Here is a 72,089-nt window from a genome sequence, read left to right on the forward strand (position 1 = left end):
TGGTCTCTATAACTAACCATTTTGGCCCCTAAGTCTAACCATTTTAGCCTCCATGGTCTCTACAACTAACCATTTTGGCCCCCATGATCTATAGACTTAGGGGCCAAAATGGTTAGTTATAGAAACCATGGGGACAGATATGTTAAAAATTCTTATTTTGGGCTAATATAGTAAAAGTGATATAAGCACAGGGGCCAAAAACGTAATTTACTCAAAAATTTAACATGCATGCGTCCCCTCCAGGGGCGTACCCACCCTAAGCCAAGGGTGGGCGGGCGCACCCCATGAAAAAATATTTTTTAGTGTTATTTTTCGCCGGAAATCCCGACCGCACCCTTTGGAATTTTTCACCCGCACCCCTTGAAAATTTTCAACCGCCCCACTTAGAAAAAAAATAATTATTAACCACTTATTCACTTAATTATTTAATCCAAGCAAAGCCCAATCTACAATCAATTTTTATTAACACAAACCCAAACCAAACCTAAAGAAATTTGAACTAAATAAAATAACCCAAACCTATCCACTCATTCCATTTCCAAATCCCGCCCCCAAAAAAACTACTAGCGACTTGACGTCACTGCTCACGACCTGGTGGCTTTTTTTACCGGAAAAACCAAAATTCCGGTTGGAACAACCCATATTACGTCAGAATTCCAATATAGAACTAGTATGGTTTATTTATTTATTTTGTTTTATGTGATGATTAGGAGAAAATATAGATGTGTAAGGTTTAATCTTTTTATATTTTTTTTGATTTTTTTGTTGTTCTAGACTTGTAGTTAAATGATTTTGTTGTTTTATTTATAGCTTTGTTTGTTTAAATGATTAGTTACAAGTAATCAACATTTAATATTAGGGCTTGAATGTTTAAAAATATAATTGAAAGTTATGGGCTATGGTTGAACATGATTTTTTATTTTGTTTAAGTGTTTAGTGTTTTTTTATGAACTTATGGAGCAAATTATATGTGTTAGGAACAATGAGTAAGAATGTAATGAACTTAAGGCGTGTTTAGTATCTTTAGATGATATTTTGGATATTTTTTAAAAAAAAACTGTAGGGCACAATTTTAAATACGTTTGTAATTTGTAATAACGTTTGACGTGTTTTTGATAATTTAAAAATTTTAGTTTGATGTTCTTTTGTCTTACATGATCCGACCCGACCCGTTATGAACCGATATTTTTATACAGCTAGGGGCCAAAAATCTTTGAAAATATTCCGCACCCGCAGGAAAAAATTCCTGAGTCCGCCACTGGTCCCCTCGACACACCTTTATTTAATTTCAATTTTTCCTGCTCGTACAAGAGCTTTATAAAGTTCAAACACAAATAGAAAAATAGCTTATTTAACTTGGTCATTCTCACACTCGGTTACAGTAGAAACTCGATAAATTAATACTCGATTATTTAATAAACTCTCTAAGATAATATTTTTTGCGGGTTCCGACTCGGGGATAGGGTGCTAAATTAATAATTTGTTAAAATTATAAGATAATACATTTTTGATAATTTCTTTAGACCCCATATAAAATATAAATTAATAATTCCTTATATATAGCATATTACATGAATGATTTATCAATGTTTCTTGAAAATGACTCAATTGTCTTTTGTTTTTTGTTGAAATCAATTTCCCCTTGAATCTCGTCTCTAATTTTCCTTAGCATAGTAAGAACTTCTGGTGTTGTTTTCTCATAGCTCAACAAGAAATTGTTCAATGTGATTGCCGCTTTAATAACTTCGTTTCGCAAAGGGGGCTCCATTGTAGAACTTTCATCATCTTCTTCATCGATATCATCTTTATTAATTCTAATAATGCTTTCAATAATTTCTTCATCAGTCAACAACTGTGCAACTATAATTTTAATGTCCATAAAGTGATACATTGAACATAAGAAGCATAATAAGGTGGGAGATTGAAGGTTTCTTTCACATTGGGCCGTTCATTTGATATACATGCATACAATAATTAAGTGGAAGCTTGAAAGGTGTTTGTAAACTAAGTATTCTACTATAAATTAATAAAATATTAATTAATATATAAATTAATAATTATTAATTTATCGATTAATTAATAACTCTTTTAATTAATAAATTTTGGTGGTCCCAAGTGTATTATTTTATAGAGTTTCTATTGTATTTTTAAATTTAAATTTCGTTTGTACCAATATAACATGTGATTATATGAATGAAAGAACTATTTGAATTGATTTGGTGTTAATTAAAGGGAAAATTACCAAAATGTCTCTTGACCAAGTGCATTTGCAAAATTGTCACCTTCCTGCGTCCTTGGAAGGTCCTCCCAGCGTCGGAAGCGTCCGCCTTTCACTTTGAAGCGTCCGTTTCCTTTCAAGCGACACGTGTCCGATGTTGAAGCGTCCGCCTTTCACGTTGAAGCGTCCGCCTTTCACTTGAAGCGTCCGTTTCCTTTCAAGCGACACGTGTCCGATGCAATGCGTCCGCGAAGCTTCTTAAGCGTCGGCCAACGACGCAGGTTCGTTCCGTATCTTTGTCCAATTCTTTTTTTATATATAACTTATAAACATTTTTCTAACATGGGATCATGTGCATGCTCTTTATAAAAATTAAACTATATGTATGTTAACGGAGCAAATTTTAAACGATATAAAACATGTTATTTTTTAGTTAAAATTTTTTATATCAAACATTAAAAACATAACATAATAAAAAAACAAAAACAAAAAAAAAACAAACAACACATAAAATATATTTATCTAAAACCATATCCTAATAGCTTCCCGCTCCGAGACATGTTTGAAATCATGTCTCTCTTCATGGCGGTAGTTGATGAGGGCCACCTCCTTCTGATCGTCCTCACCAAGGTCCGGCATTTCCGTCTCCACTTTCTTGAAATATCGATCAAATCTCTCACACTCGAACCGCAGCACACGGAACCTGGAGGATAGTGCGTCAACAGTCCGGTTGTGTTCCGGACCACGTATTTGGGCGACATTTTGTTGAATACGGACCCAGAGCCCACCCTGTCCTCGAGGTGGAGGATCGATCATTGCCTGCTCCCATGCTTCGTACAGAGCAATGTCTTCAACGTCAGTCCAGGAGGTTGCCATTGTCGGGTCGTTGACGACGTCGGAGTTTCTAGTGAAATAGCTGATTTTTGTTTGCAAATCTTTTTGAAAACGGAGGGTGTTTTGGTAAGTGATAAGTGAACGGGTTATATAGTGGGGTAAATGTGTGCAACGGTAAAAGTTAAACGGCTTTTGAGTTTTCATTTTTTTTACCGAAGCGTCAGGAAGCGTCGGTCAAGCATCGGGGGGGGGGGGGGGGGGCGTCGGGGTCAAGCCTCGGAAACGTCGGCCATGCCTCGGAAACGTACACATGGACGCATTAAAAAATTATGGTTATTATGCGTCGGTGACTGATGCAATTTCGTAGCGGAACGGACGCTTCAACACGTGTCGCTTGAAATGGAACGGACGCTTCAACGTGACAGGCGGACGCTTAAACGCGAAAGGCGGACGCTTCCGATGCTAGAAGGACCTTCCAAGGACGCAGGAAGGTGACAATTTTGCAAATACACTTGGTCAAGAGACATTTTGGTAATTTTCCCTTAATTAAACTCCCTTAAAGTCTTTGGTATATTTCATAAAATTACATATTGTGTAGCAATTTAAACAGTGAAACGAACGTTGGTGGCGGCCTTTTTAATGTTAAGATCCTAAAATTTTTCTTGTATGCTTGAAATAGCATTTCTTATTATTTAATAGTGAAACTTTAAGTAGAACACCTAAAACCCAAGTTAGTGGTTTTGATCGGGTGGGTATTATCCGATACCACGCTTGTCATACCCAATTTAATGTTCTTATTAAACCAGACGTAAAATTTAGCACACAATATAATATTATGAATAGCTATTTTTTATAGAATTAGTAAAAATAATATTAAACACCATAATTAACATATAAGTATTATTAGGTTATAACCCCGTGTATTACACGGGTCGAATAAATGAATTTTATATACTACATAATAAAACAATATATCTTTAAAAACCTCTTTTATTGCACGGGTTAAATAAATATAATTTTATGTATTAAATAATAAAAAGTTATATCTATAAGAATCATATTGTACAGGTTGAATAAATATAATTTTATATACCAAGTAAAAAAGTTATATCTTTAAAACCGCTTGTTTTACACGAGTTGAATAAATGTAATATTGTTACCAAATAATAAAATAATACATCTTTAAGAAACCTTATTTATTACACGAGTTGAATAAATGTAATTTTATATACCAAATAATAAAAAAGTTACATCTTTAAAAATATGTGTATTACACGGGTTGAATAAATATAATTTCCTTTACTAAATAATAAAACATATATATCCTTCAAAAAAACCCGTGTATTGTACGAATTGAATAAATCTAATTTTATATATCAAATAATAAAAAGTTATATCTTAAAAAACCTCATATATTACACGGGTCGAATAAATATAATTTTGTATAGTAGATAATAAAAAGGTATATATATATATATATAAAACCAAGTGTATTACACGGGTTTAATAAATCTAATTTGATATACCAATAATAAAAAAGTCATATCTTTCAATATACTAATGGATAATACTCGATACGCGATGGATATGGTGATTGTGAAGATGGTTCTTGAAAAGAAGATATGTTATTCAAGAAGCAAATCAACATCTATTTAAGTGATAAAATGTTGGTACCAATTCCGACAAATTGATTTATAAATTATGTAATAAAATTGATATAATAATTTTTTAGTAATGAAATGAAAATATTTCATATATTAATACAAAGTTTGGTTTTCGTGATAAATAATTTGTTTTATTTAAAAATATCTTAAATTAACAATTTAAATTTTAGAATAATATTTTATTAGAAAAATAGAAGAATGGTATTCAAAATTTAAAGCAGGATAAAATTTAATATTAGCTCATTATTCATTTATTTATTTAATTAATATAAGATAAGTTTGGAAGTGAGGCGAGAAAATCATAAAATAAATGCTTACAATGAATGATAGGTGTTACACATTAATGTTTTAGTATATAGTATAGTATACATATATATTTATATTGATATAAATAGATTATTATAATGTAGTAAAATTTATTAAAAAAGTCTCAATAAATTTAATCATTTATTTAAAAATTGTAAATGTAACGAAGTTTCAATAAATTTGACCATTTATTTAAAACTTGTAAATGTAGAAATGATAAGTAATATTAGTTAATTTTATTTTAAATTTCGTAAAATCTATTTGATACCAAACTAAACAAAACGTTCAAATATATAGTTAATATCAAGAGTAAATTACGATTTTGGCCCCTGTGGTGATATCACGTTTACCCTTTTAGCCAAAAAACGAATCTTTTAACATCTGAACCCACAACGTCTTTTTTTCTAACCCCACAACGTCTTTTTTTCTAACCCTTTTGGTAAAGGGTTAGAAAAAAAGACGTTGAGGGCTCAGATGTTAAAAAAATCATTTTTGGGCTAAAAGGGTAAAAGTGATATAACAACAGGGGCCAAAATCGTAATTTACTCTAATATCAAATTAGATAACAAAGTTTGAATTCGAAGTAAATAGATAAATAGAAAAGTAATAATTAAACTAAATAATATTTAGTAGGAGGATTATCTATAATTAATTAGAAGAGATTAAACTTAAATTATAATTATCCATAAGATACGTCCTAATATGATGACAAGTGTCCTCAAAGTTGTTTCTTTTATTATATGTATAGATACCCACAACACACCGCCAATCATGCTAGCAATGATTACCTACAACTAAACATTATATTTAAATACATACATAGGGAGGTTCATTTGATAAAAAAATGGTACAATTGTAAAATATTAAATAGTTGTTCTCTCATCTCATTTATTATTATCTTTAACTAATTAATTAGTCATAAAAACTTTCATCATCCACACTAAAATTTCTGCCTACACACCTCGTAATTTATCGTAGGGGTGTGCAATAACCGAACTGTTAACCGAAACCAAACCGAAAACCGAACCGAAATTAACCGAAACCGAATTAACCGAAAGTCGGTTAACGAATATTTTTTTTTACCATCGGTTAACCGAACCGAAACGAATCATTTATTTTTTTATATATTTCTAGCTTTTATACCTCTATTTCATGTATTTCATGTTTTATACTTTCATTTCATTGAATAATACCTATATTTCATTTATTTATGCATTTATTTCATTTATTTATACCTTTATTTCATTTATTTATACCTCTTTTTTTATGTATTTAAACATCTATTCATGCTTTATACATCCATTTCATTTATTTGTAAATCAATTTCATGTATTTATACATCTATTTCATGTATTTATACCTCCATTACATGTATTTCTAAACAAAAAAATTAGCCCTTGTTTGAATTGGTTATTAACCGAACCGAACCGAAGACCGACAAATTAACCAAGCAGATGAACCGATGACTTCGATTACGGTTACGGATAATGCTAATAACTGAACCGTGCCCACCCCTAATTTATCGTATACGTTTTGAAATTTAGCCTACAAAGCTCGTAATTCATCCTACACACCTCGTAATTTATCCTACACTTTAAATTAATTTTTTCTTCTTTGAAAAAATATATTTTTTGAAAATAAGTTACCAATTTAAAAAAGAAGACTACCAGTTAATGATTCATCTAAGTTTACCAATATAACCTTACACTAATATTAAAGAGAAAAATTCACAGAATAGTAACCAAGTTCTAAAAGTGTTCTAATTAGGTCGCTGGTGTCGTTTTTATCCCAATTAGATAATTTAACATTCAAATCGAGCCATGTCCTTTTTTCCACATGTCAAGAAAAAAATGGAGCACAATATGCTGGGGTCGAATTATTTTAATATATAAAGTTATATTTATTAAAAATAAAAACCATTTAATTACACTAAAAATTAAAAAAAAACAAGTTACAATCCACGTCATCACTCGACGTTAGCATCAAATAAAAGAGAAAAAGAAACAAAAATCCACATCACCATGGTTACCTATGAAATGGATGAAAAAAACTCTTAATTTTAATGAAGAATGAATGTTAAGTGATCTGATTGGAACACTTTTAAAACTTGAGTGGCCTAAATAGAACACTTTTAAAACTTGGTTACTATATTGGTTGATTTTTCTTCTTTTTAAATCTTACAAAAAATTTCTTCTCATTTAAACCTTCCACTACTCTGATATGAGCAAAAATACACATGTTTTTATATCAAATTTTACCCACTTTTTATTGTGTTTTGTTAAAGAAGTATTCAAAAATAGGCTTAAACTGCTTTATATTTGATTTTCAGGACAAAACCAAGCTAAGCATAACAAAGGAAGCAAAAACAAGCAAAAAACGAAGAAAATATCCAGACACGCCACAGGCCTCGAACCTAGAGACTGCCAGACACATCAAGACCTTAACGCCAAGACCAGTGAAGAAAAACCCAGGTACGCCCCATGCTTCGGCAGTGAAAGACAAAAATCCCTTCCGAAAGATTTGGAAGATTTCGAGGGTCCCACAAAGTTAACCACGGGTCGTGCCTCGAGAACCGACAGTAGCAGGTCACCTATCCAGGCACGCCCCGTGCCTGGTGCCTAACCAACCTATAAATAGAGGTCATTTTCACCATTTTTACTTGCTCATCTTCTCTTCTCTTCTCTCCTCTTCTCCACTACACACTTCTCTTCTACCTCACTATCTGTAATCATTAGGAAAAAGTCAAGAATCATTAGTGTAATCAATTTTTTTATAATTAATAACCAACCTATAAATAGAGGTCATTTTCACCATTTTTACTTGCTCATCTTCTTTCCTCTTCTCCACTACACACTTCTCTTCTACCCCACTATCTGTAATCATTAGGAAAAGGTCAAGAATCATTAGTGTAATCAATCTTTTTATAATTAATACAACATTTTCAAGTTTGGTAACATCTAGTTCCTTGCCAATTCTTGGCTAGATTCTTGAGGGTGTTTGGGGGAAACTTACCCTCTTGATGTTGAGTTAACTAAGAAAGATCATAGGTGAACAAGGTGTTTGTGTGTGTCTATGACTTTAATTAATTAAGTAGTTCATTGAAAGTGAGTGAGATATTAACGTCGTCATTAACTTGGGTCATTAATATTTCGGCCTAATCCGTAAAATCTACCAATAATCGTACGATCCCATTTACTTGGGCCGTTCATGTTTTTTTATGTCTATGTAGAGTCAAAACATGTTGATGCTCTTAGCGGAGGTTATTACACATCTCGTTAATATTATTTAGTTTTTGTGTTCTAGTTAACGGGTAACAAGCTGCGCCGCGACCCCATAAACTCAAAAAATAAATGGAATCAACGCTTGCGTCTTCAAGCTGCACTTCCGCTTCTTCTACTCAACACTGGAATCACGATGTTTTTCTTTGTTTTCGAGGAGCAGACACAGGAAGAAACTTCGTGGGTCATCTCTATGCAGCACTTTACCAACGTGGAATCCTCACCTACCTTAACACGGAAACACTTCCACATGGCCTAACAATTGATGCAACACTCTTCAAAGCAATCAAAGACGAATATACTAAAAGTTCACTCGGTCATAACATAATCAAACCACCAACAATTGAAAGACGAATTACCTGAATCGTGAAGAGTGTCAAGATGAAATGACGCAGGTGGTGAGCGGAGCTCTTGTTTTTCTCGCAGATCAAATAAAAAACATGAGGGGAGATTGGCGTCTGCATGTTCACCACCCGTGTTTAGATAAATTACCAGGGGCAAACGTGGATGTGGGTGAGAACGTGTGCAATTTCATGAACCTCAACTGCTATTTCTACAAGAAAAATTGGAATTTAGAGGACTAACATTAAAAGTTGAGGAACCTTTTTTAAAGTTGACTTTAATGGGAACATAAGAATATATAATAATATAGACAACCTTAGAACTATGAACTTTTAATTGTAGGGTTCTTATATGATTTTAACCCATACTCGTTAGTTTGTTTATGAAAGATCAGATCATCACCAACAATAAAGTGGGAACTAAAATATGTTTATTAATGTAATAATCAGGTAAAAAAAAGTAAAAGTGGGTTTATTTCTAATAAAAATTATTAGAATTTATTCTAAAATAAACGAATTAAAAAATGCAATATAAAAGTTGTTTCATCAATCTAGTTTTCATAAATCTGCTTGGCTGTAAGAATCTAAAGAATATCAAAGGCAACTTCCAACAACTAAAACGAAGATGCTTGATCTTGGTAGATTGACATGTCACGAGGAACTAGCATATGATCGATTTAATGCTGGATTTTGTTTGCAGGTATTATCTCTGTTGTGTATAGCAAAATAGTTATATCTTAAGTTGTACAGAAAGAAATATAAATAAATTTCTATGGGGTTACATTCTAATGTTTGTAATTCTGAGCCTAGTGTCACATACTTAAATCGTTTATCTATCTTCCAACAAAGTTTGGACATTTATTGATAGTGGTACATCCAGAATTTTTTGACAGTGGTAGCAAGATATAGGTTCGGATCATAAAAGGACAAAAAAAATGTCAAGCAACATACTGTCGAAAAATTTGAAACTCCTTACCTCACGGAACGCCTTAAGAATCTAAAAAAATGCTTAAATTACAACTCCATTAACAAAGAATCCTATCTATACACCATATATATATATATAATAAGTTAAATTAGTGAGATTTATAACCAAGATTTAACAATAAAAAATCAAGAATCAAGAGGAAGTTGATGGCATTAATCAAAACATAAAGCAATATTAGACCACTAAGTTTATGGTATTAAATGACATTCCAAGCTATCGATTTGAACAATCGAACCGAACCTGCGAATTGTGCCAAACTACAATTTTGAGTTTGGGTGCAATAAGATTTAAATGTGGAATTCGTTAGTCGGTTATATTTTGGAAAAAAACATGGGCCGATTGGGGCTTTTTAGTTGGGCTTATATGAAAAGGTTGGTGACTTGGAGGACTATGAATTAATAGCAAAGAGGCTTATTAATTATGGACCTATTTTTAGAAGAGAATAGCATACCAATAGGCAGTGTTTTAAAATCTGGTTTTTATATCGTATCGGATTTGGCTCATAAACGATTTAACCGGGTGTATCGGGCGGTTCAACCGAGTGTACTGGGTGGTTTAACCGGTTCTACCGGACAGTGTTGCGGTGCTGGCGAGCCAGGATGGCAATGACGGGGCTAGTGCTACTTAGGTCTGTCAATGGATGGATATGGATCGGATCATGATCCGACCCATTAATGATCCAACTTAAATGGATCATGATCCGATCCATTAATGATCCAACTTAAATGGATCATGATCCGATCCATGATCCAACATAATGGAGCGTGATCCGATCCATATCCAAATAATTTTAAATGGATGGATCACTATCCGGATCGATCCATATTTTAAAAAATATAATAAAAAAACTCTAAAAAGGAAAAAGAAATCACAAAAAATTCAAAAACTCAAAAACAAAATAAAAAAACTCAAAAAATAAAAATATTTTCTACAAAATATAAAAAAATCCTAAAAATTCTAGAATGGTATGGAAGCGAGGACGTTCGACGGTGAAGAAGAGTTTCCATAAGAAAGAGCGTAAACCCCCGCACTTAGAAGTTGGGCTGACCCGACACCGAAGACTATGTATCGTCCTTCAGTGACTGCATCCCGGCTATGGAATGTAGCTTACGAATGCAATTTTCGAGCTCTATTAACATCTTAGTGCCGTCAGTGTAGTTGTAACCCATATGATGCCATCCCGATATGACGACTATAGTATTAGCTGCATTTTGAATCCAAAATGGCTCAGCAAATGTAAGATCCCCAATGCAACATACATAAATGTCACAACTATATAAATGAAAAAAAAGGTTACATGTATAAATCAGTTTAACCATTCCTTTTTTTTTTTTGAAAAGTTACTATTATTCACAACGGCACGCCCCCGAAACAAGGGCAGCCAAAAAACCAAACCAAGCCGATTACATCAAAGAAAAAGAAACCCAATTCTCCCACGAAACATCTTTACATTTAGATCTATTGCTATACCATAAAAACCCCAGCGATTTAACGTCCTGCACGATTTTATCCGCCGATATGTGAGAATCCGAAAATCTTCTGTCATTCCTAGCTTTCCAAATACACCACCATCCGATCATGATAATGCCCTTAAGAATATCTTTTGCTTTATTTCCCAATCCGGAGAACTCATGAACTTCGAGCAGGTCGGTCAACGAGAAGGCATAAATCGGCCCAACATGGGCCCAGCTGCTGATGCGAGCCCACACCTCCAAAGCCACCACACAGGAACAAAAAAGGTGTTCCGCCGTTTCAATACCGTCGCCGCACATGATACACCTATTCTCCCCGTTGAAACAATTCCGTTTGATAAGAGCATCCAACGTTGCAATCCGGCCCATTTGAGCACGCCATGCCAGAATATTCACCTTCTTCGGAACCCATTTCGACCATTTAAAAACATAGTTGCTGCTAAAGTCAGTATTGCTACGAAGAAAACTCTTAACCGCAGCCACCGAGAAGCAAGAATCTCTACCCCCTCTCCATTCCCATTTGTCTTTTCTGTCCGAAAGCTTCACCGACGCCATCAAAGGTGAGAAATCGGCCCATTCCATCCATTCCACATCTGAAGCAAAATCTCGAGACCACCCCCATTTATCAGCAAAGACCTCCTGAACGCCATTATATCGCGACTCAACCCAGCAATTTTTATCTAACTCCAAACGAAACAAAGTCGGGAACCGGTCCTTAAGCGGAACATTGCAAACCCACGGGTCCAGCCAAAATCTAATAGAGCACCCATCTCCAACCACGCCTATAAAATTTTCCAGTAATTGAACACTTCCCACTTTGGTTTTGGAGACAGAAGATACAATACCTTTCCAGACTCCCCCTATGCTTTTGTTTAAAGGAACCGAAGACCATCTTCTGTTAGACGAGTGAATTGAGTCCACAACCTTTTTCCATAGCGAATCACCCTCGTTATGATAGCGCCAAATCCACTTACTTAGCAAGGCGATATTTATGTCTTTAAGATCCGACAGCCCAATGCCCCCTTTGTCAACCGGAGCCGAAGTTCGATCCCATGCGACCCAATGAAGCTTTCTTTCCGTGCCCCCGCCTCCCCACAGAAAACTTTTTATAATAGCCTGTAATTTATTGACTACTGACACCGGCGCTTTGAACAGAGAAAAATAATAATTAGGTAAGCTTTCAAGAACCGACTTGATAAGCGTAACCCGGCCACCAATCGACAACATGGAAGCTTTCCACCGCGCAAGACGCGATTCAAAAATATCAAAAATAAAATTCCAGTTAACTACTCTGCTCATCTTAGCACCAACCAAGATTCCAAGGTGAACAAAAGGCAACTTTCCAACCGAGCACTTAAGCGAGGCCGCCATTTCCTCTATGACCGAGTCACCCACTCCAACTCCAAAGAGACTAGATTTTTTCATATTGATTTTTAAACCAGAGCAAATGTAGAAACACCTCAAAAGTAAATTCACCTTTTTAATATTGTTCGTGGCCCATTCGCCAAGCAACACACAATCATCGGCATAGAGAAGATGCGAAACCACCAGCCCATCCTTCGGGAGATTAACACCCCTAAACACCCCCACCCCACTCGCTTTTTTGATCATACTAGAGAACGCTTCCATAACTAATAGGAAAAGAAAAGGCGATATCGGGTCTCCTTGGCGCATACCTTTAGAGCAAGAGAACTCAAAAGTAGGAGATCCATTGACGAGGACCGAAGAGCGAGCCGACGATAGAATACCACGGATCCACATCCTCCATTTCTGAGGGAAGCCAAGTTGCAACATAACCGAATCCAAAAAATTCCAATTGACGTTATCGTACGCCTTAGCAAAATCAATTTTGAAGATGAACAACTCTCTACAAGATTTCTTGGCCCAGGCCACGACTTCATTAAGGATTAAAGGGCCATCCATGATTAATCTATATTTAAGAAAAGCCGACTGATTTTCAGATATCACTGAACCGATGACCACCTTAAGACGATTAGCTAAGACTTTTGACACCACCTTGTTGATGACCCCCACTAGATTAATCGGACGATAATCCCCTAACCCACCCGGATCTTTAACCTTTGGGATTAGAGCAATAAAAGAGGACGTGCAGCCCCGCGTGAAAGACCCAGATTCGAAGAAATGCTTGAAAATGTTCAAGAAATCCTCCTCAAATAAAGCCCAAAACCTCTTGAAAAATTTCATATTAAAACCATCCGGCCCCGGGGCCCGCTCACTACCGCATTCGAAAACAGCCTTTTTAATTTCTTCTTTTGAAAATTCCTTTATCAACAAAGCCGCATCCTCCTCAGGGAGAAAATTGTTAAAAGAACAATCTAAAACGGGTCTAACTGGCACCTTCTCCTTGAATATGTCTTTGAAAAAATTCCAAACCAAATTTTTGACCTTCCTCGGTTTGGACACCCACTCATCCTTGTCGAACAACCCGGGAATGGCATTGGAGGCCTTGCGTTTATTAATTATACCATGGAAATATTTAGAGTTATCATCCCCATCTGAGGCCCACCTAACTCTCGATCTTTGCTTCAGATCCTTCGCCTTGAAATACTCAAACTCCAACAATTTTTTCTTTCCTTCCAATCTGACCCACTCTTCTTCTTCTGAAAGATCCCTAACTTCCATCTCCTCCTCCAACTTCTCAACTTCCAATTTAGCTAACTCCTTCTCCTCACCTTCCTTTGTTCTAATTTCATCTCTCCACTCCTTTATTTTTCCGCGAAGATGTCTCAATTTAAGAGTTAGAATAAGGTCCGGGGGACCTTCCACACAAAAATCCACCAATGCCGATTCCACAACACCAGCAAAATCTGAGCGATCCAACCAAGAACTGAAAAACCGAAACGGTTTCGCACCGAAGTTCAAGTCTTTGACAACCAAGAGGAGGGGGCTATGGTCGGAATGCACCCTCGGAAGAGCGCGAACAAACGCCTCCGGCCACAGATTTTGAAAATCTTTACACACCATCACCCGGTCTATCTTACTAAATTTTCTCCCATTCACTCCTTCCACCATGAAGGTAAATTTACTCCCTTTTAACTCAAAATCACACAAATCGGCATCATGGATAAATTGGTTAAAATCTCTGGCACACCGGGCTTTAAACCTAGAGTTTTTTCTTTCTTCCGCCCCACGCACAACATTAAAATCCCCTGCCACAATCCACAGCCCAACCCTACCCGATTTAGCAGACAGGATACGAAGCCACAAGGCCCGCTTGTCAACCGAATTTTGCGGCGCATAAACGTTTAGGATGAATACCTCCTCCATTCTACCTTTAATGTTACCAGCAAGCAATATAAAGTTGGGATCCTTGACCACCGAATTAAGACGGAACATACCTGGGTCCCAAACGCAAAGAAGACCCCCGGATCTGCCCACGGGATTCACCACTTCCCTAACCCAGCCTGAACCACCCCAAAAACTATCCACATCCGAATCGGGGATATCCGAACGATTAGTTTCCTGGAACGCCATAAACGACACCTTTTCTCTAACCTTGATCTCCTTAATCCAAGCTGCTTTTCTATCCACCCCAAAACCCCTGATATTTAACGATAAAAGATTCATTGGCCAACCGCATTAATACCTTCCTCCTCCCTGATTACATCTTCCACTCTTTCCTCAAAGCCTTCTAAGTTTAAACCAACTAATTTACCAAACTCCACCGTATCCTTGATTTCCTTCTCCTTCAATCTCTCTTGCGTGTCATCGACCAGAACAGAGTCCTCCAGAGACGCCTCATTCATCTCTCCCCCTTCACTCTGATCAGACGAAATGGAATTAGAAAACCTAGGCCTTTCATTTAGATTAATGATCTCCTTGTCCAACGGAAACTCCCTGTCTACAATAACGGGCTCAGTAGGAGTCCGAAAATCATGAGGCCCACTACCCCCATGCCCCTCAGTAATACCCACTAAATCTCCACAACAAAAAGCCTCCTCACATCTAGGTCTTTTCCTGGGCCTAGGAGATAAACGGCCCACCAAGTTAGCCCAATGATCCTCAAAAGAAGGTCCAGCAGGAAAACAAAGGGGTGTGTTACTAGCCTGTGCTACGAAAGCCTCGTTAACTGAAGTGGCATAATTAATTCCTTCCACCCCATGCATGGGTGTACCCTCTTGGTTCACGTGCGCCGCCGAGCTCAGCTTCCCAGGAGGATCATCTGGACCAACCTTTTCACCTACTCCATCACCGACCACCTGTTCTGCTACCCCCTCACCTTCTCCCTCACCGACCACCTGTACCGCTTCCCCCTCATCTGCCGATGACACGTTAACCCCATTGCCAAAAACCGACGAAACATCATCAACCTCGTTAATGTTCCCTAAACAGTCCGGGACCCAAGCACTGGGTTCCTCTTGAACCCAAACCCTGTAAAACTTATCCTGCCAACTTAATTTCAGAAACCCCGAGATTAAATTCCCATTGTCCGTCAGCACTCCGAGGCAATCGAATGTTAAATCTCCATCCTCTTCAACAACCTGAGACTCATGGACCACCCTCCCGTACTTCTGAGCGATCGCGTTGAACACTTTTCTAGAGAAGAGATGAGGGGGGACTCCGTAAACGTTGATCCAGGCTAACCGTTCGAAAGGAAACGATTGACCAACCCAGGGATCAATGGACGAAAACCACTGACTCCGAGCGTCCCTGTCTTCGACGAACCTCTTAGCTTCCAACTCGTCTTTAAACGAAAGAAGGACAGACAGACCTCCCAAGTATTGAATAACAATATCCTGGAAGCCGGCTTCCCGAAGCGAAGTTTTTAATGATCTAAGCACAGAGACATTTAACGCCCTGCCCACTAACGCTCTACCCACCTTGTCGGAGAGGGCCGATAGCGACGGCTCCACCTCAATAACATCCTCCATCTCAGTTAACGGGCTCGATTTATTCAACAAAATATCCACAAACGATCTGCCTTTAGACCCCCCATTAACCGGCTTCCTTTGCAACGATTCGGCCACCGGAACCTTCATGTTATTATAACCCTCCGGCCTGTAACTGCCACCCACATTCTTAATGACCGACCCCCCATTCTCCTTAGCAAACTTTGCAACGTTAACAAACAACTTATTGCCACCCAACTTCATGTTTACCATACTAGCCTCCAAACCAGCAGCATCGAGAACACCTTTGAAGCTTACAAAACCAAATTTCCTTCCTTCCTTATCCTTCTTCTTCGCTATGAACGCACCCGCAATGTCTCCATACCCCCTAAAAGCATTAGCAAGGTCCCACGGTCTGCATCCATCCGGAATGTTTGAGACGAAGAATTTGACCACCCGATGGTTGAACCCTGAACCTGACCCAAGCCCTTTTCCTTTTTTCCCCATCCATGGACCTCCCCCATCTTCGAGCTCCATGAGGAAAACCGGCAGAAAACTACACAGACCCAGTAAGCGAAAGGAGACCGCACTCAGCAAGATAGAAAGAAAGGTCAACTCAAGGTTATCACAAGGATTAAAACCGACAAAACCTCGCCCGCTATTTCGCTTTGTTCGTCATCGTCGAGCTTACCGGCGAAAGGAAGGAATCCGGCGACTGTTGGTTTTCCTCAGAGAGAGTCTTTTTAATAGTAAGATAGCATTTTGTTTGCATATTAACCATTCCTTTTGTTTACATGTTTAGTATGAAAAGTTGACATCATGGGATCAATTTTAATCTGGAATACAAAAAAGTCAACCAATATTAATTAGGAAGTTACCTTGTGGCGACTGCATCACATTCACGAGAATATAGAGAGCAATCAGATCCTTTATAGCAATTAAAGCACTCACAAACTGGTTGACCGTCAGAAGTCAAACTGTCAACAAAAGCTCTACCATGGCCGGAGCATGAGGCTGCTGCAACCGCCTCCGTCGCTCAGTGGTGGATGCAGAATTTTATTCTAATGGATTCCTTTTGGTAAAATCTCTTTAATTCTCACTAATTTTTTCTAAATTCTACAAAGTTCTCCCTAATTTTTTCCATTTTTTTTCCAAACGTCCTGGGTTCCTCGGAATCCACAAATGTGGGCTGGATCCGCCCTTGCCGCCGCTGCCTTCTTGCTCCATGTCAGCGCCAACAACTGGCAACTAATCTTTTGTTTCATATCTCCCTACCGAGCTCCACCTATGTACATATAGACTATATTAGTTATAGATACAAGTATATGGTATTGGTTTGGGTTATATGTGTTAAGAGTTGTGAGCGTACAGGAGTGGCTGTAGGGATCATCAAGTCATTTTCGTTTTTCTACTTTTTTTAATTAGTAATAGATCGATCCGGATGGATCATAGATCGATCCATATAGTTAATTGGATAAATGGTTCGATCCATTGGATTAGTGGATATTTTTTATGATCCAATAAGTGATTTAAATGGATCGGATTGAATTGGATATGGATCAATATCCAATCCATTGATAGGCCTAGCGCTACTCTCTCGCGTGTCCCACAACAGCCAGTCTAAACTTATACGTACAAAAAATAGGAGTTCGTTTTATTGTGGCATTTACTAGTTACCCCAGTTACACAGGCATTTGACTCAATTGTTTTGACTTAAGTCAATGTTAACCTATTGAACCCCAGAATCTCCCATTCATAATTCACCAAATATCAGTTCTCTCGAGAAATCGATCGTCCCCTGTACGGCTTCTGGCCTTTTCCCATTCATCTTTCTGCCTGCGTTTCCCAGCCGGTGGCTGAAGTTTGGGTCTTCCATCGTTGACTTCTTGTAATATTCTGGCCTTAGATAGTTGACTTCTTCTTATATAATTCAGGTTTTCGATCGTCCATCACTTGTCATCAAAAGCTGTTTTAAATGTGTGGATCTCTGGATCTCTGATGTTATTGAGGAATTCCTCACCAGGTCCGAGTTAAAAAACCAGGAGGTCCAAATAGGAACGGTCAAGAAGTACTCAATCGGGCCATCCATCTGGTGCTGAAGACATTGGTGCTTTTACCTGGAAACACCGATATTGTTTTTTTTTACATATTGTTGAGGGCCGTATTAACCCATAAATCTTAACAAATCAATGGCATCATCATCATTGGCGTCTTCAAGCTCCACTCCAGGTTGTTCTACTCAACAGTGGAATTACGATGTTTATCTATGTTTTCGAGGAACAGACACTGGAAAGAGCTTCGTAGGTCATCTCTATGCCGCACTTTACCAACGAGGAATCCTTACTTACCTTGACACAGAAACACTTCCGCATGGCGTACCCATTGATGCAACACTCTTCAATGCTATCAAAGAATCACGGATTGCTATCGTGGTGTTGTCGAAAAACTTTGCAAATTCTTCGTTTTGCTTGAATGAACTTGCGTATATCATAAAGTGTAGAGATGAGATGGGGCAAATCGTTATACCCATATACTATCATGTTCATCCCTCAGAAGTGCGAAAACAAGAAGGGGCATTTTCTTCGTATAAGTGGGAGATCAAGAATGATTATAACAAATTCGTGTCATGGAGAAATGCATTAGTGGATATTGCAAGTAAAGATAATGGATGGATAGTCGGTGACATGTAAGTTTCTTCCTTTATTTTAAGATTGATGCTTATGATTTATGTATTTTACAACATGATATGAGCTTATGCTAATCATCCAATTATATATAATAATGTGCAGTCCTGAATCGGTATGTATCAGACAAGTTGTTGATACAATTTCGAATAAACTGTTTCCCAACAAAGGCTTCATTAAATTGGGGACAGACTTACAAGATCTCAAATTGAGGGGTACTGCTGGTAAGAAATTTCATCTCCTTTCTATTGGAGAAAATGACTATGAGTGTTTTCTCATTTATTTAAACACATCCATATTAATTTATTTACCCTTGACTTAACGGTCTAGTGGTATATATGATTCTTGCTTTCCATAAAAGTGGGCGTGGGTTCAAATTCTTGCAAGTGAAAGGCGTGTATTTTTTGAACACAGAATCAGTTTATCATCATTCCAGACAAATCAACACATCAGTCACATCTTCAATTTCTACTAAGTTGGCCAAATATGATGTGTTTTTGAGTTTTCGAGGAGAAGACACTCGCTTCAACTTTGTGGATCACCTATACTCAGCTCTTGAGCAACACAAAATTCTCACTTACATGGATAAGGAAATAAAGTTCTCTGGTCCATTACATTCACACTCAATTAATGCTATTGAAGAAGCACGAATTTCCATTATCATATTCTCCATAAATTATGCAAGCTCTTCCTTGTGCTTGGACGAACTTGCATATATGATGAAATGCAGGAATGAGACGGGGCAAATCGTTATCCCTTTATACTATCATGTCGATCCCTCGGAGGTACGAAAACAAAGTGGGAAATATGAGATAGCATTCCCCAAACATGGGTCGATGAAGCCCTCCAAAGTTGAGTTGTGGAGAAATGCACTGGTGGATGCAAGCAGCCTTAGAGGATGGAATATCGTGCACATTGCTGACGGGTATTTTTCTTTAATACTCTTCTTTAATTTAATAACTAATTTTAACTTGATAGCTTTGAATGTGTAATAACTAAGATCCTTTTTTTATTATAAAGTATATTTATAAGAGCATAGGGGGTCATCCCGTTCCGAATATTTTTTCGTATGTCACATCAACATCACCTCAGCATTCTTCCTATTTTCCCATTCATCCTATTTTGGACAAAGCCGCCCCATTTTTCCTCATTATAGATGGAGCCGCCCCACTTTTATCACAGTAATGTGGTAAAATTATGGTTTATTTATATCGGAGTCGCATGTAGTCTGAACTTTTCTTGGGAAATGGCCTATTTTCTAGTATTGCTAATTCCCTCCAAGTTGAATATGAGCATATGCTTATTTTCCTTGATTATCCAATGTGCAGGCATGAGGCGAAAGGTATCCGACTAATTGTCAAAAAAATTTCAAATATATTGTTCCCCGATAAAGACCTTATAGGATTACGCACTCGCTTGGAAGATATGACATTTGGAGGTGGTGGTGGGATTACTATCCCACCATTTTCCCAGAAAGACATGGAGCACTTGAGGATTCCTCTCCATGAAATATTGTTGGCAACAAATAATCTCTCTGAAAATAACATCATCGCGGTGGGTGGATTCGGGAAGGTGTACCAAGGCCTATCTGAACAGCATGGCACCATTGCTGTAAAGCAATTAGATCGTAGGCACGGCCAAGGAGACCATGAATTCATGATGGAGATTGCATTGCTTTCAGCTTATAAACATGAAAACCTTGTCTCTCTTGTTGGCTATTGTGACAAAGATGGGGAGAAGATACTTGTTTTAAAGTATGAAATCAACGGAAGTCTTGACAAACATGTACATAGAAAGGATCTTACTTGGATCCAACGCCTTCAGATTTGTTTAGATGTTGCCAAGGGGTTGAAGTACTTACATGAAGATGTTGGAGCTCAACATAGAATACTTCACCGTGACGTCAAGAGCTCCAACATCCTATTGGATGAGAACTGGAAGGCCAAGATTTCCGATTTTGGTTTGTCTAAAAATAGCTCTTGCAAATGTGCCGTGTAGTGTTATCATTTCTCGTGTTTGTGGCACGCTGGGGTATGTTGATCCACAATACCTAGAGCATAACATTCTCACACAAAAATCTGATGTTTACTCGTTCGAGGTTGTACTCTTTGAAGTTTTGTGTAGTAGGTTAGTAAATGCTCGGGAGTATCACTTTTCAGCCGAATTGGCTCAAAATCATTACGAAAAGGATACACTGGATGAAATTATTGATTCAGGGCTAAGAAGTCAAATGAATTCAGATTGCTTAAGTATTTATTCAACCATTGCCTATCAATGCTTGAAGAAACGAAGAGATGAACGCCCAACGATGGGCCTTGTTGTGGATCAACTCGAGAAAGCATTAGATTATCAACAAGTAAGTTGCGCAATGGTCACAACTTTTATCCGTCACATATTCTTTAGATTATTAATGCTTATATTTGACATCAAGTTGAACATTTTTAATTTTAAAAAAATTAGAAACTTGTATGCCTGACTCTTAGAATCCTTTCACTTCTTGTTTTTCAACAGGGATTGAGTGGATCTTTGCATGATGTATACATTAGTTTTAGACACCGAGACACCGAATGCCACATTGTTGATGATATTTATGATGCTCTTCACCAAGGAGATGTTTCCACTTACAAGGATGAGGTGACACAATCCCGTAATGAGTCAGTACTTCTAAAGGCCATTGAAAGATCACGATTATACGTCATTATCTTCACCAAAAAGTTCGCCATTAATTCTTGGTACTTGGATGAAGTAGCCAAGATTATTGACTGCATGAAAGAAAAAAGACAATTTCTTTTGCCCATATTCCTCAACGTGAGTCGTTCTGACGTGCGGACACAAAAAGGATATTTCGGGGATGTGATGTCCGAATATGACAGACATCCAAGGATGGAAGTTTGGAGGAATGCTCTTGTTGAAGCAACTAATGCACCTGGGCTGGAATACTCCAAATTTCGGTAATTTTCTTAAATGTATAGTCTAAACATGTATATTCGTTTCTTAAACTATCAATATTTAAGTGTACTGGAAATGTATATGTATATTGGAGTTGGGTATTTTAGAAGTGAGAATGCTGATCATCTTATGTTGAAATTTCGCAGGTCTAGTGCAGATCTTGTCACGAACGTTGTTGAAGAAATAAAAAATGGTTTATCGACACAAGATAACTGATGTGTTTCGGCTATGTCCTAGTTTTTAAGTGTAATGTTTCTCTTTTTATTTTTCGGTAATCTGAAGTTGTGACAATTGAAGCCTGGATGTTCAGATGTTTGATAAATTATGGGGATAAAAGACCATTAAATCCTTTCTTCTGTTTCAAAGCCATTTTCTTGAGTGCTTCTAGTTCCAAGATGCCCTTCCTCCAAGTAACTCTCTCCTGTTTCTCCTCCAATAATTCTCTTGTTTTCGCCAGTTGTTCTATTTGGTTCACTTGTTGTCCCAGAACTACAATCTTGTTTGATTAGTTATATGGGAATGCTTTTTTCTTTTTCTTTGCACATGAGAGTCGACTATTCAAGAAGATGAGATTATTGTTTCATTTATGTCAGGGATCCGAATGGATCTATTTGCCTAGATTATCAGGTTAAATGGGCCCAAATGATCAGTCTTGCATCAGTGTTTGGGTTAGGCTCACTAATATGGGCTGGCTGTTACTTCTTTACATGGGCTAGTAGGAGATCCAGGGCAAATTTTCTACCCGCTTAGGCCCATTTGCGTACATCTTCTCTGCTCATATTCTATCCTTCAGTTGTTCATATCCCGAATTCACTGCCACCTTTGAACGTTCGATCTGTACCAGTGGCAGATCTTGCCCGTTGAACGTGTCAGGGCTGAAAGACACAGGCACTAAAAAAAACCCGGGCAAGCCCGGGCCAAACATAGTATTTATAAAAAATTTTGATCGAAATGCGGAAAATTAACACTACGGCCGAAAAACTTGCCCGGGCCGTGGCCCTGTCACGGACCTTCTAAGAACCGCCCCTGATCTGTACGGCATTAAAATTTGCACCCATTGACTTTAAAATCTTGGGTGGAATATGTTGCGTGGGTGGGTGTGGCATATACGCTTCACCATCAAAAAACCATCTACGCTCGAACTGACGTCTCGTTCCTTGAACCGGCACCTCAGGTTTTTTTTTTTTTTTTTTTTTTTTTTTTTTTTTTTTTTTTTTTGTGAATCCATTGTAGTAAGTGAAATGGTTTTGGTTTTTTTAGATCACTGACGGATCACTAGGGTATTATCGTGCCACCAGCGGAACCAACCGATCATATCCATGTCCACAAGGCAATAATGTATATACAACAATTCAAGAGTAAACCCCAATAAATATGGGAAAAACCCCTTGTGAGAATCGAACTCAAAACATCATGATCCTTAACCGTTATCTCACCCCTAAGATGCCACTAGGTTATAACACCATGGACAATATTTGGTTTTGGTTTTGAATTAAGGAAGGGTTTTGAGAGTGGGTGTGATTTAAATTGTTAGTGAAAGATAAAACTATAAAGTGTTCAAAATTGTTTTTTTTTTTAATTTGGTCAAATGACCTCGATCCCCACAAATCTTACACGGGTTTCCATTAAGGCAAGCTGAACCCGCCCACCTAACCCGTATGAGTGGCACTGTGTTTTGGTGCTGGTTTGAAGCCGGGAGGGTACCCGCAAAGGTGCCCCGTCCCTCCTAATTAATTAATACTAACGTATGTAACATTAAATACGACTTTATTAACTCTAATCTTTTTGACAATTTTTTCATTCTTCGTCAGTCTTTTTAAAATCCCGTTCCATCATTTTATAATTCATATTCGCCTAAAAGAAGACGGATTAAAGTAGTATCTAGTAACTTTTTTTAATGGCAGATTTCTTTTAATCACTGTTATTTGTGGGACTTGAACCTAAAAACATATCCCTCCCAAAACAAAGGTGTTTTAAAGACTTTGTATTTACCAATAAACCACCATCCTATTAGGTCATCCGTAATCATAAGGCCCCTTTGGGGGCGTTATGCGACATGTGGCATGCCACGTCACCACGGGGCTTTATGATGCGTTATGCAAGTTGAGGTCGTAGTTATAAAGCCCCTTTGTCATCATTACTCAATTAATTAATTTTCAATTTTTTTAATTAAATTCTAACTTTTTTAAAATTAAAAATCATTTCATTAAAAAAAAGAGTACGATAAAATAAAAAAAAACATTAAACTAGAATAAAAACAGAAAATAAATAAAAAAAACTGCAAATAAATACAAACAGAAAATTAATTAAGAAAATTGATAATAAATAAAAACAGAAAACAATTAAAAACAGAATATATAAACTGAAAAATAAATAAAAACAGAAAATAAATAAAAAAACTGCAAAAAACAGAAAAAAAAAACGAAAATAAAATAAGTTTTCATAATTTGTAGGGATCAAATATGTTAAATAAAATATTTTTTTCATAATTTATAGGGATCAAATATGTTAAAAAACCAATTTTGTAAGAACCAATTAATAAACTCTTCTTCCTTCTTCCTTCTTCAATACCTGCAACAACCTTCTTCCTTCAACCTTCTTCAATACCTGCAACAACCTTCTTCCTTCTTACAATATATGTATGTGTATATGTTTATGAGTGAGGAGAAAACCAGAAAATTAAAAAAAAAAACAAATAAATATTCAAACTTAACACCCCATACCGCCGCTATGGAGCTCGCGCCCCTCTCTTCTTTCTCCTTCATGGCGCCCTCCATCCTGGTGTTTGGCAGCGCGATGGGGCGCTATAGCCCCTCATACCGTCCCACTACACACCGTCTTAGAAGCTAATGCATTTATATTAAAGACGTCCGCTTGCGGTATGCGCATATAATGTATGTATGTGTGGGGGCTCTGGGGGGGGGGGGGTAAAAGTGAAAGTGCACTAATTTTAACGTTATTTTACTAATTTCGTGAAATAATGTTAAAAGAGGGGGATGGTTAATCATGTATCATGTGGTGGCGTTGATAGCCGAAAGACAAGGGTGTATATGCACTAATTGGCCTTTGTCTTAATTGTCGACTGTTATGTGCCTTATGTCCAAGGTTTGATGCAAAATACCATCAAACCCTATCTTAGCTTTTGCTATTGATGGAATTTAATGAGTTATATGATGTATTATTAAATAAGGTGTCCATAAAATGTATTGACAACTCATGGAGAAGGATTAGTGAGGGGCTAACCATTGATAACAACTCATGGAGAAGGATTAGCGAGGGGCTAACCATTGATAAACTGTCTACATACATCGACAAAATTTGTACCTCCCCAACTCGGTGATGTATCGAAACCTATGGTGAATATTGTCATCGAGGACATCACTTGTCCGCTTTGTAATTCGGCTGAAGAGACGGTGGAGCATGTGTTCATCGCGTGTAGGGTAGCGGCTATTTTATGGAATGGGGTTAGCTCGTGGTGCAAGATTCCCCAAGTTTTCGCCTTCTCGATCAAGGACCTCCTAACCTTTCATGATAAATTAAGAGTTTCCGAAAGAAAAAAGGTTGCGGTGCAAGGTATCATTTTCATTGCGTGTTGGTGTTTATGGCGGGCGAGGAATAATTTCAAGTTTTCTAACTCCCCGGTGAAAATTGATTGTATTTTGACTAAAGTTAAAGCCTTGAGTCACTTTTGGTTTTCAAAGAGATCTAGGTTCAAAGAGGTAGGTTGGAATGATTGGTTTTCCTTTGTAAATATGTAGGTTGTCTTGTTTGTTGTGTTTTGTCGGCCCGGTTTGGGTCGGCGGTTTGTTAATGAAGTATACGTTTCAAAAAAAAAAAATTTCTTTTTTTTTTTCTTTTTCCTTCTAGTTTTGGCATCTTGTCACTCATCCGTCGGTAATTATAGGGGGATAACAGAAGAATAATTGGATTTTTTAGCTTTTCATTTTTTTCTTTTGGGATTTGCTGTTAGATTATACAAATGGCGATTGGCTAGTGCACTCAGTGATAGTAAATTTTCTTGTCGAATGTGAAAGATGCTGGTGATATATTTATATGAAGCAGACTAAGAACATGTGTAGTCATAAGGTCTTATGAGCCTTATAGTGAAAGGTTATGTGATAAGTGGTAATTGTATAAGAAATGGAGGTTATATAACTTGAGTGTGTAGTGAAGTTATAGGGAATAATCCACTAAAAAGTGAATTTTCCTACTAGCCTAAAAAGGATTGTGATAATGACATCTGACACTTCTAATAAGTATGAATGAATGACATTTTCCTCCTTATACACAGGAGTGAAAATGATATATGACACTCCTTTTATTTTTAAAAATACAACAAAAAAAATATAGTAAAAAAAATCTAGCACAAAAAATCTAGTACAAGAAAATATAGCACAAAAATGTAGTAAAAAAATATAGTACAAAAAAATATAGCACGAAAAAATTCAACAAAAAATTGTAGTACAAAAAAAAATTCAACACCAAAAATTGAGAAAAAAAATTAAGACAAAAAAATTTAGCACAAAATACAGCACAAAAAATGTTATAAAACATAGAAATACAGCACATTTTATTGAGTTTTTTAGTCTTCATATTTTATATAGCAATATGGTACTCAAATTAAAGATAAAAAGACATTCTATTTTACGGTGAAATTTTTATGAAAAAATAATGTCGTATAAAAAAGTTACGAACGTTTAAAAAATAGGGGTGAAATATGCATGTGTCTTGCATGTAGAGAGAGAAAGTCTAGAAATAAGATTTTTCCAATATACCCTTGCACTCCTCATTTGTCCTACACTTTCATCTTAACCGTTGAGTTGAAAAATGAATGGTTAAGATTTATTCTCATCCTACTTAGGCAAAATAAACTTTTTATTTGATCTTACCTCGTGAGGTTATATCCCTTCAGTTATACATATATGTATATATATGTACGTGTGTGAGAGAAAAACATGTATGGCTCCTGTGAAAATTTTGGCGTGGAGGAGGGAGAGGCCGCACATAGCGCCGACCGTAATGGTGTTCACCGACGCCATGAGGCGCTATGGGCGGAGTTGGCGCGATATACAACCCCATTACAGAGGTCTAAGACTATGTGTAGTTGGGCTTGAAACTAATGCCCCTCCCTTGGGCATGGAGTGACACGTGTTAGTCCGGTCAGCATTGGGGCATTAGTTTAAAATGAGTGTAGTGGTATAATGTCCAATAATGTCCATCCAATGATTATCCATTTCTATTTTCTAATTTCCTATTGGCCCATTCAATTAGCTTTTTGATCAACAGGTGTTTTAAATGAAACGTCCAAGCCACTTTTTGAAAGAAAACGCCTAAGGGGCGGTGTGGTGGGCGTGGCTAGGTATTATGAGGCAAAAAACGCCCGATTCCTTTGCCACTACACATGTTGTAATAATATTTAAGCAATGTTTCCCTAAATCTAAAATAAAATAGCCAAACGGAAAGTTGAATTTATGCAGGTGAAAAGGATGATTTATTTTAACATGTGTATGGTTTCTTCTCTAGATATGCACAAACCAGTTAATTTTGTAACTAGTTGAGTTAACTTGTTAGTGGTTAATTTTATCTTTTTATTTTATTTTAACCGGTTATTGCTTTAACTGGTCCGGTAAATTACTTTAATCGGTTATTTTTAGTTAATTAATTGGTTCTTTATCTTTTTTGCATTTTTTTGGGTTTTTTTCTAGTTAATTGGACTATTGGTTAATAACCAGTTCCTATACCAAATATCTTTAACCGGTTACTAGCCGTCGTTTATAAAATCAAGCTTGGTGTAGGTTTACTCACTTTATGACTTGGAGATTACTTAGAGACTTACAAAAACTTAACAAAAGACATATGAACATTAAAGTTTCTGGAACAAAACCTTAACACAAGCCCTTCAACATGGAAGTTTGTTGGTGACTTGGTTTTGTGCGAAAATGCTCCAAACACAAAGTAAAGATGAACATGTTTATAAAGTTCAACAAAAAAATCTTCAGTTGGACCTTGAAAATGGTGGTATACCAACTTTGTTTACCTTGGTAAACATGTAGTAATACTCCTAGAGATTATCCAAGGAAGAAAAAAAAAAGAAGACCAAGAGTGGGGATCCTACGGAAAGTGACCAAAACTCACTATTTTGTTTTTTTTGAACTTTCTATCCAAAGTGGAAGAATTGGAAGATTAGAGAGTGTTTGAGAGTGATTTAGAGGTCGTGAAAGTGTTTAAAAGGTGTTAGGGTTGGTATTTATAAGTAAGATAAGTGGTTGGGGTTTCAAATGAGCTGGTTGGAGTTAAGAGGATGGAAATTTCATTTTTGGTCCTTGTAGTTGTTTTGTTGGTTATTTGGTGCTCAAAACACATAGTTAAGCATGTTTTGGTGTTTTAAGCGTATCTAAGCATGTGTAATATTAAATCACGTATGAACAATATTTCAAATAAAATATGATCTCGATGTATGACTCGGTTTTGAATTAAAACGCATATATGTATTATGCAAGTATGATTAAACAATGATGATATAAAATATAGTTTCCGTTATGATTAATTCTTGAATTACAAATGATTGAAGATAGAATATGAGTTAAAAACGAAATGAAAAAATCTTGAAAAATACGGAACGTTACATATAAGCCTTTTACTAAGTTTCATTTGTGGTTCCCCCCTTCAAGGTAAAAATCCCCGGATGGGGGATACACTCGTTTGTATTCTTCATTTCCGCTACCTCCAACTTATGCACATGTATCTTTTTATGGCCCAACAATTTGTTTTGTATAACATAGCAGGTCTAATTACCATCCTATAAAACTTCCCTTTTAGCTCTGCGGGTGTGACACGTCAGCAATAACAGTTATTGTTGGCTTTGATTCATATGGTTGTCGCTTCCTTGTTGGCAAGTCATCCCGCTGTTGAAAAATTGTAAAATTAGGTTCGCCATCTCCACTTAATATATATATATATATATATATATATATATATATATATATATAGAGAGAGAGAGAGAGAGAAAGTATAACGTACTTCAAGACTTAACCTACATTAACATACATGACAAAAAATATAACGAGCGTTATTATCATAGAACGTGCGTGATTATAGTCCCATGCGTGATTATGTGGTCCCATGCGTGATTATACTCCTGATCCAACGGTTACCATTGTCTCCTACGTGATGTATGATAAGGCTTTTTGTATGTTACCCTTACTATATATATATATATATATAGGGGACCGCTAAAATGAAAATTGCCTCCAGTTGTAAGAACCATGAGAACTACACCGTACGGGGCGAGTTGGACCAAAAATTTTTTCATAAACGTAGATGCGTGTATTATAAACACATGTAAAAAAAATTAAAAAAAAATTGTCGTGTGTGTAGTTTTGAGCACCACAAGTTTGTGTTTACGGGTACCGTAAATTTTAAATAAAATTTACGGTACTCGTAAAAACAAACTTATGGTGCTCAAAACTATACTCACGACATTTTTTTTTTTGAATTTTTTTTTACAAATGTGTTTATAATACACGCATCTACGTTTATGAAAAAAAATTGGTCCAACTCGCCCCGGATCAAAAAGTTCTTATGGTTCTTACAACTGTAGGTGGTTTTCATTTTAGCGGTCCCCTATATATATATATATATATATATACACATATAACGTTAGGTTCATTTGAGAACATCCCCTGTGAACTTTGTGAACTTACCTTAGCCCTTGATTTAGATTAAGATGAAAAGGGGTGGGGTTGTAATTGGACATATAAACTAATATTAATTCCTTAATTATATTTCGTCATTAGTAGGTAGTTATCCACGAACATTTTCGTGATCCTATTTTTTGTGATCTCAAAAGATGATTTAAATGTTATCAAGATTCTAAATCAATTTTCATCCAAAAATATTAGAGATTGACAATTTATTTTATTTAGACTATCGTCCACAATTCCCCTGTAACACCTCGAAAAACCATATCCGGTAATGTACTGACACGTGTCCATACTCTCAGTTGTGCCTAATGTTGGTCGGAAGGGACTAATTTTGACAAACATTGAAAGTATGAATGTGGAGGGACTAAAGGTGTCAACATGCTGAAACTATGCCTCTAAGTGACCCTTTACGGATCACAAGTTTGATGCTATACGATCGTGTCCATACTCTCAAAATAAGCCAAATATTGGATGATAGGGACCAAATTTGACAATGCATAAAAGTTAGGACGTAGAGGGACTAAAAGTGGAAATTGGTGAAAATTTTGGTCTTTGAGGATCGTATACGGACCGTAGACGATACGTCTATACGGTCCGCAAAGAAGTGGTAAATCAAGTGCGCACCAGGTCCTTACGGACAGCAAAGGAGAACCTTTACGCTCCGTAAACAGTTGCCATCAACAGATTTTTGTTTGGGCTCCAAGTTTACCATCTTTTCGTAACTATGGGCCCCTTGCATGCATTTGCCACGTTCTAGGACACTAGTCCTCATTCTCTAAGTCTTGCTAACACCTGGAACCATCATGTGCAAGCTCCAACACTATAAATAGATGTGTTGTTGCAACACATTTCCTTGCACCATTCTTAAATTCACTCTCTACTCTCCTTTAGAGTTTCCTGACTAGAAAGGAGTTTCCCACTGAGTTATTTTCAGTCTCTTGGACCACTTGTAAGTGCTCCATCCTTTTAAATTTTCGTTTTATAGGGTTTTTAAGCCAAAAGTCAAGCAATTTCGAATATTGCTTTGACTTTCAGTTTAGACCGTTATATATAAAAAGATACATTGTTTGATAAAAAGATACAAGTTATAATTAAAGCATTCAGGGTTTTTACATTTGTTTATATCTTTCAATTAATCAAATCAGTATTTGTCACACACCCAATTCGGTAACTATGGTCATATTACTATTGGTTAACACTTTGTCCAATAGCAACACTAGACTAGTAGCGTATACAAAACTCCACATACCGGTAGTAATTTTAGAATACAAAAACTTAATCATTGTAAATACGTGGAAAACATTTAGGGTTTTGCAAATCATTTGAAAAAAAGATAATGACTCATTTTGCAGATTTAGATTTTTCAGTAATAGCCTTCCGGTCTAAGTCCCGGGTTCCTAATTAAACACACAATGTAACACGTATTAGTGTATTAACCCGATTCAAACTTTAACGATAACCACGAGATCAAAACCTCAACGTAGACGACAAAATATAGCCTTATTCAGGCAACACTTAACATTCGTTGATTTGGCTTCAGATCCATCGGACAGGGTCTCATACCAGTGATTAGGGTTAGCACGCTGATTACGGAGTAGAGTTTCAGGGTTTAGGGGCTTAGGGTATTTGAACAGTAGTTTGAGAGAGAAAAGAATCGATATATAAATCCAAAAAGTGCACCGAGACTTCTCCCACGGCTGCCCTTATATAGACCACCTAGGTTTCTCCTGCGCGTCACTAGAGAAGCAGGGGACTCCCCCGCGTGGCGTGACGGCTCCTAGCTAGGGCTAAGCCTGCCTCGTCAACCGCATAGATTTGCCACTTATCGCGAAACGGTACCACGTGGCCTGGTACTCTCCCGCGCGTCGCGGGAGATATATGGGTATCCCCGCGTGGCGCCTGAGATGTCAGGATATGGATTCCTCGTTTTTCATGCTGGGTCTCGTCGTGCGTGTTTGGGTTTTTTATTATGGTTCTTTATAGGGTCTTTTGGAAGTTGTTATAGCATCTCTTCATGTTCTGTTGATTCACTCATTCGTGTCTTGACGGTCTATATAAAGCACGCTAACTACCTGGAAGGGGGTTAGAAGGGTGGTTTGGGTATTGTTCTTGCCTTTTTCAGTGTATAGATCCTACGAGGACTTGACTCAAGCTTATTAGGACTTCCTTTGAGGCAGATAACATCAAATCGAGGGAAGTAAGAATGGCTTGAATCCCTTATAAATAAACTACTACTAAAAATTTAAACCGGCCTTGCAAGACTGTATCCCTGCTGACTCAGACCAATATGGCCGAGGATAGCGTTGTCTCCAAAAGAGGGACATTAATAACTTACTTAATTATCTTTCAATATTTCGCCTTGCGGGACTGTATTCCTGCTGACTCAGACCAATATGGCTGAGTGTAGCGTTACCTTCAAAAGAGGGACATACCACTATAACTAGATAATCTCTTGAAAAACCCAAAGTGCGGAAATCATCAAAGGATACATAAAAGATGAGTCGGAACCAAGTGATTCTATCTTGTCTATTTGTTTCTTTTATTTATTTAGTTTCTTTCTTTATTTTACTTATTCAAAATCTTTTCTCAAAATTTGGTTAGATTAGACGTTGACGATATTCCGGTATTAAAAGCTCTTATGTCCTTAGACGACCTTGGTATCTTACCATCACTATGCTGCACCAACGATGGGTGCACTTGCCCTAACGTGTTGTAGAGAGTGATAGTGTTATATCGTGTTTTATAAATTTAAAGCTAGATAAATGAATAAAAAGTACTTAAAAGTATATGAAAAATCATACACACTCGCACCACGTCACTGCACAAGAAATCATTGTATTTCCCAAAACAATAGAATGAAGTCGACAAACGTGCAATACGAAACAAGGCACAAGATGGTTATGTGTAGTTTCTGAGTCTCGCCAGAAAAGACTCGACCATGACCGGCGAACACAGTTTCACCTTGAAGCCCTAGCCGCCACATTTGACCAAGAAAACCACATGCAACGGTAGATCGAGATTGTAGTCACCTTAAACAGCCGAAAATAGCCTTCCCGGTAGCCTATATAAACCCACATGTTGTTATCATCTTCATTGGACCTTCAAACAATCACAACCGCTGCTCTTTAAGAGATGTTTTAGGTCATCGGAGGTCACGGTAAACACTGAACCCACGAGAGCCGCCGTCGTCGCTGCCTGCAAATAATGGCTTCGTCACTGCGATATGTATGTGAAGAAAAGAGGGGGCTGGTTAGCCTGTGAGAGAATCGAGATGGTTGTGGGGGGTGGCGGGTGGCGGTGGCAGATGTGGAGATGGAGGGGTGGATGTCTGGGTGAAGGGTTTAGAGAGAGACGAACTCGACCATAGAATATAAATTTATATAACAATCGTCACTTGATATTGGTTGGGATTCAAGACTCCGATGACAATCGTTGAAGACAGCTGCTGGGAATAGAAAATAACGAGATAGAGACGAAAAGTCTTTTCTTCACAAACATATTATACAATTTTATTAGGCTAGAGGGTATGGTGATGGTCCTCCAAGGGAAGATGATCCGCCACGTAGGCGTCACGTCATAGTCCTTCCAAGGATGGTCCATCCCACAAAAGTAGAGGGTATGGGAGGATGGTGCTAGATGATCCTACCCCACAAAACTATGTACAAGTATTAAAGCCTAATGTACAAATCCCATTTCACAAACAAACAAACAAATAAACAAAGGGGCCCCACCTGTTTTGGTCCGTCTTGGACGTCGAGAAAGAGACGGAGAGGACGGGGACGGGATGAAGACCGGGGGGGGATGGGTCTAAAGCCGGCGTCAGAATGAAGACGGGGCTGAGGACGGGCCATACCGTCTAGCCTTACTTGAAAAATAGTTAATGATATTTTTATTTTATATTGATGATTATTACTTGAAAATACTTGATGATATTTTTATATTATATTTACGAATACGAATTGATGTATTAAATATATTTGGTGAGTGAGGGGGTGTTTGTTTTTTGTGAAAAGCTTTTCAGGGCCTCTTATGTCTGCCCCACACAGACCACGCGCAGACGTTTGAGTCTGCAGTGTGTTTGTTTTCTCGAAGACATTTCATTAAAAAAGGTCTGCAAGACCTCTTCTTAGGGCAGATGTGGACTCCCCTCTTCTGGCCTCTTCTCCTCTCCTCTTCCATTCCATTCCAAAACACAAATCCTCAACCCTAACATCTTCTCCTCCACCCCTTCCTCCTCCCAGCCGTCACCTCCACATCTCCGCCACCACCATGTCGCCGCCGTCACCTCCCCCACCTCCATACTCCCTCCGTCACCTCCCCCACCTCCATACTCCCTCCGTCACCTCCCCCGCCTCATGGTCTGTCGTCACCTCCCCCGCTGATAACCCTACTGCCACCGCCTCCCCAAAATCAAATGGATTATTTCTTTTTAATACTATGCTCTGGCTTCTGGCTCTTCAAGAACTCTGCCCATTTCAGCTTTTGATGATGGTTTTTCCCATTTGTTTGGAGATAATAATATGCAGGTTTTGAAAGATGGAAATTCTTTTCATTTATCTCTTGATCAAAGAACACGTATGCAACAAGTTCATATACTATTATTTTTATTTTTGTTATTATCTATTGTTTTATATTTCAGTTTGATTTTTGAGTTCATTTTCTCTAGCCATCGCCGACTCCACAGGTATGTTCATGTCTTTAATTTTTGTTAAACAATTGTTATTTTTATTGTTTAATATTTGTTTAAGAATTTTTTTTTTGTTTATGTTCTATTTCCCCAAATTCTGATCCAAAAATGAACGATGCAGATGTTTCAAAGCAGATTCGGCACATGGTCGGATTCATTGTGACCAGGTTACGGAGTTTTGTTGCTTGCTGATTGTTCGTTTGTTATTGATTAGTGAAGCGTTGTGAATTTAAGATAGTATATGTGATTTTGTAGTCCGTGTGTAGGTATGTACTATACGGTTATTCGTTTGTTTGATTGATTTTTGTAGGAAGTTAACTTGAGAGTTTGTACCGGTATCCCTGATGATTTGATTTATGAATTACGATCTATAGATATAGTTTGTGTTGCAGGAAGTCATCAATGAGAGTTTGTATCAGCAGTTTGCAGAAGTTAAAAAACAAACAGTCTTTTTCTTGCAGACTGCAGAGGTTTGGTCCACCTCTTCTGCTACAGATGTCTGCATATGTGGTCCGCAGACTGCAGACATTTTATCTCTGAAAAAACAAACAACACCTGAGTGAATTGTCATGAGGATATAACAAGGCAAGGGTAAAACTGAATTGCTCATCATCTATCGTAACCATAGGCAATAAAACGATGTATTAAATCATGTATTAAACAATGTTTAAATCGTTTGGTATTATATCCGCTCCATTTGAACCGAACAATTAGCCCGTAAAATGACTGGTTTCATGTTATTGTCCGATTCTGTAAACATTAGTTTTCTGATGCGTGTGTAGTGTGTATATGATTTAGATATATAATTAAGCTCTTTTTACACCTTTAGCCAAGTTTTAAATTTATAAAACACGATATTCACTAACACTAACACACATATGGGCAAGTGCACCCATCGTGGACGTAGTATAGTGTTGGTAAGATACCGAGGTCGTCCAAGGACACAAGAGCTTTTAATACCGGTTTATCCTCAACGTCTAATCAAATCAAAAAGTTAGAAAAATGTTTTTAAACTAATAAAATAAAAACTAACTAAATGCTGAAAAATAAAAATAAAATAAAACAGATAGACAAGATGAATCACTTGGATCCGACTCGTGTATTAGTATAACCTTTGATTATTTTCGCACTTTTGCACTTGTTTAAGAGATTATCTTAGTTATTGTAGTAGGCCCCTCTTTTGAAGGCGATGTTACCCTCAACCCAGTAGTTTGAGTCAGCAAGGATACAATCCTAAAGGGTTGGATTATTGGAAGATAATGAATTAAGTTATTAATGCAAATTATGGTAGGCCTCGCTTTTGGCGGTGACGTTACCCTCGGCTAAGTAGTCTGAGTCAGCAGGGATACAGTCCTAAATAACCGGGTTATAGTATTAATAGTAGTTAACTTATGAGGGGGTCAAAGAGTTTGGATCCCCGCCATCCAATACCTATGGGCATTGAAGGAGATCCTATTAAATTTGACCCAGGTCCCTTGCAGGACCTCTAAACGCTGAACAAGGGCAAGACCCTTACCAAACCGTTCCCTTAACCCTCGACCAGGTAGCCAACATACCTCCATATAGACCGTGGAGATATGAATGGTGAAAATCTTTTATTTTATATAGACAGTAAAATAATGCCAAGACACCACGGACAAACGATAAGGAAAGATCACCTTCAACATAAGCAACTAGTTATTAAAGTCATTAATATAAAACCAAATAAAAAGTGCAAAAGATTAAAAATAAAAAGTATTATACTAAACACTTGTCTTCACCAAGTGATGTAAGAGACTTAGGCAAACATGGCCTTGATTGTCAAGAACTCTTACTATCAATCTTGGATCCCGAGACGACTCACATACTCTACGATGGACAATGGGTGATGGTGGTGGATAATGGTGTTATGGTGGTGGTGGGTGGTGGATAAAGTGTGAGAGAGGTGGTGTGCCAAGGGATGAGTTGGAATGAAACCAAGCACTCCTATTTATAGGCTGAACAGAAGGCTGGGCACGGCCCCGTGTCCGCTGGACACGCCCCCGTGCCCGTCTGACACTCTCTCTCTTCATTAATTGTAATTCGCAATTACAATTAATGCGCCTGCTGTACTTTCGCCACGCCCCCGTGCTCACTGGACACGGCCCCGTGGTGGGCAATAGAAGCTTCTACAGGTTTGTCTTTTCTGCTGCTTCTTGGGCACGGCCCCGTGCTGGCTGAGCACGGGGCGTGTTCAGGCTTCTGTTTTCTCTTCTTTGCTTGGGAGGATGCCGTTGAGGGTTCGGGCAGTATACTTTTATCCCTTTCCTTGTATTTATGTCAGAATTAGCTGTCTTTTTGCTTCTTTTGTGAATTTGAGCTCATTTCATCCTGAAAATACAAAAGGAAGACAAAAACACTCTTTTTCCAACATTAGTACTTAAAAAGGGTTAGTTTTATGCCTTATTTGATGTAATTTATATGTTGCATTTTACACACATTTTCGGTTGTTATATATCGAGTGTAACTAACATAATGCTTTTGTAAAAATAAAAAGGCGGAGACTTAGCTTTCGTGAAGAAACGAAATAGAGTTTCACTTTTACCCGCTAGGCTACTAAATTATTTTACTTGCCCCAAATTTTTAAAAGTGACAATTTGGCCACTAAGCTACTACTCCATTTTACAAATTAACGCCTAGGTCTCCCTATAAAAATATAAATTCACGTTTCAACCTTTTTTTTCTGGAAACGAGTCGAGTCAAATATAATTCGTTTTTATGCTTATTTTTATGTACGTTTTGATGTACAAGTTACTGTACGTTTTGACGTCGCTAGGTCTTGATGCAAATGTAAGGGTGTTGTAGTGGTTAGGTGGAAACCCACTAAACGAACCAATCCGGTTTCGATTTCGTTTCTTTTATATAGTATAAATTCGATTTGTTTTACTTTTTGGTCACATTGTGTTATATTGGATACGTCAAAACATGTGTTTTATATGGTTGACACATTATATAATGTTTGGATTAATTCATTTAATGTTTGTGATATACCCACGCAACAACGCACACAGCCCTTATGACTAGTTTTGTATTGAAAAGTAAGTTATTCATTTTTGTAACTTGAGAAATAGATACAAGTTCAATTGGTACTATATGAAGATTACCTTATATTTAGTCATGATGATGGCTTAAATTGTAACTTTAAATCTAACTTTTCTCTGGATTAAGATGTTGCAATTTTCGTGTAGTTTATCTTCGACAGTTTGTTCTATAGTGTCTTCGTGGTGTAAGATTCCATTTATTTGGGCGTTTTCGGTGAAGGACTTACTCGAATCGCATGATTTTATCAGTCTTAAAGGGAAGAAAAAAGATATTGTCCAAGGTATTATTAGAATTGGGTGCTGGAGTATTTGGAAGGCCAGGAACGAGGCCAGATTCAACAGCAAATGCGTAAAGCTGGAGGAAATAATTCGGGTGTAGGATCGTGTTCTGACCCGAATGAGTCGTTCAGAGGTGTTCAACTTCGTTTCAGGTGCGTAATAACAAGAAACGGAGGTAGAAACAGCCGAAACTTCACTAAAAATGCTGATTGTATTGATTTGACAATGTTTACAGCTCAAACCTCACACCGGCAGCACTTCGGTATGGAATACAAGGTGATCGCTCTTAGTTTCGCTCGAATGAACATCCCTATATATAGACTTGGAGGTTTCGCTTTTATGACCATGTACACATGAGCGAAACCTCATGTGTACCTATAAGCGAAACCTTCAGGTACATATAAGCACATATAAGCGAAACCTCACCTAAATGACCATATGAGCGAAACTACTAACTATACACATATACTCTTCAGTTTTCTCGTAAAACGCGCCCTAATATATACAATACAAAGTAAGACTCGATCCAAGACGAAGTCGACAGATGTAGTGCACCAACATCGGGAGATAAAATCGATCGGCTTTTTTTGGCTTAATTCGAGAGCTAAGGATGGTGTGATTAAGTGGGAAGATTGGTGTAGTTTTAGTATCATGTAGTTTTTTTCTGTTTGTTTGTTTGTTTGTTTGTTTGCCGCCCTCCTCGGGTTTTAGGCGTTTGGTTTAATGAAGTTCTCCTTTAAAAAAAGGCAAAGTTAAATGATTGTAGGAGAAATAATTGTTCACCTAACAGAGAGGAAATGAGATCCAAAGTATGTTCAAAGTTAAAGGTCGTAAATATCTTTCTGACCATTTATTCAAGATTTCACAGATACTAAGGGTGAACGGGGCGCTTTGTGGGGAGAGGTTCGGTGAGGCGAGTCCCCGAGCGGGAACACCGTCGCCGACCCCTCGGGGAGCGTAAGCGGGGAGGGTGGCTCGGTGGGTGTTCACCGCGTGAGATTTCAAGTTTTTTTTCCTTGTTTTTTCAGGTGAAGAAATGAAGAATTCAGGTGAAAAAATGAAGAAAAAGAGATAAAGAAGAAGAGAGGATCTTGCAGGTGAAGAATTAGGTTGGAGAAAGAAGAAGAAGGAGGAGGTTGGAGAAAGAGAATTTTTTTTTTTTCAAAAATAACTCTAAACTTTTGTTTTTAGTTTAAAAAAACACTCAAGTTTTTTATTACTTTTAAAAGGACCCTAAAATTTGTTTTTTAATTTAATGAAATGTGTTTTTTTTTATTTAGTTTTTTTTATTTAAATTATGTTTCACTTTTATAAAAATATTTTTTTATAAAAAAAAGAGTAAATTACAAGTTTTGTCCTTTATGTTTGTACCAAATTGCAGGCGGTGTCCTTTGTCTTTAAATTTGACGAGTTTTATCCTTTACGTTTCAAAATCCTGCACGTTATGTCCTTTAGCCCTAACTCAGTCAGATTTTTTGTTAAATATGATCATGTGACTTGTATATGAGGGTATCTTTGTCATTTTATCTTTCAGGGGCTATTTTACAATAAATGATTATTCAGGGACTACTTGTAAAACACTGAAAAATAAAAAATAAAAAATAAAAAAACTCTCCCTCCTCTCTCTCTCTCTCTCTCTTCTCTCTCCCCTCTCTCTCTCTCTTCTCTCTCCCCTCTCTCTCTCTCATCACTTCTCCCCCATTAATGGCATACCGGAGACAGAGGCATACCGGCAGTCAACGCTTGGCTGATGAAGACCACCACCTTGAAGAGGAAAAGGAACGGTAGCACTAGCAGCAGCAGAAAGCGGAATGAAAGATTCATTAGCAGGACATTTATCCGCTCAGTTAGGTCAAATCACTTTCAAGCCTCCGGTCAACAACAATTCCTCTCGATTTCAAAGTCTTCTCGATGAGGTGTCGTATGATGCATCGGAATCTGCTCCGTCCACGTCGTCGTTTCCGTCAGCCATGGTTTTAGATTTTGATGCTGATATTAATATGGATGATAAGGATTTTATTCTCAGGCTTGACTTTTTTTTGGTAAATTTCTTGTTTTAATTCTATTTCAGACAATTTTACAAGTTTAAAGCTTTTTCACAAAAGTTTAAATTCTATTACTTTAGAGCTGATAGGTATAGTTGCTTAAAAGTTTGTTATTTTTTTTTTTTTTTTTGGAACAGCAACATACAATAGAAAAAGAAAGGAGAACAACCAGTGATAGCTGGAAACAAAGAAACAGAAGATAAGAAAGGCCAAACAGACCAAAAGAAAAAAAAAAAAACCAACAGAACTATACTTGTGGAACTCAACATCTGATTGTTGATGAGAGAGAGAGAGAGGAGAGAGGAGGGAGAGTTTTTTTATTTTATTTTTGAGTGTTTTACAAATAGTCCATGAATAATAATTTATTGCAAAATAGCCCCTAAAAGATAAAATGACAAAGATGCCCTCATGTGCAAGTCACATGACCATATTTAACAAAAAAATCTGACTGGGTTAGGACTAAAGGACATAACGTGCAGGATTTTGAAACGTTAAGGACAAAACTCGTCAAATTTAAAGACAAAGGACACCGCCTGCAATTTGGTATAAACATAAAGGACAAAACTTGTAATTTACTCTAAAAAAACAAAAAAAGCAAGTCCCCCAATAGAGGAGTGCCGTCATCAAATTGAGGGTGTGGAGAGATTTAAAGGGGGAGTTGACGTGGCACGTGCCAATTGAGTGTGTGTAAGAGAGGTCACTTCCCCTTACAGGAGTGCTCCTTAGGCTATAGGGTGTGGTCATGACCCTCATGACCACCATGACCCTCCACATAGGCACCACATGATTCATCTTTAATCCATTATTCAAAACCACTACCCTAAGGGTGTGGTAATGACCCAAACCACTATCCCCTTTATTTTTGTTAATTTGTTTTTGTCTTAAAATTATCAAATGGGAGGGTCGTGACAATCGTGGTTTAATCCATGGGAACCACCATCAATCAAGGAGGGGGATGGTATACCATTTAATTAATGATCCTATGTGTAAATAATGTTCCAATCCATGACCCCCACACCCCATAGCCTTACACCCTAAGGGTGAAAGGGGCACCATGCGGGGAGTGGGGCGGTGACCCAAGTCCCCGAGCGGGAACACCGCCGCCATCCCCGCGGTGAGTGAATTCGGTGACCAAGATCGGGGAGGGTTCACCGCGTGAGAGAGGAGAGAAAGAAGGGGTGAATGGTTGTTAATGTGGGTCGACTCTTTTTCCACCAATCATATCTTTTTCTTCTTTTTTTATAAAAAAATAATTGTGTGAGTGGAGTGATGCCATCAAATTGAGGGTGTGAGGGGAGTTTAAGAGAGGAGTTGATGTGGCATAACCTGATTGAGTGTGTAAAAGAGGGGACTCCCCTAAGAGGGAAGTGCCCCACTCACCCTAATAAATTCATCAGTATTTGTCTTTTATACATCAAAGTTCGGTCGGTATCTCCCATCCCATCTTGAGCCATGGCCAATAAATTCAATCTACGTCGTAAAAATACTTTAGTTACTTTTTAAATATTTTCTTTAATGAAAAAATTTATATGACTCCTACTTCTAAATCTATATCTAATAAAAGGGAAACCGAATGAACAGTAAAGAGGTCATTTATCATTACTACTATGGGGTATGAGGCAGAGATGGGGCGTGGGTTGGGTACAAACGTCCAAGTCACCATCTCGGGTGGGCTTAGTTTCGGCGTGGCCCCTTGGGCGGGGGTTTCAGCCCGGGCGTTGGGCGGGCCTAGCGGTCTTCCGTGGCCGGCTCTTATTGGCTGGGTTGGTTAGGCTATATGTGGCTAGGATTTAAATTTTGTATGTATTTTTATAAAATTATAACATGGGGTATGGGGCGGAGGTTGAGGCATGGGTTGGGTACAAACGCCCAAGTCACCACCTCGGGTGGGCTTGGGTTTCGGCGTGGTCCCTTGGGCGGGGGTTTCAGCCCGGGCATTGGGAGGGCCTAGCAGTCTTCCGTGGCCGGCTCTCATTGGCTGGGTTGGCTAGGCTATAATAGGAAAACTGAATGATCAGTAAAAAGAGGTCAGGTTGGTAATATCATTACAAGCATATTAAGACTATGGGGTATGGGGCGGGGGTTGGGGCGTGGGTTGGGTACAAACGCCCAAGTCACCACCCCGGGTGGGCTTGGATTTCGGCGTGGCCCCTTGGGCGGGCTAGCGGTCTTCCGTGGCCGACTGTCATTAACTGGATTGGCTAGGCTATAGGTGGCTAGAATTTAAATTTTGTGTGTATTTTTATAAAATTATAACATGGGGTATGGGCGGGGGTTGAGGCGTGGGTTGGGTACAAACGCCCAAGTCACCACCCCGAGTGGGCTTGGGTTTCGGCGTGGCCCCTTGGGCGGGTATTTCAGCCCGGGCGTTGGGCGGCCCTAGCGGTCTTCCGTGGCCGGCTCTCATTGGCTGGGTTGGCTAGGCTATAGATGGCTAGGATTTAAATTTTGTGTGTATTTTTATAAAATTATAAACGTCGCCGCATAGGCATTGCACAACTTGTAATTTAAGATGTGAAACTTCGCCGCAACGCGCGACTTGTATAACCCTAGTTATATTAATAAATACTAAATTATACCATATATTAGAATTTAAACTATGTTTTTTTTTTTTTAATCAAGAGACAAAAATTCCTACCACCTAGCTATAATTGAAATGGCAAAATATTTAGTTTCTCCGCCTTTTGCTGCGTTAGTATTAACTATTTTTCTCTATTTTTGCTACGAATTTCATTTAGCTAATTTATAGTTATTTATTTCCTCAACTTTAGGCCTGTAAACGAACCGAACGTTCATGAACTGTTCATGAACTTGTTCGGCGGGAAGTTCGTTTATGTTCGTTTATTTAATAAACGAACGAACACGAACAAGAAATTGTGTTCGTTTAATTAAATGAACGAACATGAACATACCTCGTGTTCGTTCATTAATGTTCGTGAACGTTCGTTTATGTTCGCTTAAATTTTAGTAAATACATCAATAGTTATATTTAAATGAATATTAGCTTTTCTAACTACTTATATAAATATAACTAATTAGTAATTAAGTTTTCTAGTAAAAAAATGAATCTTAAACTTTTTTTTAGATCGTAACTGATCACTTAATATTCATATAAAAACCTACTTAATTTTAACATCTACGAACCCAAATTTAGATGTGTTTTCGGATAAACTGTAATATATTAGACTTGTTTGTTCGTGTTCACTATTGTTAAATTGTGTTTGCTTATATTTGTTCAATCACGTTCATTTGGGTTCGTCTATGTTTGTTCAATCATGTTAATTTATGTTTGTTTAGTGAACTGTTCGTTTAGACTTTAAACGAACGAACACGAACATGCCCGATTTCTTAATGAACAAACACGAACAAAAAAATGTGTTCGATTACATGTTCGTGTTCGTGTTCGTGTTCGGTTAAAGTTAAATGAATGAACACGAACATGCCTATGTTCGTGTTCGTTCGGTTCGTTTACAGGCCTACTCAACTTTGCTAGAGTTTTGCTATGATTTTTGTTTCATTTTTTAATTAACTCTTAATAATATTTTTTTTTCATGATTTTACTAAAGATTTTGCTATTACCATTATATTAAGTATAAAAAAAAGGTTTGTGAGGTATTTTTACTATTTGCTAGAGTTTTGCTATGATTTTTGGTTATTTTTTAATTAACTATTAATTATATTTTTTTCATAATTTTACTTGAGATTTTGCTATTGCCATTATATTATATTAAGTATAAACAAGGTTTGTGAAGTATTTTACTATCTTTTTTTTTTTTTTTTTTTTTTTTTTTTTTTTTTGCAAATCTTTTGCTAGAGTTTTGCTATGATTTTTGGTTATTTTTAATTAACTATTAATTATATTTTTTCATGATTTTACTAAAGATTTTGCTATTACCATTATATTAAGTATAAAAACGGTTTGTGAGGTATTTTTACTATCTTTTTTTTTTTTTTACAAATCTTAAACTTAAAGCATGGGGTGCAACTCAATAAAGTATGATTGTGAAAGTTACACATCATACCTGTTAAAAAAGGCCCATTCTATACACACCCCCCTCCTTTCTGATTACACCCCCTTTGTGAGAGGAAAACTGTCGGTCCTACGCAGGCCCCACCTGTAAATATGTGAGAGGAGGGGGTGAAAAAAGTAAATAGCGGATGTAGAAAGTAGCACCCGTTAAAAAATTATTAGATGACCCCTCCTCTTTTATTGCACGTATTATTTAATGCTTAGACCTTCCCGTATGTTTTATTATTATTTATAGCACACATTGACATGTGGCAGATTGATAAGCTTCTCTCTTTTTTTTTTTTTTTTTTACATATAACTAGTTTTTGCCCCGCCCGCGTTGCGGGAAGGCAAATATTTCTCTCTCATAACATGTATGTCTGTACAGAGGTCAAAATCGAAATTAAATTTTGAACAGGAGTCGAAATCATGATTTTAAACTGAGAGCAAAATATAATATTGAGCTAGGAGGAAAATATAATTTTATTTTTAACTGTGAAAAAAACGTAATTTTTAGCTGAGGGCAGAATCGTAATTTTGAGCTACAGGAAAAAACAACATTTTATTTTTAACTGGGGGCAAAAACGTAATTTTAAACGGAGGGCGAAACCATAATTTTAAATTGGGAACAAAATTAAAAAAAAGAGTTTTTAAACCGAAGGCAAAAGCGTATTTTGAGATAGGGCAAAATTATAATTTTATTTTGAGTTGCGGGCAAAAACGTAATTTTAAACGAAAGACGAAAGCGTAATTTTAAACTGCGAATAAAATTAAAAAAAAATAGTTGGTCCAATAGGGAGGTGACATGCAGCTAATAATTTTGAGCTAGGGGGAAAACATAATTTTATTTTGAACTGCAGGCAAAAACGTAATTTTGAGCTGAGGGCAGAATTGTAATTTTGAGCTAGAGGGAATAACAACATTTTATTTTGAACTGGGGGCAAAAGCGTAATTTTAAAGGGACGGCGAAACCGTATTTTTAAACTGGGAACAAAATTAAAAATTAGTTTTTGAATCGAGGGCAAAAGCGTAATTTTGAGCAAAGGGGCAAAATTATAATTTTATTTTGAGCTGGGGGTGAAAACGTAATTTTAGCTAAGGGCACAATTATAAGTTTATTTTTTATCTTGGGGCAAAATCGTAATTTTAAACGAAGGACGAAAACGTAATTTTAAACCGGGAATAAAATTAGATTAAAAATGGGTTGGTCAAATAGGAAAGTGCGAGGCTAGCTGCCTGGCACTATTCCTTTTCAATAGAGAATGTTAACAAAATTTTTTATATACGGTATATATAATGTCTTATAAAATTTCTTTATATACAGTTAGGACATAGCCAATGAGCTAGTGGTGGAGTGGTAAGGGAAGGACCTAGTGTTCCAAGTGACCTAGATACGATTCCTGCCCTTTCGTTTAGTTTCGGCGACACCTGGTGATGATGGAGATTAGGCGGGTAGGCGGCGATCACTAGTTCGATCATTGATCCAAGCTGGTTTTACCTCACCGTACTGCTGTGCCTTCGGGCGAGTGTTCACGGGCTTTGGTCCTAGGTGAGAGTTTTCCTCGGTTCGGAGATGAGTGTATCCCGATGTGGTGAATTTCGCCAGTAGCCCATTTGCAGAATTCATTGGTCGTTCAAAAAAAAAAAAAAACAGCTAGGACATAATTATTTTTATCTATGTTTTAATATAAGTTTCATTAAAAACAGAGTTCTTAGTGATAATGTACAAGTTAGTAAAGCACAAATATACAAATTATTTGACGAAAATTTTTCTTTATAACAAAACACTTTTAATTTTTATGGGGAGAAAAATGCCGAGATAGTCCCTGTGGTTTGCTTCATTTTCACCTTTAATCCCTAACTTTCTAAAATTACAGCTATAGTCCCAAACTTTTGTAATTTCGTTCTCGGATAGTCACTAGCATAGATGGAGGTTAATTTTTGATGTTAAATGTGTGTGAAATTACCTAAATACCCTTACTGCCAAATTAATAACTAAAAATTAAAAAAAAATATATAATTAATATTTTAGAATTTATATGGAACCCACCACCCACCCAACCCACTTCATCTTCTCCACTCCTCACCACCATCTCCACCTTTCACCACCACCACCGCCACGTTATTCCGACGACCACCCCACTACCACCCTTTTTCCCCTTTTTCTCTCTAAGCAATGATCAACCACCAACGCTTTTCACCATCATTGAACCACAATTTAAGACAAGTTAAAAACCTTTATAAAAACAGAAAAAAAGTCACATCAAAAAATCAAATTCAAAAGTTTGGAATCCCCAACGTTCCATCGTCTAGGGTTTTTGAATCCCCCTTTCGTCTTCATCGAAAGGTGTAAAATGAGTTCAACAGTTCACAAAACACCCAATTCAAGTAACAAACAATCATTATTCTTTAACAACATAACCACCCCTGTCACTAACCATTGAACCGGTTCCACTTTAGCTTTCACCTTCTTAGACATGACATTCGAGTATCCAGTACAGGGAGAGGTTGCAGAGTAGACGATATCAAGCGGAATGTACCTCGCTTCATGATGAGGATGATGATGTTGTGATTCTTGTTCAAATGCCATTCAATTTGTTGTTTTAGTATAGCATGATTGATTACTAGGATTTGAGAAAGGTTTTTTGGGCTGTTTTAGCCTTTTAGGTGGAGGTGGGTTTTAGATGGATGTTGGAGGCGGTGGGTGGATGCGGTGGAAGGTGGGGGCGGTGGTTGAGGGGTGGAGGTGTGGTTATGAAGAAGAGGTGCAGGGCCGTTTATATTTGTATAATAGTTTAAATTATTTTGTTTTGAAGTAAGGGTATTTTTGTCATTTCACACTCACTTAGCTGAGAAAAGTAACCGATGTTAGGCTTAGGGACTATTCGAGAATGAAATTGCAAAAGTTAGGGACTATAGCTGTAATTTTCAAAAGTTAGGGACATGAAAATAGAGCAAATAACATGGACTATCCGGACACTTTTCTTTTTTTTTTTATGGGAGTGTTCTTTTCTTCTTATCTTGACGGTACTAGACTCAACGTTGTATGGGCCCTCCCTCAGTTCGTATAAATTTGTGATGGGCCATCAATGCTATAGTTCATTTTAAGAACTTATCTTTATTATATTTATGTTTCTCAACTAGTAGATGCCCCGCCCACGTTGCGGGGCGATTGGGCAGGGCGATGGCCGAATAATTCTCAATCAATTACAAAAAGACAATTATAATTTTACTATGCGGAAAAACGATGATATGACCATAATTTTGGGCCTCTCTCTGTATCGCTGTACATAGGGCAAAATCATAAATATATTTTGAACCGGAGGCGAAATCATAATTTTAAACTGATAGCAAAATTATAATTTTTAGCTGAGGGGAAAAACATATTTTCATTTTGAACGGTGGGCAAAAGCGTAATTTTGAGCTAGAGGGGAAAACAACATTTTATTTTTAGCTGGGGAAAAACGTAATTTTAAACAAAGGGCGAAACCGTAATTTTAAACTGGGAACAAAAGTAAAAGTTAGGTTTTCAATCAAGGGCAAAAGTGTAATTTTGAGCTAGGGGCAAGAGTATAATTTTATTTTGAGCTGGGGGCAAAAATGTAATTTTAAACAAAGGAGGAAAGCGTAATTTTAAACTGGAAATGAAATTAATTTAAAAATAGGTTGGTCCAATGGGGAAGTGCGAGGCAGCTGGCTGACACTATTCCCCCGTTTGGGTAAATTTTAAATTGAGAGGAAAATCATAATTTTTAGCTGGGGGAAAAAACATATTTTCATTTTGAACGGTGGACAAAAGCGTAATTTTGAGGTAAGGGCAGAATCGTAATTTTTAGCTAGAGGGAAAAAAAACATTTTATTTTTAGCTGGGGAAAAACGTAATTTTAAACAGATGGCGAAACCATAATTTTAAACTGGGAACAAAAGTAAAAGTTAGGTTTTGACCCGAGGGCAAAAGCGTAATTTTGAGCTAGGGACAAGATTATAATATTATTTTGAGCTGAGGACATAACAGTAATTTTAAACAAAGGACGAAAACGTAATTTTAAACTGAAAATAAAATTAATTGAAAATTAGGTTGGTCCAATGGGGGAGTGTCAAGCAGTTGCCTAACACTATTCCCCCACTTGGTTTTTGTAGTAGTTATAATTATAATTATAATATAATATAATATAATTGCATCGGATTTTTTCCGTAGCATTAATCCCTAATAAATACCTGTTTTTGTAATAGTGGTTATAAGTACTAGTCATCGAATTTTAAAAATAGTTTTGTTTCCTAAAAATACATAATAATAATAATGCTATACTTCAATTAAAAAATAATTAAGTACTTGACTCTACGATTTAATTCTTTTATATCACTAACGGAGTAATGGTCTATTTACAAAGACAAAACTTTTAAACATCTAAATTTAGGAGAAAAAGGTATTGAGTTCAAGTCTCATAAGCAACATGAAACAAAAGAAATTTGCTAATAAAAAATATTCTTTTTTACCAAAAATAATAGAATATAAAAGTAGTCTGCGTTAAAAATAACGTAACTCGATAAAATGTTAACAATGATGGTTATTCCTTTTCTACCTGTTTATTGTAAAAAGTTTCAAGGCCTTATATATTAGCCATGAGTAAATTATAAAAATCGTACTTTATGTATGTTATTTATTGCAAACTGTGTCCTTTATCTTCAATAATTACAGAAAACGTACTCGATGTTTGCAAACCCTTGCAAGTTATGTCCTTTAGCCCTAACTCAGTTAATTTTTTTGGTTAAATCTGGACAAATGGATCTCACATGAGGGTATTTTGGTCATTTTACTCTCACGTGGGGTCCATTTGGTCAGATTTAACCACAAAAATACCCTCATGTGGGGTTCATTTGTTCAGATTTAACCACAAAAATTAACTGTGTTATGGTTAAATGACATAACTTGCAAAGGTTTACAAACATCGAGTACGTTTTCTGTAATTATTGAAGACAAACGACACAGTTTGGAATAAGTGACGATTTTTGTAATTTACTCATTAGCCATTGATTTCCTTATAAATGATCCAAATTAATTGTCACAGTTCTCACATGTGTAATTTTTTTTATTTGATCCTTCCTCTATGTATGGTGTATTGAATAATTTGATTTATTAAAATCCCCATTCACAAAATTTTGGTTTACTTGTCAATTTGTTGTAAATCTGGAGTGTGTAGCTTTCAGCTCGATTGGAATATGATCCTTATTGTCACAGTTCTCTATGGTCTATGCGTGCAGTATTGAATGATTTGACTTATTGAATTCGCCATTCACAAAATTTTGTTTACTTGTCGTAACTCTGGACCGTCTGTCTTTGAGCTTGATAGGAATATATCCTTTATCTTGCAATGCAACTTGCCCTTACCTCTATCGTAATAATCTACTTGTTGTAACTCTGGACTTTCCAAATTATCGTACGTTTATGTTTGTGAAACCTTGTCAAATTTTACACTGACTTTCTAAGGATTGATTGTGAGTTTGTTACCGCAATATTTATATATGTGTCTACACAAAATTTCATTTTAAATCTAAGAGGGTTGATGACTTGACGTTCATTAACACTTATCATGGGTGTTCAAGTGGTAAGGCATGGGGGTATGGTTGTATTTATTGCTTTTTCTTTATTCAGTTTAACTCAAACTTATATTTATATTTAACTCGTTATATGTTTCCTTCGGTTATCTTCTTGCATTTTTCACTGCGGGCAAATTGGATTATAATAATCCTAACTTTTACCTATTGCCGAGATTAATCACAACTCATAAAATATTTATAAACAGTCTTAACTTTGAACATATTTTTCTTTCACATTAAAGAAAAGTTAACCCAATTGGTTTTTGCTAACGTGGACTGCTTATGTGCCAAAAAAGTCAAAAATGTAATCTTTTACCCCTAAGCGCAACGCTTTGATCAAAGCGTGGCGCTTAGGGCCTGCATTTAACCCCAAAACGTTCCAACTTTACGCATTTCACTTCAACACCGTTTTTGACGAGACAAAAGCTATAAGGTAATATTTTCAATCCCCGACTATGTACATTCATTAATTTTCATGATTTATATGTTTATTTGATCAATTGGTGGGGTGATTATCGCTGTTTGGGGTTTTTTTTTGAAAAACAGAAGGCCAAAGCGCAGAGCTTAACCCAAAGCGCTGCGTATTGGCCTCTTTTTTTCTAATTTATTTTCAAAAGAGTAAATTGCCATTTTAGTCCTCGAGTTTTGTCCAAATTTGCCATTTTAGTCCAAATAGTTTTTTTTGCCTCTGGGTCCCTGACTTTTACATTTATTGCCATTTTGATCATTTTGTTTAACTCCATCCAAAAACCCAGTTTGTAACAGGGGTATTTTGGGGATTTCCTTAAAAAATGTTTTCAGTTGCCATTTTGATCCAATTCCAAAAAATCAAAAAAATTCCAAAAAATCTAAAAAATTCTAAAAATAAAAAAAAATCTAAAAAATCATAAAAATTCTAAAAAATTCAAAAAAATCTAAAAATCAAAAAAATTCTAAAAAATCATAAAAATTCTAAAAAATCCAAAAATCATTAAATGTTTCGGCACGAACCGTTTCGACCCGTACCGTTTCGAACCCGAACCGTTTCGAGCCGAATCGTTTCGACGCGAAGCGTTTCGACCCGTACCGTTTCGACGCGAACCGTTTCGACCCGTACCGTATCGAATCGAACCGTTTCGAGCCCGTACCGTATCGAAACGGTTCGCTTCGAAACGGTTCGGTTCGATACGGTACGGGTCAAAACGCTTCGCATCGAAACAGTTCGGGTTCGAAACGGTACGGGTCGAAACGGTTCATGTCGAAACAGTCGAGCTCGAAACGGTTCAGTTCGATACGGTACGGGTTCGAAACGGTTCGCGTCGAAACGGTTCGGTTCGATGTGGTACGGGTCGAAACGGTTCGGTTCGAAACAGTACGGGTCGAAACGGTTCGTGCCGAAACATTTAATGATTTTTGGATTTTTTAGATTTTTTTTGATTTTTTGGAATTTTTATGATTTTATGATTTTTTTTCATTTTTAGATTTTTTTTTGAATTTTTTAGAATTTTTATGATTTTTTAAATTTTTTTATTTTTAGATTTTTTTGAATTTTTTGGAATTTTTTTGGTTTTTTGGAATTGGATCAAAATGGCAACTGAAAACATTTTTTAAGAAAATCCCCAAAATACCCCTGTTACAAACTGGGTTTTTGGATGGAGTTACACAAAATGATCAAAATGGCAACAAAATATAAAAGTCAGGGACCCAGAGGCAAAAAAAAAAACTATTTGGACTAAAATGGCAAATTTGGACAAAACCCAGGGACAAAAATGGCAATTTACTCTTTTCAAAATTCTTATAAAACTGTTTTTAATTTTTTTAAAAAAATATTTTTTAAGTTGTTATAAAATTGTTTTTAAAAATTATTTTTATAATTAAAATCAGTTGTTTTTAAATTTGTTATAAAATTGTTTTTTAAATTTGTTATTAAATTGTTTTTAAAAATTGTTTTTAAAATTGTTTTTTTAACACATATATGGATATGGATATGGATTTTGACATGGATATGGGTTTACATGAGGGGCAGGTCGTAGTTGATCTACTAGACGGTCACGCGTATCTGACGTTCTCGTTGGCATCAGATAGGCATGAGAGGTGCGCGAAGTTGCGCACCATGGAGATAGGGGGAGATGTGGGGATTGATTGGGAGCTTTTAAGGAGCGTGGACGAGTCCGCGAGGGCAAGGGAGATAGTTGGGTTGGAGACTCTGTTTGCGCATTTGTTCCATATTTCGACGGAGGAATCGTATCGTGAGATTACGGTTGAGTTTCTATCGCCATTTATATACGCGTCGCATCTGGAAGATTATTGTGGAGGACCTGGACCATCCGATGCACGAAATTACTTTTCGTCTGGCCCGCTAGGAGTTTGAGATGAGTCTGCAGGACTTTGCCGTCCATTCAAGTTTATACATACAAGTCGAGCTTGATATAGATATTTACACACACAGGGTTATAGCCTTAGATAGGCAGACCCTTATTAGTTTTTGGATGGCTATTGCGAGGGTTCCCTTTCAGAAATCCTCGCAAAAGGCCACTGCCATTAGAGACCCCGTGTACCGATACCTTCACCTCATCATTGGGTCATCGATCGTGTCCCAGTTTCAAAGCCGGGACAAGGTCAACCTGGGTGACCTTTTCTTTCTATACTGCCTATTGCGGCGCCAGCCGTGTGTGCTCGCTGCGTGCCTGGTGGAGTACTTTGTTAGCACATATCATAGGCAGCAGCGTGGTAGGCTCCACTGCGGGTCCTATGTTACCGCTATCGCGCGCTCACTAGGGTTCGTGCCTGAGAGTGACCCGCTGCTGTCTCCTGCCATTCCATCGACTACATTAGGCCGAACGTCAGTATCGAACATGCCTTTGACGCACACGTTTGACGGGATTGGACTGCGGTTTCGGACGCGTGATTACCAGATTTTTTAGCTCGAGGTGTTGCTGGAGGTGATCCCAGTTGTTATTGAGGTTAGGGACGGAGTACTAGCGCCTCCGACTGTTAAGCCTACGACTCGGCAGGCACAACTTGAGGCTCCGGGTCTGGTTCCACCTCATGATCAGGCTCAGCTCCGCCGCATTCGCCTCCGGCTGATCACGTCATTTACGACAAGATCCCGCCACTGTCGCCGCCACCACCTCCGCACCTACCGCAGTTCCCACAGCATATCTATGAAGACCTGCCTCTGACGGGTGGACCGTAGGATAACCCTTAAGTGGCATAACTATAATGAAAATCATATGTTTATGTGGGTTATTCTAGAGGATTGGATAACTACGGTTTACTTGTTATTTCAGGTGCACAAGGTATAAAACAGGAGCTTAAAATGGAAGGAATACAGAGGATAAATGAAGAAAATAATTTATTGGAATTGAAGAATTAATCAGATAACATGATAGAGGATGAAATAACGAGAACGTAGGCAAAAACAGCGAAGAAAACGGAGTTGAAACGAGAAAGTTATGAAGAAAACAAAATTGCTTGCTGAAGCCTACCGTAGCTTACGGTAGCTAACGTAATTTATGGTAGACCCTGACAAAAATTGACACTGTAACACAGTTTCTTCATGGCGTAACAACTTTGAAACCTACCGTAAGCTACGATAGGTACCGTAGATTAAGGTAGCACCCAGACCAAAACGTAACTCCTTGTTTTTAAAGACAATTATGTGTGTCTTTTGATGATCCTTATGATTAGTTCCGTTTTGCAACTGCTTAGAGGCGATTTTTGGGTGTTCTTGAAGATTCTAAACATTGAGACTTTGTGTTTGATTTCCATGAACAAAGATTTGATTTGTATGATGATTCACCGAACCATGAGCGGCTAGTTCGATTGGTGATCATCCCGAATGTAAGGTTTACTCGTGACACTTATGTTTTGTGCTTTAATTTCTGGAATAATGAAATTTGCATGTGTTGTTTAGTTTATTATGGTGTTTGAATAATTGTTTGTAAATTGTTAATTTGTGTTTGATCATAGTTCTAAACCATACTTGTTTGTAAATTGTTAATTTGTCTTTGATCATAGTGCTAAACCATACGTTCTTGGTGCCATTGGTCATCGGGTAACAACCTTACGTTCTAGTAATCCGAATACTTAGTTCCCTTTCATCAAAAACAATTAATCATACATGAACCATGTCTATGTGGTTCTTTCCAGTTGAGCATGAATATTAGTGTCACTTAAAACCTGAGTACTCATGTGTGTTTTCTTGTCATCATAAAGTTTGCCCAAACCAAAGACCGAGATCTTCGGGTTGAGATCAGCATCAAGTAAAACATTACTAGCTTTAACATCTCGGTGTATAGTTCATTACTCTGCAATCATCTCTTTTGTTACAAGAAAACTCAGTCGCAAACACCTTTGCAGCTAAAGGGTATGTTTCTTTGTTTTTATTTTTATGGAAGCTAGAGGTGTCAAAGTCATTTGGGTAGCAAGTTAAAACCAATTTATAAGCAAATGGGTCAGATTTGCCACCTCTAGACAAATGGGTCAAGATTAACCACAGTTGTTTTTTATAAGCAACTCAAAACATGTTATTTCAAACACATTCATTTCAAAACACAAATTCCACCATTACCAGCCGCTATCGATGCAGTCAACGTCCTACCATTAAGAACCTTCCTATTAATCCCCGTGACCGCTTTTATGGCTTCATTACGAACCATATACAACACGAAAGCAACGCCTCAGCTCTCTTGAGTGACCCTATCTCTAAGGATGGTGACCTTGGCAAACTTCCCAAATATGGAGAAGATTGTGAATATATCGGAATTCGTAAGGCTATAATCGAGGTTGCTAACGTAAACCATGGATTTCGATGGGGCTAAACCGCCACTTCGGTTCCGATTCGAAGAGGATTTTGTTAGGGTTTTGTCTGCAGATGATGATGAAGGTTGTTGTGTTGGTGCAGAGGAATATCTATAGTAAAATACATCATCTCTTTATCTTGATCCAACCATTTTGGAACAATTTAGGGCATCAAATTCTGACAAATTGGTACACAAAGATGACTAACTTATGACGAAAACTGAATCAATTAGGGTTCTATGTTGTGTATCTGACCTGAATATAGATTGAATAGTGAAAATCAATAGTTGTTGTGGCATCAAATGAACTCTAAAGTGGTCGATTTGATGTTCGAATTCTGTAGAGTTCTTTGGTCAGATCAAACGTATGGGAGAAGAGTTCTTTGAATGGCTAGACCTAGGGGAGTGGGTGAGAAGCAGGGATTAAAATTTTGGGAGGGGAATTATTTGGTTGGAACCTAATTAATTGACTTTTGGAGCGTGTGGATTCATTAAAAATAACCTGCCTATTTGAATTTTCATGTTGTCACCGATAACATGGTCACAATTAACAAATATCTTTTTATTTTTCATGCTTTTGCGTATTTTTCCCACAAATTGCCACCGAAAATAAAAATGTGGCAAAAATTGTAACCACTTTGCTACTATATCATGATAAATACACTTATTTTCATTTCCGTGGTAAATTGGTGGCTAAATTTGCTACCATTTTTTTTTGTAGCAAATTTTGGTCGCAATTGCCCAATTTTCTAGTAGTGTAAAATCGGTTAACATTTATAAAAACAAAGGCATAAAGAAACGTATCTTATAAATGACTGTTATAAATCAACTATAACCGGTACACTCACGTTAAACGACCCTTATAAATCAACTTTAAATTATATGTACAAAAATAAAACACAAATTTACAACTTTTCAACAGCAAAACATAACCAAATACAACCAGAACCCCACTTTTTCCACCCAAAAAAACAGACACACCTATGCGTCGCGCTTTGGCCAAAGCGCGGCGCTTAGGTACGAAGTCAACATACAAGGTCTGACAACTTCAGTTCTAGTCTGTCGAGTTTACACCTAAGCGTTGCGCTTTAGCCAATACGCAACGTATAGGTATGTGCAAAAAGCCAAATGACGTGTGTTAATAGCCAAGGTCTAAATAAATTGACACTCAGAATATCCACAGAACCTCCACGTGGCATAATTTGATTGTAAAATTGACACTCAAAAACATCCACATGGCGTAATTTGATTGACTTCCCACAATTTAATTTAACATCTATGGTAGTCAAGGAGTTGTGTTATTATATATACATATATAATAGAGTAAATTATTTTTTTAACTCTCTATATTTTAATGGTTTTAAACACTTAAATTCAAAATTAAAAAGTTCAATTTTGTTTGTTTTTAACGTTTTGAGTTCAGTTTCGTTAAAAACAAAAATTGTACTCAAAAGGTTAAAAAATGGAGTCAAAAGGTTATAAAAATGCGTTCAGTGACTCAGGGCGTTAATCATTTTGATTTTGGACTCAAATGATTAAAACCATTAAAACAAAATAACTCAAAAAGTAATTTACTCTAATATAATAATGTTGTAGTAAAAGGAATACCAAAAATCTTAAAGTAATGTTTTTAACTCCTGTTTTGCGGGATGAGGTCCCATATCTGTAATACTCTATGAAAGTTTTCAAAGTTTAGTGTTTCAAGGATTTATATTACTAATCTGGTTTCCTATATATGTTATAGAACATCTAATTAATTACTTATTTAAAGTCTTGTGTCTCGCTGGTATCCATCGTCTAATGTATAACTAAATAAAACTCTATAAAAAATTGATAATTTAACTTTTAATCATAATTCTACCAGATCCATTAAATCAAATCCATTTTTTTCATACTTCACTTTTGTCATTTAAATTTTTAAAGAAGCATTGGAATATCAAAAAAAAAAAAAAAAAAAAAAAGAAAACTAGAATATTCTTGTACTCCTGTTCATCAGTCTATACTATTCATGATTTACTAGGTAATTTTTCCGCGCGTTGCGGCGGTACGTTACCATAGACATTCAATGGTTATTGGTTCAGTTCGTTACAGTACCGGTATGATAATTCACTCGGTGTAAAAATTAACATGTATTTATATTGTTCGAAAACAATAAAAACGATCACTGTACATGCACTGATATTGTTTGAACTATATCGACCAATTAAGATTGTTACGGTATTGGTATGTAACAATTCTCATTAAAATCCATAATTAGGATGATAATTAGTCAATAAGAAAACCCTAATTGAGACACCCAAGTAATTCTGCACTAACCCTAAAATTTTCAGAACAATCGGAATCAGGATCAGGGCCCCTAAAAGTCAAGGGGGGCAAACCCTAGTTGATAATTATCTATTTAAATTGTTGTCACAATTGAAATTCGATTTTTGAGTGAGTCATGCAAGCTAGTCCCGTTTCCAGCTAGTCTACGTAATTAGACTGCACCCCTTACGGACCGTAAGGGGGAAATGCCCATACGGTCCGTAAGCATGTCTCAAAAATCACTATAAATAGCAGACATTGGCACTAGCTTACAGAAGTTGAAACGACGCTCATAAGTTCTGTGTACGTCGAATTATTACAAATACAGTACAAATAAACACACACTGATCACGAAGTGCTGCCGCAAAACAGGGTAATCACTCAATCGCTATTACGATTCATTTTCCGACTGATCAATATATCCAATGAATGTTTAAGTGCCGCCCACATCAGGGTGATACTTTGTCGTTCGTCGTTAAATCGATGGATGTTTAAGTATCGCACTTTGTCGTTCGTTGTGAGAATTTGATCTCGTGAGTTATCGTAACTGCTGAATTGATCACTAACCCGGTTTTGTGTGCATTATTATTAAATTAGGTTAACAAGGCTAAATCATATTCCGCCCGTGTTAAATCTGCAATGTGAGTCATTCTCTTTTTATCAAATGTTTTACAATACTCCAAATTATTTTCAGAATTATAAATTACAGTGATTAAGTTTATGTAATCACCAAATTACAGCCAGTATGTGGGGTATTGTGCACATTACTACTGTTTTAATCACATTAGGTGGGCGAACCTAAAATTAAGTGATATACGTCATTCATTGGGGCAGCCAATGGTGATATGACCACAGTCACAGATCCGGTCGAGTGACAAATACTGTGGGTAGTTGGTTGATATCTGAAACATATGTAAAAACTCTTAATACTGTAAATTATAACAAATGTGTCGTTTTAGTAAAATGAATGATTCACTCAGTATTTCCCGCTGACAAAACCTTTTTCAAACATGTTTCAGGTGATCTATTGTAATTCAAGAAAAGTGCTGGGAAGCAGTGCAGGCTTAAAGTAGTGGCTCATTATAAAATAAAGAAATATGTTTTGTAATAATAAAGATTTCTAAATAAAACCTTATTATTGTAAATTATCGGGGTTTTATCCCGAATTGTGAAATAAAATAATCGGGAAAATTTTTTAGCTTTAAAACGCTCCTGACGATAATAAACTTCCGCTGCTAAATAAAATCACATAAATAAATATCACGGGATTTCTGTCCCGCGGGTCCTGAAACGGGTCAAACCGGGTCGGGGGCCGTGACAGAAATGAGGTGGTATCAGAGCCACTGAGTTAAGCTAATTAAGTATTTAGAGATACTTAATTTTTCCTGATTACTATTATGTGATTATGTGTTTTATTAAACTAATTATTTGTTAGTTACAGTATGGGTAAGAAAAAGCTGCAAGATATCTATCTTAAATTAGATAAGTCAGTCTATGAAGAGGGAAGTTCATCTTCAAAACTCCCTACAATTCCTGAAGAAGGAATATTTGTGCGAAAAGCACAATATGAGAAACCGCTTTCTCCTAGAAAAAGGAGTATGATTATTAAGAAAAGTAAAGAGCAAATCCAAGAAAAGAGGATTAAAAAGGAAACCCAGGAATTAATCAATAAATCACCTTGGGAAGACAAGCTAGATGAGAAATGGGCAAATTTGTATATGCTAGCTACAGTAGCAGAACATGCAAATCTTTAAAAAACCCTAAATCTAGTAATAGCACTTCCCAGTAAATAAATAAATAAATCCGAGTGTGTTCTTTCCTGTTATTTTGTACAAATAGTGTGCAATAAAACTTTGATGTTTATTTGTTAAACTTTGTTCCAAAGTTTTAACTTAGTATTTTTGTGCATTTTTGCATATATGCTACACAACATGAATGAGATATCTGAAGCCTTTCAGAACCTCGATCTTTACCCGGTGAATATAGAAGTTTCCCAAGATTTCACTGGATACTTTGCTGATGTGGAACAACCTGTAGAATTCAAGGCTCCACCATTGACAAAGCCAAAACGAAAGAAAAGAAAGAATTATGTATGGGGTAGTCATATCCGTAGGAAAAAGCCAGCTCCGAAACTTCCTAAAATAAACAACCCTTTAGGAAAAGGAAAAGGAATTGTAATCAAAGAAAATTCCAAACAGCAAGAGATAGAAACTGAAGTCAAGAAAGATTCTAGGCAAATGGAAAAACAGTTTGAGGAATATTCTAAAGATATAGAAACGGAAGTAGGACAAGGTTCTAGACCAACTCAGATAGAAATTGGAGAGAGTTCAAACCAAAACCAAGGAATAACTTTTCAGGATGAAATAGATTTTCTATTGGCAAACTGTGAGACTATTCAGCCTGTCAATACGAATGTTTTTACCTATCCTAGTGAAAATCCACTCCCTATGAACTTTGAACCAGCAATCCCAGAACCAATAGTTCACTCCCAATCTGTAGAAATGGACGAATGGTGGACAAATGATTGGCAATTTCAAAATATTGTCAACGACCCTTATTCCTTTTTTCCACAATTCGATCCAGAACCCCTACCTAATCCACCAATGAGTAACGAAAATATGGCGGAACTTCGCCATTATGGTGAAGAATTGATGGATGCAGGAAATAGAATCAGGGAGATAGGGGGACAAATTGCCTGGAAATATGATGAAAGGGAAATGCGTTTTTAGAACGACAAGTGGCGAGAGATAGGAGGGTAGTAAAACTATAGTTGTGTAAATAGTGAAATCAGTCTGTAACATAACTACGAATAAAACCCTGTAAAATATTTGTGTGTAATGATGCATACTATAACCGATATAAAATGGAATCGAGAAATCGATAGTTTTGACTATACGTGTATTGTAAATTGTCTGATTATTTGTGTATATTTGTTATTTATCAAATACTAATAAAAATTATATATATATATATATATTATCAGATGGCAAATATTGGTAATGAACCGGTAAATGAGGTTAATCAATCGGAGCAACATCCAGGAGATCAATATATGACTAGACAAGATATTGAAAATATTGTTGCTCAAGGGATAGCCAATGCTATTCCTTCATTCGTTGCTGCTGTAAAAAGTCCAATCGAACCGCAACATATCGTTCCTAGTAAACGTACTTCTGAAGATAACTTCAGTAATAGTATAAACGGGGGCAATAATCATGTTAATCATGATAATGAATCTCAGCACACGCCGCTCCCTAAGAAACTGAAAGCCGCAACACCTGGTTGCACTTTCAACGAATTCCTTGCTTGTAAACCCACTGAATTTGCAGGCAATGAAGGGGCAACTGCATCACTGCGTTGGTTAGAGAAAACCGAAGCAGTAATTGCAATAAGTAAGTGTGCCAAAGATGATCAAGTCATGTACGCATCAAATCTGTTTAAAGAAGGAGCACTCGAATGGTGGAACACTGTGTTACAAGCTAAAGGAAGAAATAGGGCTTATGCTATGACTTGGGAGGAATTTAAGAATCTTGTAGAAAGAATTGGCGTATTTCCGTTGGTGTACGCGGTGCAGGCCAGTTCTTGATCGAATCCACTTTGGATGGATCAACATGAATCCCATCCCCGTTCACCACATGGCCCAAGAAGTGGACTTCACGAAGCCAGAAGTCGCATTTTGAAAACTTGGCGTACAGTTCCTTTCGAAGGAGTTCCAAAATCAATCGTAGGTGCTGCTCGTGCTCCTCCTGACTCTTGGAGTAAATCAGAATGTCGTCGATGAAAACAATGACGAACTTGTCTAGATAAGGTTTGCACACCCTGTTCATCAGATCCATAAATACGGCAGGCGCGTTCGTTAACCCGAATGGCATGACAAGAAACTCGTAGTGACCGTAACGAGTTCTGAATGCGGTTTTGGAGACGTCCTCATCCCGGACTCTCAGCTGATGGTAACCAGACCTTAGGTCAATCTTGGAGTAGTAACTCGACCCCTGCAACTGGTCGAATAAGTCGTCTATACGCGGAAGAGGATAACGGTTCTTCACCGTCACCTTGTTCAGTTCGCGGTAGTCGATGCACATCCTGAAAGTGCCATCTTTCTTTTTCACGAAAAGCACTGGAGCTCCCCAAGGCGATGAGCTCGGATGAATAAAGCCCTTTTCCAAGAGCTCTTGCAGCTGTTTCGACAGTTCTTCCAGTTCGGTTGGAGCTAAACGATACGGTGCGCGGGCTATTGGTGCTGCTCCAGGAGCTAACTCAATCTGGAACTCGACTTGGCGGTGAGGTGGTAAACCGGGTAAATCTTCAGGAAACACCTGAGGAAAGTCACGTACAACTGGAATATCCTCCAGCTTCTTTTCCTTTGCTGATGCGTCAGTGACAAGTGCCAGAATTGCAGTGTGCCCCTTTCGTAAACATTTCTGCGCCTTTAAGAAGGAGATGATGCCAACCACAGCACCACTCTTGTCGCCTTGAACTTTGAGAGGTTCCTGACTAGAGCGAGGAATACGGATGATCTTTTCCTTGCATAAAATCTCTGCGTGATGTTGGGACAACCAATCCATACCGATGACAACGTCGAAGCTACCCAAAACTATGGGTATAAGATCAATCGAGAAGGTCTGACCAGCTAAAACAATGCTACAACCCTTGATTACGTGTGCGGCTTCTACGCTCTTACCATTTGCTAACTCTACGACATGTTTAGTGTTTAGGGGTGTTGGTGTACGTTTTAACAGTTTACTCATTTTCAAGGACATATAACTTGTATCAGCACCCGAATCAAATAAGACAGTAACATAAATATCGTCGAGAAGAAACTTACCCATAACCACATTGGGATCATTCACTGCGTCACCCCGACCTAGCACAAAAGCACGACCCCGAGCTTCGTTGCCATTGTTGTTGTTGTTTCCCCCGTGGTTGTTGTTATTATTGTTCCCGTTGCCCTGATTGTTGTTGTTGCGATTTTGGATTTGGTTCAATTGAGGGCAATCGCGTTTGTAGTGACCCTCAGCCCCACACTGGAAACATCCCCGGTTCCCACGCTGTGGCTGCTGCTGCTGGTTCTGTGGAGCTGGCGGTGGGAGTTGCTGGTTCTGATTTGCTGGCTTGAGGCATCTTTGACAACGTTCCCTGCGACATCTCCCACTGTGGTGTTTGTTGCACCTGTTACACCACGGGTGAGTCCCCCTATATCCACTCTGCCCCTGGCTACCCGATGATTGCTGATTCGGACTCTGGTAGTCGTTGGTGCGACGCTGCTGTGTTTGGGACTGAACAGATACTGATCCCCTGCTGGAATCCCCATCCCACTTTCTTTTGTTCTCGCTGGGTGTGGCAGAAGTAGTAGCTGGAGTGGTAGTAGCAGTAGTGGTAGCGCTGATGCGTTTTGGCAGCTTGTTCTGATCCACTGCCTGATCGGTGAGTCGGTGAGCAAGACGCTGAATGTCTTGGATATTGTTGAGGTTAGCCGACGTCACGTGACTCTGAATCTCTGGCGCAAGCCCCTTGAGATACAACTCAATACGTTTAACTGGAGGGTCCACCATCGTTGGACATAAGATGGCCAGTTCATTTGATCGTTTCGTGTAAGCCTCTATCTCTGACCCCGTCATTTTCAAGTGGTATAGCTCATTTTCCAGCTTATGAATGTCGTCTCGTGTGCAATACTCACGCTTAATCAATTCCTTGAAATCCTCCCAAGGTGTGGCGTTAGCAGCTGCCAACCCTAGGATCTGTACTTGCGCGTTCCACCAGGTGAGCGCAATCCCTTCCAACGTGCCAGTGGCATACTTGACCCTGCGTGCCTCAGGGCATTCGCACATTTCAAACACTGACTCTAGCTTCTCAAACCAATGGAGGAGTCCCACTGCCCCCTCGGTGCCACTGAAAGTACTTGGACGACAGTCCATGAAGTTCTTGAAAGTGCAAACAGGTTGCTGCGCGTGTTGACCTATTGTGTATGAATAGGACAAGGTTAAATACGAGAGTTAATGTAGGATCTAAAGATCCTAGTGTGTGTCTATACTGCAGGGTATACTACCTGCTTGAGCAGCTGCAAGTGCCGCAGCAACTTGAGCTTGAACGAGAGCCTCTAGCTGGGCTTGAGTCATGTTAATTCGTCCAGACATGATCTTCATAGCAAATGCAACATGAGTTAGAGAGATTCGCGAATAGAGCGATGACAGAAGAGTGTAAGCACATAGAGGTTCTTAGGCAATAACAAGCAGTGAGCAAAAGTAAGGTAAGCATACTACGAGCAAAGTTCTATGCAATTCTAGCAAGCAGGTAATAAACTTAAACCTTATTACCTAGGATGTTGAGTCTTGCACGTGGAGCGAAGCGTCGTTGTGGATCGTTGGGAGCACTGTTCTGGTTATAGTCTGGTTTTAATAAAAACGTTTTCCCATATTAAAACCAAGTTCTCTATAACCAATGGCTCTGATACCAATTTGTCACACCCCCAAAATCCACACGCAGAGTACCACCGCTTGGAGGCGTGACATGACCAGGATCAAGCCATCAATCATATTGAACATAGCATAATGTAAATAAGATAATTCGTAAAACCCAAATCAATACGATTGATGTTCTAAACCAAACATAGTATCAATAGCGGAAGCGTAATAATGAAAATCCAAAGTAAAGTTATAAGTTCAATTGTTTAACATAATGTCTACGATCCGAATCCCACAACGACCCGCTCCTCCTTGTGCAAGCTCCATAAGTACCTAAGGTCCTGCAAGGCATGCAGCAGAGAGTCAACAACTAGTTGAGCGAGTTCACAGTTAACAGTTCAGTAATAGTATAGTGTGAGTAATAGTATGTTCGTTCGTTTATATCATGTATCATATTTCCATCGCGGCCTCCCAGGCAGGTATGCGAAGATTAGGGGATAACTATCCCAAGTATTCTAGACTAGGTTTATCTGTATCGCGGCCTACCAGGCAGGTGTGCGAAGGTTAGTAAATTTCAGTTCGCGGCCTTCCAAAGGCAGGTGTGCGAAGTCAGTCATAATATCGCGGCCAACCCTTGGCAGGTGTGCGAAGATCAGTTCAATAAGTGTTACTAGTCTAGTCGTATTCTTATCGTTAGGTTCTATCAACTGAGTATGTACAATAAAGTAATCCAATCCCATTCCCACCCTGGGAACCCATGCCTTGGCTGTGTGAACTCACCTTGGTTTGCTCGGTATGCTAAAGAAATGCAAGCTCACAAATAATCAATCACGTCCTATAGTGCACGTATACTCAATCAGTTCACGTTCGTAATGTTTCACATGTAATTAGTATCGCAGTAATATCACGGAGTATGTTTGACAGTTAATCACCATGCAGCACAAACAGTTAGTCATGTGCATACAATTTCATGTTTCACATAATGGCCTTTCATAATTTATTCTAACATGGTTGCTCTTTAACCTACTTAACAAGGTTAACAAGCTTAACTGGGATGGCGTACATAACAGAGATAATAAACTAACAGTGTTAATTATCCAACAGAGTCAATAATCAATAGAGTTCCATAACGTTAACAGAGTTAATAACTTAACCAAGTTAATAGTCTAGCAGGGCAAATGAACTAACATGGTTTACGAATAACGGAGTTGGCAAGACTAATAGACTAACAAGTCACTGTATACATGAAATCATATATGACAAAATCACAGGATTGGCGAAATCCCTTATCTAGTGAAATCACATTGGGCCGAAATCACTTTTGGGCCGAAAACCCTTGGTTGGCGAAAACACAATTTGGGCCGAAAATCAGTTGGGCCGAAAACACTTGATGCCGAAAACCAGTTGGGCCGAAAACACCTGTTGCCGAAAACACTAATCTTGAGCCGAAAACTCTATGGTGTTTTCGTTGGACATGGTTTTCGTTGAGTTTTCAATTATCACATCAGTTACGTTCATCAGCAACCTAATCGACTAACAGTTTCCGGTGGCTCAAACAACCAGTCATTCAAGCAGGCCAAACAGAATTTCACATCGGACCATACCAATTCATAACCACAAGATCGTTTCCATGACAGTCATAAGTTACCACTAAATCATGCAGTCATAACATATATTTCAATAATCAGAGTCACCCATTACCAAGTTAAATCACGAAGATCTAACCACACATTCATAAATCATCATCCAATTCTAATCATTACTCAATGCAGTTTGTTCATGATTGCCACACAATTAATTAAGCACATCTAAATCAATAACCAAACAACTGAACATACTAACCGAAACTTAAAATGATCGAACCAGAAAGTCGGGCTCGAAGGAGAGAGGAAAGCCGTCAGGTTCAAGGGTAGCGAGAGAGAGAGGATGCGAGAGATGATTTAGGGTTGCCAGTTACCGAATTCGCGTAAAGGTTAAGAACAAGGCCTTATATCTAATCGCTACTGGGCCCAAAGCCCATTTGTTTTCGTTGGGTAGCAGTGGACGAAAACACATATTGTGTTTTCGTCCATGGGTGTTTTCGTGAGGGATGTTTGGCATGTGATCCATAATATAACTCAAACAACACATATGATAACCAACCTACAATCTTATATCAGCAACACACTCATGCACATCAAATGTAACATATCATTCACAATATGATTTAACATATTACAAACGTGTTCCGTTGCGAAACAACTAGTCATGTAAACAAACAATCCAAACAATTAACGTGTAATAAATGCGAAGATAGAAATCGTGGAAATTCGAGTTGTCACATTATCCCCAACTTAGAAGAAATTTTGTCCCGAAATTTGGTACGCACTCACTGAGGAAGCTAGGTAAGTTATATTGTTCACTGGTTTTCCCGGGGTGTCACATCATCCCCCCGTTGATTTGGAATTTCGTTCCGAAATTCTGTAGTAGTAGCTTCAGCCTCAGTAGTGGTTGCACGGTTTTCGAATAACTGGGGATACTTTTCTGTCATCTGGTCTTCGCGTTCCCAGGTGTACTCTGGGCCACGACGGGAGTTCCAACGAACTCGAACAAGAGGGATTCTCTTATTTTTTGAGGACCTTAACATCCCGGTCCGTGATTTCAACTGGCTCCTCGACGAACTGCAACCGCTCGTCGATAGTGAGTTCCTTAAAAGGAACTATGAGGGTCTCATCTGACAGACACTTCTTCAGATTCGACACGTGAAAGACATTGTGAACTGCACCGAGTTCAGCTGGTAGGTTTAGCTTATAGGCCACTTTGCCTATTTTCTCAACGATTTCGAACGGTCCGACGTATCGCGGATTTAGTTTGCCCCGTTTGCCAAAACGAACCACACCCTTCCAGGGTGAGACTTTAAGTAAAACCCGGTCCCCGACCTGAAATTCCAACGGTTTTCTACGCTTGTCCGCGTAGGCTTTCTGACGGTCGCGTGCTGCCGCCATGCGTTGTCGTATTTGTGCAATCTTTTCCGTGGCGTCCACTACAATCTCTGGACCCGTAATCTGACTATCCCCCACCTCTGCCCAACAGAGAGGTGACCGGCATTTACGCCCGTACAATGCCTCGAATGGAGCGGCTTGTATGCTGGTGTGATAACTGTTATTGTACGAAAACTCCACCAAAGGGAGGTGCTTTTCCCAGCCGTTGCCGAAATCGATGACACACGCTCGAAGCATGTCTTCAAGAGTTTGGATCGTTCGCTCAGACTGCCCATCCGTCTGAGGGTGATACGCTGTGCTCATATCTAACCGTGAGCCGTAAGATTTGTGCATCGCTTGCCATAGTTCTGACGTGAATCGTGCATCCCGATCTGAAATGATGGAAGTGGGCACCCCGTGCCTCGAAACAACTTCTTTGAGATAAACGTCTGCGAGAGTGGAGAACTTATCCGCTTCCTTTATAGCCAGGAAGTGTGCAGACTTGGTGAGTCGATCCACGATCACCCATATGGTATCATTCCCACGCTGGGATCTGGGTAGACCTGTAACGAAATCCATGGAAATTTCTTCCCATTTCCATTGCGGTATCTTAGGTTGCTGAAGTAGGCCCGCTGGTTTCTGGTACTCGACCTTGACTCTCGCACAAGTCAAACATTTGCCGACGTACGTTGCGATGTGGGATTTCATGCTTGGCCACCAGTATGTTGTTTTGAGATCGTGGTACATTTTATCCGAACCTGGATGTACCGAGTAGCGAGACTTGTGAGCTTCATCCATCACAAGTTCTCGTAATCCGCCATAAAGTGGGACCCAAATACGTCCCGTTACATAGTATGCACCATCTTCCTTTTGTTCCATTCGTTGCCTTGAGCCGCGTAAGGCTTCAGCCTTGACGTTTTCGGGTTTCAATGCTTCGATCTGAGCAGTTCGTATCTGTGCAGGAAGACTGGACTGAATAGTGAGCTGCAAGGCTCGTACGCGCCTAGGTAGAGTGTCTTTCCGACTGAGAGCATCAGCCACAACATTGGCCTTGCCTGGATGGTACTTGATGGCGCATTCGTAATCGTTCAGAAGTTTAACCCATCTTCGTTGACGCATGTTCAAATCCTTTTGCTTAAGAATATGCTCGAGACTCCTGTGATCGGTCTAAATGGTGCACCTGGTTCCGTACAGGTAGTGTCGCCATATCTTAAGCGCGAAAACAACAGCTCCCAGCTCTAAATCGTGCGTCGTGTAGTTCCGTTCGTGAACCTTGAGTTGCCGCGAAGCATAGGCAATAACTTTATCCCGTTGCATCAATACACACCCAAGTCCCTGTATCGATGCGTCACAATAAACCACAAAATCTTCCGTGCCCTCTGGCAGTGAGAGAATAGGTGCGCTGCAAAGCCTATCCTTTAAGTACTGAAAAGCGGTCTCTTGGGAATCTCCCCACCTCTGGCAGTGAGAGAATAGGTGCGCTGCAAAGCCCATTTGTTTTCGTTGGGTAGCAGTGGACGAAAACACATATTGTGTTTTCGTCCATGGGTGTTTTCGTGAGGGATGTTTGGCATGTGATCCATAATATAACTCAAACAACACATATGATAACCAACCTACAATCTTATATCAGGAACACACTCATGCACATCAAATGTAACATATCATTCACAATATGATTTAACATATTACAAACGTGTTCCGTTGCGAAACAACTAGTCATGTAAACAAACAATCCAAACAATTAACGTGTAATAAATGCGAAGATAGAAATCGTGGAAATTCGAGTTGTCACAACAGTTATGCCCTTTGGGTTAACTAATGCACCTGCAGCATTCATGGACATGATGAACAGAATCTGTAAACCATATTTGGATAAATTTGTAATTGTTTTCATAGACGATATACTTATTTATTCAAAAAGTCAGGACGAACATTGTCAGCACTTGCATGCACCCTTAACTTTGTTAAGAAAAGAAAAATTGTATGCCAAATTTTCGAAGTGTGAATTTTGGCTACAAGAAGTGCAATTTTTAGGACACATGGTGAATCATGAAGGTATTCACGTAGATCCTGCTAAGATAGAAGCAATTACAAATTGGAAGGTTCCGCAAACCGCAATGGAAATTAGAAGTTTTATAGGTTTAGCCGGATATTATAAACGGTTTATTAAGGATTTTTCCAAGATAGTTGTACCATTAACTAAGCTAACCTGTAAAGCCATTAAGTTTTAATGGGGACCTAAACAAGAAGAAGCCTTCAGAATCTTAAAGCAGAAATTAACCTAAGCTCCAATCTTAGCCTTACCAGAAGGAACAGAAGACTTTGAAGTATATTGTGATGCTTCAAAATTAGGATTCGGATGTGTGTTAATGCAACACAAGAAGGTAATTGCGTATGCTTCCAGACAATTGAAGAAGCACGAGGAAAACTATACGACTCATGATTTAGAATTAGGAGCTATATTTTTTGCCCTTAAGATATGGAGACATTATCTGTATGGAAGTAAGTTTACTGTTTATACAGATCATAAAAGTTTAAAGTATATATTTGGGCAAAAAGAATTAAATATGAGGCAAAGAAGATGGATGGAAATCCTGAGTGATTACGACTGTGATATTCAATATCACGAAGGAAAGGCAACGTAGTCGCAGATGCCTTAAGTCGTAAGGATCATGAGAAGCAAAGGTGAGTCCGTGCTCTTAGAATAAATCTACAAGTAGATTTAATGGAACAATTGAAAGAAATTCAGGAAACGGCAATCAAGGACGATGCCGAAGGAATGAAAGGTTACTTAAAAGAATTGGAACAAGGAAATGATGGAATTTGGAAATTCCACAAAAGCAGAATTTGGGTACCTAAACAGGGAAATTTAAGATCAAAGATTTTAGAGGAAGCTCATAAATCTAGGTATACCGTACATCCAGGAAACAATAAGATGTACCAAGATTTAAGAAAGAATTTCTGGTGGATAGGAATGAAAAAGGATATAGCCGAATACGTATCTAAATGTCTAACTTGTTCACAAGTTAAAGCCGAACATCAGAAACCTTCAGGACTACTACAACAGTTAGAAATGCCTGTATGGAAATGGGAACTCATAACAATGGACTTTGTTACTAAGTTACCCAAAACCAGAAAAGGTAACGATGCGATTTGGGTAATTGTGGATCGATTAACCAAATTTGCTCATTTTCTACCTATGAAAGAAACCTTTAGCATGGAAAGGTTAGCCAAGCTGTATGTGGATGAAATAGTATCCTTACATGGAGTCCCACTCTCCATTGTATCGGATAGAGATAGTCGTTTCACTTCCCGTTTCTGGACAAGCTTCCAAGAAGCAATGGGAACCCGACTTAATTTAAGTACTGCATATCATCCACAAACAGACGGACAAAGTGAAAGGACGATCCAAACTCTAGAAGACATGCTCCGAGCATGTGTAATTGACTTTGGTGGTAATTGGGATAACCATTTACCATTAATCGAATTCTCCTATAACAATAGTTATCACTCAAGCATTGAGGCCGCTACATTCGAAGCACTGTATGGACGCAAGTGCAGAACTCCCGTATGTTGGGCAGAAATAGGAGAAAGTCAATTATCAGGTCCAGAAATCGTACAAGAAACCACAGACAAGATAACTCAAATTAAGGAAAGGTTGAAAACAGCCAGAGATCGCCAGAAAAGCTATGCAGACAATCGCCGCAAGCCACTAGAGTTCCAGATAGGAGACAAAGTACTATTGAAAGTTTCTCCTTGGAAAGGAGTAGTACGATTCGGTAAGAAAGGAAAACTGAGTCCCAGATATGTTGGACCATTCCCAGTGATCCAACGAATAGGACCAGTAGCTTATCGCTTACAACTACCAGAAGAACTAGTTGGAGTACATGATGTATTTCATGTATCCAATCTCAAGAAATGTCTATCAGATGAATCCCTGGTAGTACCTCTTCAAGATGTAGAGGTAAATGAAAAACTGAAATTCATAGAAAAACCTTTACAAATAGAAGATCGAAAAGTCAAGTTTCTCAAACACAAGCGATTAGTACTAGTGAAAGTCAAGTGGAATTCAAAGAGGGGACCAGAATATACTTGGGAAGTGGAGTCAGAAATGAAGCCGAAATACCCTCATCTATTTCAGTGAATCTCGAGGACGAGATTTTTCTTAAGGTGGGGAGGATGTAACAATTCTCATTAAAATCCATAATTAGGATGATAATTAGTCAATAAGAAAACCCTAATTGAGACACCCAAGTAATTCTGCACTAACCCTAAAATTTTCAGAACAATCGGAATCAGGATCAGGGCCCCTAAAACTCAAGGGGGGCAAACCCTAGTTGATAATTATCTATTTAAATTGTTGTCACAATTAAAATTCGATTTTTGAGTGAGTCATGCAAGCTAGTCCCGTTTCCAGCTAGTCTACGTAATTAGACTGCACCCCTTACGAACCGTAAGGGGGAAATGCCATACGGTCCGTAAGCATGTCTCAAAAATCACTATAAATAGCAGACATTGGCACTAGCTTACAGAAGTTGAAACGACGCTCATAAGTTCTGTGTACGTCGAATTATTACAAATACAGTACAAATAAACACACACTGATCACGAAGTGCTGCCGCAAAACAGGGTAATCACTCGATCGCTATTACGATTCATTTTCCGACTGATCAATATATCCAATGAATGTTTAAGTGCCGCCCACATCAGGGTGATACTTTGTCGTTCGTCGTTAAATCGATGGATGTTTAAGTATCGCACTTTGTCGTTCGTTGTGAGAATTTGATCTCGTGAGTTATCGTAACTGCTGAATTGATCACTAACCCGGTTTTGTGTGCATTATTATTAAATTAGGTTAACAAGGCTAAATCATATTCCGCCCGTGTTAAATCTGCAATGTGAGTCATTCTCTTTTTATCAAATGTTTTATAATACTCCAAATTATTTTCAGAATTATAAATTACAGTGATTAAGTTTATGTAATCACCAAATTACAGCCAGTATGTGGGGTATTGTGCACATTACTACTGTTTTAATCACATTAGATGGGCGAACCTAAAATTAAGTGATATACGTCATTCATTGGGGCAACCAATGGTGATATGACCACAGTCACAGATCCGGTCGAGTGACAAATACTGTGGGTAGTTGGTTGATATCTGAAACATATGTAAAAACTCTTAATACTGTAAACTATAACAAATGTGTCGTTTTAGTAAAATGAATGATTCACTCAGTATTTCCCGCTGACAAAACCTTTTTCAAACATGTTTCAGGTGCAGTGCAGGCTTAAAGTAGTGGCTCATTATAAAATAAAGAAATATGTTTTGTAATAATAAAGATTTCTAAATAAAACCTTATTATTGTAAATTATCGGGGTTTTATCCCGAATTGTGAAATAAAATAATCGGGAAAAGTTTTTAGCTTTAAAACGATCCTGACGATAATAAACTTCCGCTGCTAAATAAAATCACATAAATAAATATCACGGGATTTCTGTCCCGCGGGTCCTGAAACGGGTCAAACCGGGTCGGGGGCCGTGACATGGTATCGGTACCGATATTCATTTATCTTCACAGACAAATTTGTACAAACAAAAAGTTATTGAAACCGTAAACCACAAAAACGCATACATGTACCGTTACCAATATTCTTTGGTCAGTCTTGGTTTGGTTTGATCCGATAGCAACACAATATCTATTTTTAATAAATTTTATATCGTAATTTAAAAAAAATAAACGCGCCGAGGTAAATTTTTAAAAAAGATTGATGTACACAATTTATTAGAAAAAAATCAAATTATCTGATGAGTAAAATATTATTATAAAAAATCAAAATAACTACTAAAAATATTGAATTAGGTAACTCTCAAACAATATATAAAAATATTGATTACTAAAACTTTCAATTAATATGTATAATTTATCTATCCAGTATCCACGCATATCCATTCAATTTCAATACTATCCTACTGTTGATAAGCTCCTACCTAAATAGTTATATAGGAGTAATGTTGTAGTAAAAGGAATACCTAACATATTTATAGTATTGTTGAGAGTTGGCTTACGTACGTTCTCTATATAAATGTCTTGCATTATCCTCTTTCAGTAGGCAACCACTCGAGGAATCCAAAGTGAATTGAATTTGCCCTTGTTCTTTTTAATCAAGGATATTTGAGGTTCTGTAAGTTGTCTAAAATTGAACCACCTGTTTTCAAATTCATAACAAACTCACAAAATACAACTTTTTTGTTTATAAACTTAATTTGTTTTCATTGGGTCACTTGCTACACTTGATCCATAATTTCTCACTACAGGAATAAAGATGAAAGTGGCAGTTGTTGGTGCGGGTATAAGCGGGTTGGTATCCGCATACGTTTTGGCAAAGTCAGGTGCCGAAGTGATACTATACGAGAAGCAGGGTCACCTTGGTGGTCATGCAAAGACCGTGCTGGTTGATGGCATCGATCTGGACCTGGGATTCATGGTCTTCAATGGGGTAACTATGCATTCCTCTATGTTATTAGTATTATTATTATTATTATTCATCGAGCTACAATACTTCATATGCTATTTAGTTTTACTCATCATTGTCATAAAGCAAAAGACTCAATCCGTACATACCGTATTATAGTAACAACTAACTAGTAGGTATCTGTTTTATATGCTAAAACACA

The 72,089-nt window shown here is 37.7% G+C and overlaps 4 protein-coding genes across 4 annotated transcripts in view; all 4 read left to right on the forward strand.

The window, feature by feature from the left end:
• The first annotated feature begins 16,928 nt into the window (after window positions 1-16,928).
• Window positions 16,929-21,975, forward strand: LOC110894295 (disease resistance protein RPS4). The gene is made up of 7 exons (XM_035980826.1): window positions 16,929-17,029; window positions 17,886-18,637; window positions 18,741-18,859; window positions 19,050-19,560; window positions 19,964-20,991; window positions 21,147-21,586; window positions 21,731-21,975. The coding sequence occupies exons 2-5, from the start codon at window positions 18,141-18,143 to the stop codon at window positions 20,631-20,633; spliced, it is 1,797 nt and encodes a 598-aa protein (XP_035836719.1). The 5' UTR covers window positions 16,929-17,029; window positions 17,886-18,140; the 3' UTR covers window positions 20,634-20,991; window positions 21,147-21,586; window positions 21,731-21,975.
• On the forward strand, window positions 20,944-21,590 carry LOC118485017 (disease resistance protein RPV1-like). Its single transcript, XM_035981217.1, has 2 exons — window positions 20,944-20,991; window positions 21,096-21,590. Exons 1-2 carry the CDS (start codon window positions 20,944-20,946, stop codon window positions 21,588-21,590), a joined length of 543 nt encoding a protein of 180 aa, XP_035837110.1.
• Window positions 21,976-33,382: 11,407 nt separating the features above from the next.
• On the forward strand, window positions 33,383-34,351 carry LOC110896455. The gene is made up of 3 exons (XM_022143790.2): window positions 33,383-33,813; window positions 33,927-33,971; window positions 34,096-34,351. Exons 1-3 carry the CDS (start codon window positions 33,557-33,559, stop codon window positions 34,199-34,201), a joined length of 408 nt encoding a protein of 135 aa, XP_021999482.1. The 5' UTR covers window positions 33,383-33,556; the 3' UTR covers window positions 34,202-34,351.
• Window positions 34,352-71,457: 37,106 nt separating this feature from the next.
• Window positions 71,458-72,089, forward strand: part of LOC110894294 — a 20,928-nt gene continuing 20,296 nt past the window's right edge. Inside the window, exons 1-2 of the mRNA XM_022141498.2 lie at window positions 71,458-71,596; window positions 71,730-71,911. Coding sequence (XP_021997190.1) covers window positions 71,738-71,911 — 174 coding nt within the window. The 5' untranslated portion in view covers window positions 71,458-71,596; window positions 71,730-71,737. The remainder of the gene's footprint in view (window positions 71,597-71,729; window positions 71,912-72,089) is intronic.

Source organism: Helianthus annuus, chromosome 12 (assembly GCF_002127325.2).
Source record: "Helianthus annuus cultivar XRQ/B chromosome 12, HanXRQr2.0-SUNRISE, whole genome shotgun sequence".
NCBI lineage: Eukaryota > Viridiplantae > Streptophyta > Magnoliopsida > Asterales > Asteraceae > Helianthus > Helianthus annuus.

Excerpts from the sequence above, each read along its gene's own strand:
- LOC110894295 (XM_035980826.1), top strand. The coding sequence starts at position 18,141 with ATGGCATCATCATCATTGGCGTCTTCAAGCTCCACTCCAGGTTGTTCT. Across the intron at positions 18,860-19,049 it reads CAAATTGAGGGGTACTGCTG|AATCAGTTTATCATCATTCC; the intron begins GTAAGAAATTTC and ends TTTTGAACACAG. Across the intron at positions 19,561-19,963 it reads ATCGTGCACATTGCTGACGG|GCATGAGGCGAAAGGTATCC; the intron begins GTATTTTTCTTT and ends TCCAATGTGCAG.
- LOC118485017 (XM_035981217.1), top strand. The coding sequence starts at position 20,944 with ATGGGCCTTGTTGTGGATCAACTCGAGAAAGCATTAGATTATCAACAA. Across the intron at positions 20,992-21,095 it reads AAGCATTAGATTATCAACAA|AAACTTGTATGCCTGACTCT; the intron begins GTAAGTTGCGCA and ends TAAAAAAATTAG.
- LOC110896455 (XM_022143790.2), top strand. The coding sequence starts at position 33,557 with ATGTCGCCGCCGTCACCTCCCCCACCTCCATACTCCCTCCGTCACCTC. Across the intron at positions 33,814-33,926 it reads TTGGAGATAATAATATGCAG|TTTGATTTTTGAGTTCATTT; the intron begins GTTTTGAAAGAT and ends TTTATATTTCAG. Across the intron at positions 33,972-34,095 it reads AGCCATCGCCGACTCCACAG|ATGTTTCAAAGCAGATTCGG; the intron begins GTATGTTCATGT and ends TGAACGATGCAG.